The sequence below is a fragment of the Mustela nigripes genome, chromosome 7 (genome assembly GCF_022355385.1).
Source record: "Mustela nigripes isolate SB6536 chromosome 7, MUSNIG.SB6536, whole genome shotgun sequence".
Classification (NCBI taxonomy): domain Eukaryota; kingdom Metazoa; phylum Chordata; class Mammalia; order Carnivora; family Mustelidae; genus Mustela; species Mustela nigripes.
The window spans coordinates 94,907,474-94,979,562 of record NC_081563.1 but is presented as its reverse complement, the minus strand read 5'-3'; positions in this window follow the sequence as shown (position 1 = coordinate 94,979,562).

Below are 72,089 nucleotides of genomic sequence, written 5' to 3'. Positions count from 1 at the left end.
CCTTTGCCTGAAAAACAAAACTCACACTTGACCATGGCAACCAAAGCCTTTCGTGATCTGACCTCAACCATCTTCTCAGCCCTACCATCTTCAACAGATTAGACCCTCCCTGTTTTCCAAATCTGTTCTTTCCTTTCTTTTTCAATTAAGGTATAATTGACATATAACATTATATTAGTTTCAGATAAAATACATAATAATTTGTGGAGTGCCTGGGTGGCTCAGTTGCTTAAGCATCTTACTCTTGATTTCCACTCAGGTCATGATCTCAGGGTCATGGGATCGAGCTCTGCATGGGGTGCCAAGCTCAGCATAGAGTCTGCGTATCATCCTGCTCCTCCTGCTGTTCTCTCTCTCTCTCTCTCAAATAAATAAATAAAATCCTTCAAAAAACCATAATGACTCAATATTTGTATATATTCTGCAAATGATCACCACTGTAAGTCTAGCATCCATCACCACACATAATTATAAAAATTTTGTTTTCCTGTGATGAGGACTTAAAATTTACTTAAAATTTACTCTCTTAGTAACTTTTGAATATGCAGTACCAGTCACTATGTTGTACATGACATCCCCAAAACTAACTTATTTTATGACTGGAAGTCTTTACCTTTTGCTGCTTTGAGCTTTCTTTCTCTCCACCGCTTTCCCCATAACCATCTCTGATAGAATTTCATCCTTTCTCTCCCTTTATTTCTTCCATTTTGAAGCCTACTATTTCATCAAGGCATAGGCAATAAGTTCTTCCTTTCATAAACTCATGGCTCACTTTGAGGGACACCTCCACTTTGGTGGGCACCCAGAGGCAGACACACAGTAGGAGCTCAAGGGTCTTAGTTGTGTGGCCGAGCAGTTACCACTCTACTACTACCCATGCAATCCCTTTCACTCCCCAGCAATGTAATTTGTAATTTTCTGTTTACAACACAGTGTAAACAGAAATGATGGGTGACATGTTCAGGATGAGCTCAGCTTCCCCTCAGTCCCTCTCTTCACCTACCACAGCAACGTCAGAAGCCACATGATTCCAAAGAGGCAGCTAGATGACAGCGGTTTCATCAGCTTGGGTCCCTGACTGAATGAGGACAGATCCAAATGACCTGGAGGGAATGTCCAGACCTTGTGTGAACCACTGATCTGCAGTAGTTGGTTCAGGGCAGCCACTGAGCCTAATGAGGCTGCTTCCTCTGCTGTGCTCTCAGATCCATCAGAATCCATACCTTAACAGGCATTGTATTACAGTACTTGGGGATGCATGTGTGTGCACACACTAACTTTCTTCCTGGCAAGGATATAGACTCTTAGAATTCTGGGGTCAATTCAGCTTCATCTTTGATGCCCCTATGGCCCCTACCAGGTGCTGGGAAACAATAGGAGTTCAGAAATATCTCTCAATTGATTGTGCTTCCCCTTGTTTCCAAATTAAGACAAAGTCCAAATGGGTAAAAGCACAGCTTTAAGTAAGGTTATTTTTCCCTAAACATAGTGGTAAATGATTATTCTCCAGTTTGGGGAATGTCTTCCCTTTCAATAAAAATAATAATAATTCAAAAAAAAAAAAAAAAAAAAAAAAACCTAAGATGGTTCCGAACCATTAAGATGTGGATGTGAAACATTATCGCAATTCAGTGAGATGACAGGAGTCCTCATCCTGATAAAAGACTCTACCCAACGTCACTGGTTGAGCTGTAAGTCACCAAGTACCATGATTTGTTGCAAGATGTGAACTTAAGTAGGCAAATGGTAGCGTGTTTTTTTCTGAAGGCAGTCCTCCCAGGAATAGTTAATACGTGTGTGTGTGTGTGTGAGAGAGAGAGAGAGAGAGAAAGAGAGAGAGAGATTCCCTTCTTTATTGAATCAACATGTGTCATAGTTAAATGAGTACAGATGATAGATTTCTATCAGAGCCAAGCCCATAGCATCATGGCTGATGCTGGAACACATGTAATTACTACCTCTTTGTGCAGACTCCAGCACAGAGGAAGGGAAATTCTTGCATGCAGGAGACATTTGTGTACCCTCAGTTTATTTAAATATTTTCTCTATTACTTGCAACTACTGATCTCCTTATACATAAAATAATCACCTATAATGACAGCCAGCCTCTCATTTCAATTTCAAAAAAAATCCACAGAGAATGTTTCAGAGTCTTTAGACAATCCTAGCTCGGTCTGATTATTTTGTCTCGCTTGACAAGGTAAAAAAATGAAAAATGGAAAAGAAAGTCCCCCACTTTGACTAAACAGACCTATACATTTATTTATTTTGTGAACAAACTGTCTGTGAAGCCTACCAAAGTCTTGGTTTAAGAGACCGCTAAAGAAAACAAAACACCAGTTTGCTAAATGCAGAGAGATTTGGTTTGAGCAAGACACAAAGAAAAATATGTATGTCTTAGGGAATAAAAAGGTGAAACAAGTGAAAAGGATGCCCTACATGGGAACTTGTATTTCCAAATATCACTGAAATAATCAAAACAGAAGAAACAAGCATTAGGGAAAATTGAGTGCATTTGGTACTCAGTACGAAAGGTGGACAATATGATTTCAGAGAGCGGGGAGAATAGTACAGAATCAATTCTGAAGGAGGATAAAGGGGTTCCTCGATAGGTTTGTGTAAAAGGGTTCCCCAAGTAGAACTGAATAAAAGTCTATTATTTCCAGCCTTCTAAACACAGAGACCTTGGTAGAGAATAGACAGTGTGTTATTGGAAATGTCTCTTCTCCCAAGAAGAATGATGCTGGGAGGCTGCTCCTACACAGACAAGAATTCCAGGTGAATAGGTCTCATGGCTGAAAGCTATATCCAAGCTCAGGGCTTGGAAATGGATCCTAAAGGAAGTTCCAGTGAGTCTGTGGAGAAAATAACGGCTCTCAGGACAAAACACAAGTTTAAGAGATATGGTCAGTATCAAAAGGAGTTACCGCAGGAGCAGGACTGAAAGGCTTTTGCAGACTGGAAGCCACCCTTAACCAACCAGCATGGCCAAGTCAGCACGTCAGGCTGACAACCTGTGTACAAAGTGTCTGCGTGGTTTCTACTCCCTAAAAAAAGTTTGTGAATATTATAGAAACATTAAAAATGGCAGGCATCTGAAAGGGGAAGAGAGCTCATTTCCACTCCGTTCACAAGCTAATGAAGATGTCTTTTGAGCTTTACCTTTTGCCTCCGATGAGAAGTTGAAAGCATGACAGTCAACCCGTGCCAGATGATCAAGGATCCTCAGTCATCAACCAAACACATGCCTATTTTTGGAGGCAGCGATTTTGATCTCCCTGTTCATATTTCCAGAGACTTGGAAGCAGCCACGAGGGCTCCTAGAGAAAGGTTTGAAGTGAGCTTAATAGCTCCTTACTGCAGAGTAGGTTTAGCATATGCCCTTCAAAAGTTAATGACCCTACTAATGTGTCATTAGCACACGGTGTCGGGCTCTTTGACTCTCTTTAGGCTCTCAGGATCCTCAGAGCTTGAGCAGAGGAGATAGTGAGGAGTGGCTTAGGAGAAAAACAAATGCACAGCACACTTCTGTTACTTGGGAACAGTTTTCAGTATGTTATCATATGTAGATATGTCTATTTTAAACGAGTTTTGTTACTAATTTTGAAATCCTGAGGAATCTTTAAAGGAAATTCTCTCTTGTTCCTTTATAAAGGGAGTTTACACACATGCACAGTTTATAAAATGAGCCCATTGTCTACTGTAACAGCAACAGCTCTCAGGGAGGGCTCCCCTGAAGAAGATCCTGAGATGCGAATTCTTAAGCAAGTGTTTTCTTTAAGAAAGTGCTCCCAGGGAAAACTGAGAAAGAAGGGCTTGGAGAAGCTGGAGAGGGAAAGGAAGGAAGCCCAGAAAAGGCATGGTCCCAGCAAACTCATACAAAGGACAGCGGAAGCCTGGCTTCACATGGGGGTCCAGAGCACAGGTTTTGTCTCAGAATTATCTCAGCCTGGGGCAAGGGTTCAGAGCATTCCCAAACCAGGGGAAAAAAGACCCTGACGGGGTATAGGCAAAGTGCTAAGCACCATCTTTTCTGGTGTATACCCTTAAAAAGCTTGTAACATTAGGGAATGCAAACAAAGTTATCAAAAAGTGAAAGAAAGTGACTGAGTAATATTCTATTGTGTATTTATATACACCATGTGTATGTATGTATACACACACACACACACATACACTTACACAATGTCTTCCTTATCCATTCTTCTATCAGCATACACTTGAGTTACTTCCATATCTTGGCTGTTGTAAATAATGCTGCAATAAACATAGGGGTGCAGATATCTTTTTGAATTAGTGTTTTCATTTTCTTTGGGTCAATACCCAGCAGTGGAATTACTGGATCATATGGCATTTCTATTTTTTATTTTTTTAGGAATCTCCATACTGCTTTTCACAGTGACTGCACCAATTTACATTCCCACCAACAGCTCACAAGGTGGAATCTAAAAAACAAAACAAGCAAAGAAACAAAGTGGTTGCCACAGGAGACCAGGTGGGAGGATGGGCAAAAGGGGTAACGGGAAATGGGAGGTACAGGCTTCCAGTTATGGAATGGATAAGTCACAGAGATGAAAGGCATGGCATAGGGAACATAGCCAATGATACAGTGGTTGCCTTGTATCATGACAGATGGTAACTACCCTAGTCGTAAGCATTGCGTAACATATAGGCTTGTCCAATCACTGTGCCGTAAACCTAAAACTAATGTAATAATTGTGTCAACTACACTTCAATGCAATTAAATACATGAATGAATTAATTAATTACTTTAAAAATAGAAGAAAATGGAAGTGGGAGAAAAACAATTAAATGTTCTTTCCAAAATTAGAACCAAAAAAAGACACAGAGGACTGGCAGACTGTTCCTCTTTTTTTTTTCCCCTTGAGATTTTATTTATTTATTTGACAGAGACAGAGAGAAAGAGAGAGAGAACAAGCAGGGGGAGTGGCAGGCAGAGGGAGGGGGAGAAGCAGGCTCTCCGCCAAGCAGGGAGCCCAATGTGGGGCTCAATCCCAGCTCCTGGGATCATGACCTGAGCCAAAAGCAGATGCTTAACTGATAGAGCCACCCAGGCACCTATTGGCACCTATTACTCTTTTATGAAATGTAGTAGTCAGCCTCCAAAATGGCCCCTAAATATCCTCCCCTCCTGGTTTTTATACTGGTGTGTGGCCTCCCCCACATACTGGATCCTGATTGGTCTGTGTGGCCAATAGAATATGGCAGGAGTGATGGTATGTCACCTCCTCAAAGCTAGATTATAAAAGATATTGGTTTTTGCTTCTCTCTCTTGGACCACTTGCTCTGGGGGAAGCCAATTGCCACGCTGAGGAAATCCCACAACCCTGGGAAAGGTAAGGATATGAAGCCTCAAGCCTACAGCCATGTGGGTAAGCTATTGGAAGCACATCCTCCAGCTACTGTTAGGCTGCAGCCCTTATCAACATTTTTTACTACAATCTCATAAGGAGAGCCTGAGTCAGAACCACACAGATAAGCTAGGCCTTCAGAAACTAAGAAAATAAATGTTTTCTGTTTTTAAACCACTACATTTGGGAGAAATTTATTACACAGCAATAGACTATGAACACATGAAGCATGTACTCAAAGCATATTCTATGCCATTATGAGTGTTACCAAACACTGGTACCCAAACAAATCCAGATACCAGGCTGAGAAGAGTCCAGAACCAGGCCAGGGGGAAAAGGCAGAGGTTACCATGGATGTCAATGTCAACAAAACAGCTTCAGAGACACTAGGAATATTTCCCATGCTGTTGAATGAACAGCTTCTTCCAATTTAGAATCAGTATCTCAAATGAGGAAAAAGAAGATTCCAGGTGGTTAAAGAAAAAAATGTAAAACAGCAATATTTTTAAAAGATCTTCATTATGATTAAAATATTTTTTAAAATGTCTATCTGACAAGAAACAATTATCCAGAAACAAATTTCCTTCACTTTTTTTTTCTTTTCTTTTTTTTCATTCTTTTTCTTCTTCTTTTTCTTTTCTTTTTTTTTTTTAGAAAGAGAGAGAGGGCATATACAGGGATAGGGGAGTAGCAGAGGGACGGGGAGAGAGAGACTCAAACAGGCTGCACACTCAGCACAGAGCCAATGAGGGATTCAGTCTCATGACCTGATATCATGACCTGAGCCGAAATCAAGATTTTGATGCTTAACTGACTGAGCCACCCAGGAACCCCCGAAAGCTAATTTTTGGAGAGCACTTTTGATTATTTATTCAATAACCTTCCCCTGCCATTTTTTCAATGGGGGCAGAGCTCACATCCTACTTTAGAGACTAAAATTATGTGATATTCTGTTCTCCAGCCTCCTTTGTAGCTTGGTCATGGCTGATGGGACCCAAGGGCAGTCTAAAGAGGGAATTTGGGGAAAGATTTTCCATAAAAAGAAAGACACATAGGACAAAATGCCTCTTCCTGTCCACCTTCAGAACTTATATGAGAACATTCTACTTGGATTTGCAGTAATGGACTTGCTATCATGAGGAACAAGACAAAATGTTCACAGAGAAGCTGACTGTCCTCTTCCCTTCTCTCTTTCTCTCTCTCCCCTAGCTTCAGGGTAATCAGGTCAGACCTCTCACATGGTAGCCTAAGGCCCCATAGAGAATGTTCCAAGAGAATCAAAGAGAAGAAGTGAGGCCTTTGCTAACCTAGCATCAGAGATCACACAGTCTCACTTTCATCCTGTTCTATGCATCATGTAGTCACAAAGGTGGGTGCTACACTCAAGGCAACATAGACTGGATGCTAGATGGGAAGAGTTTCATGTAACTGTTGGATGTGTTTTTAAACTGCCAAAAAACTTCTAACTGGTTCCACTGAACCCAGTTTGGGTTCCACTGAAAACTCTAGAGAAACCAGGATCTCTGTTTTTCCCTCTGCAGGATGACTTTGGAGGACATCCCTCACAAGACTCACACCATCTTTATTAGGAAAGCTGGTCTTCCCTCAGAGCCTTTATTAACATTTCCATCCTTGATAAGACTATTAACCTCCTCCAGAACCCAAGTGGACTCAGACCCTGGGTAACTCAATGCAGCTCACAGAATAGGGCTTTCCAGACAGTGACCCGTAGACTTAGCCGTCCCTCTAAGGCCAAGGTGGTTAATTGAAAAGGCAGAATATTTTCAAAACTAATAGGTCATACTTGGCTCTGTTGAATAATAAGGTTTATGTTTTTTTAAGCTTTTTTGCCAAGAAGCTAAAAATAATTTGAATACCAGTTGTGCTGATTCTGTTGGACTTGGGTTCTCTCCTCCCAAAAGTAGATGCTAAAACAGAGAACTGGATACAAGTGGCTTATTTACAATCTCAGGAAGCAGGACATGTAAGAGCAGGATATGAGATAAGGAAAGGAGAAAATCTAACAGAAACTGTGGTAATAAAAAGGTTATCACTGAGGGCAACTAAGGAAGTCCAAGTGACATCCTACTAAGTGTCAAAGAACTTGGGTCTTTGTCTACCATCTCCTGTCCCTCATCCAGTATAGCTCACTTCTGGGGGCACTTCCTTCCCAACATGTCTGGGATCTCCCAGCTCAAGGGACACAAAAAGCCACAGAAGACCTCCATGGTAGACTAAGGGAACATGGGAGGACATTGGCAGCTCATGGTATAAACATCTCCTTCCATCAGACTTTCCATCACATCAAATTCTTTTTTAGAAGCAGGCAGAGTACACATTATTTTTCAAAAACAAGATTCATTCATTAGAGTTGGTCACATATTAATTTGGAGTGTATGGAAGAAGTAAGCCTTGGATGTGTATCACGGAGGAGACACAGCACATGGTAACTGATATGATCCAAGCTGATCAAAAGGCCGCAGGAGAGAAAAGTTCTCACCAACAGTAGACCCCTGGTGCTAGTTGACTCATTAACCAGAAATTGATTATCCCAATCTCTTGTTTCTCCCCCTTTCCCCCACAGCTGCTGGCCTTTTCCCCTTTCACTGCTCATTAGCACCCTTGGCAAAGGAGCAATGGGTGAGATCAGATCCACAGGAGTCCTTTTTTTAAAACTGGATTCAGGCCAGAATGAAGAATAAAGTTGAAACTAGTAACAGATGATATAATTTTTTTTCTTTTTTTATGGTGGCAAAACACACATAACATAAACTTTACCACTTCAACCATTTTTAAAAGTGTCCAGTTCAGTGGCATTAAGTACATTCACACTGTTGTGCAACCATCACCACCATCCATCTCCAGAACTTTTCCAAGAAAATGTAGAACTCAGGAGTGTCTGTGAAAGTTAATTTTTTTTCATTTATTTTATTCTTTTATTATTTATTATTCTTTTGTTATTTCTTTTATTCACACACATTTTCATTGGGTCCTTATTGTCCATTTATTCAGATATTCAAGATTTGGTTGGGTTAAGCAAAATGTCTCTTCTGGAGAGGTAAAAATAAGTCCATTATTTTTTATATTTTTATATCAAATATTATAAAGCAAGGATGTTTTATCTGATAGATATTGCTATATAATAAACCATCCCAAAATATAATGGCTTGAAACAACCATTATGTATTTAGTCTTAAGGAATAGCGGTCTGGGCTGGGCTTAGCTGGGTGATTCTGCCTATTTGGAGTAGACACAGTTGATGTTGGCTGGGCACGCTCCTGTGGCTGCTTTCAGTTGCCAGGTCTGCTAAGGTCTGGCTGGTGTAAGATGGCTCAGCTGGAATGGCTCTTCTCAGCTCCATGTGTGCTCTCAAACTCCAGCAGGCTTATTCATCACAGCAGCTCAGCAGGACCTCAAGGGCAGCAAGAGGGCCAGTGCTCAAGTGCTCTTCTTGTCTCTGCTTACATCATAATCATTCCTGTCCCTCAGCCAGAATGAGCTGCATGACCAAGCTTAGAGTCAGTATGATAAAACTACCAAAAGACAAGTAATGGGGAGGCATAAACAAATTGGGGACATTACTGTGATGAATCCACTGCAGGTGTTATCATTTCTGGGACCATAATTCCATAAGAAAATGACTTTTTGTCCGAGATCACCTTAGTTTACATTAAAGTATTCCAGCCCCATTCTGATGCCCAGACAAACATTCTCAAGAGCTGAATTTCTACAATTGATATAAATAAGCCAGAGCCATTTGACCCCTGCTGACATCATCTTTGTGATCCAAAAAAAATACTGAATCTAAACCATATTATTTCTCTGACCCAACTAGGTAGGGATCTGATTGACCATCATGGTTAGTGTTATCTCTCCTGATGGTCATCTTGCATCATATCTTCTTATGAAAAAAAGCAGGAGGTTGGAAGAGTTTTGTACCATGGACAAGAAATAACAACAGGAGAAAGAAGAATGTGTACAGAGTTGGATTCTCCTTTTTAAACATGTGCTCCCAACTCCAATCCATGCCATGTTCTCACAAAGTGGGGCCTGTTTTGGTTAAAGGATCTTCCTTGCTTAAAATGTTCTAAAAAAAAAAAAAAAAAACAGGGCACCTGGGTGGCTCAGTGGGTTAAGCCGCTGCCTTCGGCTCAGGTCATGATCTCAGAATCCTGGGATCGAGTCCCGCATCGGGCTCTCTGCTCAGCGGAGAGCCTGCTTCCCTCTCTCTCTCTCTGCCTGCCTCTCCATCTATTTGTGATTTCTCTCTGTCAAATAAATAAATAAAATCTTTAAAAAAAAATAGAGCTCTATCATGTTCTGCCTTTAAAAAAAAAATAAAAAATAAAATAAAAAATTAAAAAGTGAACTTACTCCGTTTCTCGCATCAGAATTTGATGAAATGGAAAGCCTGACCCAAGTTTTTAAATTTGGATCAAGAATCTGTCATAAATTGGGAAACCTATAACCTCAGATTAAAGGCATTAAATATATTTTTCCTTTTCCTTATTAATACTTTTAAAAAATTAAAACTTGCCTGTCCTCCTTACCCCAAACCTCTAGCCCCCAGTCACTGCCCAAGGTACATACCTTATTACTAGTTTCCTATGTGTTATATGCTTCTACTAGCAAACGTGTGTGTGTGTGTGTGTGTGTGTGTGTGTGTATTACACATACATAGTAGATTGAACCATATGAAATTGCCACTGTCGAAACATTTTTGACCTACAAAAACAGGACTGTCCTATCATACAATCTAATATATCTTTTTTAATGTAAATAAGAGCATAAAAATGTAGTGGTCTGCATCTTGGTGTTTTTACTTACCTAAATGTCTTGGAGACCTTTCTATAACCGTGCAAAAGGTTTGATGTTCTTTTCCATGACTACATAGGTATGACTGTAATTTATTTAACAATTCCCTCTCTGATGCACACTTAAGCTTGTTTCCAGTTTTTATTATTACAAATACTGGCAGAGTGTCCCACTCAGCATTTGAATCTGGGCATCTGCTGGAAGACAGATGGGGATATGCAAGGACAGTCTGATGTTTTCCTGTCTCATAGCATAGTCTTCTGGCTCCTTGCAAACTGACTCAAACTATGATGGGCTCCTTAGTCACTGGCTCCTATGTCACAAGACTGGCTGACAGATACTTATAAGGGGTGCTAGAAACACCAACCAAAATCTTTGTTCTTCCCACTCCCTAGAGCTTTTAGATTGGTTTGATTCATAAAATCAGAAGAATGTGAATGCCCAACAAGCACTTACCTCTGTGGGCAGAGCATCTTGTCTAGAAGCCCTTCAGTGTAAAGAGATACTAGTTTTCCAGACAAACCTGATTTCAGTTCTTGACTCTGCTGCTCAGTAGCTGTGTGGCCTTGGGGGACTTATTTACCCTCTCCAAACCTCAGGTTCCCTACCTGCGAAATGGTGTATCTATTCCATAGTGCTCTGACAAGAATTAAATGAAACTATTTCTACATAGTAGGTACTCAACAAATCAGTCATTTGCTCCTTAAACCAGGTTTCCACAGCCAAAACACTAGTGTTTTCCTAAAAGAGGTAGGCCAGTGGTTTAAGGAAATATGAAAAAGTCTTCTGTAAGCCCACCTTGCTGGCTGGCATGCAGTAGGCAGTATTTGTCTTCTGCAGGAATTATCGGTGGATTGTGATCCCTAATCCCTGAATTTTGACCCCATCTTGGGCACAGAGAGGTTGGTTTGAATGGTCTTATTCCTAAAAAATTAAAAGTTTAGCAAGAAAGAGAACATATTCCCAGGATCCTTTCAACTCCAGATGCTCTATCTCTTTTCCTAGTCTCTAGCTCAGTCCCAGGATCTGTAGACGCGTAAATTATCCACCATCTAGACTGAGTCATCTTGTGATCACTCCGTGAAGAGCAGAGGAGAAAAGCAGATCAGGGATGGAAAGGAGTCAAAAGGCCCTTAGACCTTTAAAGCACATGCTCATTTTTGAGTGATCCATAAAAGCACAAAGAAAAAAAGCAAAACCTTTCTGTCTAGAAATCACAGTTTTCAACATTTGATGAACATCATCCTGACATCTCTCCACACACTTACACAGCTCAAATGCTCAAAACATAGATAGGTGGCCCATTTGGGAGGAAAAGATTATACTTAATATCCTACCTGTTTACTTGTTTATTTTTTGTTTTCCAACCTTCCTACCCCAAAGCCTACACTGGAAAAGTCCATGAGGGTGGGAACGTCGATGATTTTGTTGCCTGCAGGGAATCCTCAAATTCTAGTACAGGTGTGACACATAGTAGACTATCAAACATGCGTTAAATGTTGAAATATTTCTACTCAGATGTCTTTATAGTTTATTCTTTCACCTTAGAGTTCAACAGCTTCTCCAGGATATAACTTAGGATCATTGTACATCTTTTTTTTTTTTCCTGAAACATTTGTTCATTCAATGTTTCTTTATTTTACCAAATTTTTCCTTTATTACATTCTTGAGTGTATTGCGCTCCATTTTCCTGTTTTCTTCTTTAGAAACAGTAATTTTGGTTACATGGTTCTCCTCTACCTCCCATATCTATCATCTTCTTTGTAGTCATTATTTTATAACAGACTTTTCCATTTCATTTGGTGCAATGATCTCAAGCCTACACACCATCTCTAATTTTTTTCTTTATTTTCCAGTACTTGTTTCCTGTACCTTTAATTTTTTTATCCTAAGGGTGTATCTTTCCCCAGGTCTGTGTTCCTGGACCAGTGCTGCTCACAGCAAGCTCTTTAGGGTGCATGACATCTGGGCTGTGATCAGGTTCTGACTGTCCATTCCTTACCACTTCCCTAGTCTCCTCCCTGGGATTTGCGTTGTTTTGTTTTTTGAGTGAAAACCTTGGTCACAGGCAACAGAAACAGACTACTGGCATACAAATTCCTTTCTTATCTTACTTCCATTCCTGACCTCACTAAAAGCAATGGGTATCTCTTCAGAGAGATAAGAGCATTCCCTACCACTCCCCCATTCCCCATGAAACTGGATCTCAAATCTCTAAGAATCCTTGGATGTGTTCTTCCTGATGTTGACAAATACTTTTGAAGAAATACACATCTTGATCAGAGTCTGAGACAGCGTGTGTCAGCTGTTGGCTTACTCCCTCATCTTAGCCTAGATTTGGCATTTGCCAGCGATGATTCATACTCTTTGGTGTGATACTCTTACAGATTCGTACTTCATTGATGATGGATCATATTCCCTCTAATTTAGATGGAGTTCAGACTCAGGTTAGAACGAAGATGCCACCATTTTTACACCACTACTAGCTTGATCAGAGGGGTCACACTTGGACCAGGTGAAAGAGCAGCAACTGGGAATTATGGGTTTGATGCCAGCTGAATACCTGTGATGCTCTCACTTCTCAAGTTCACCCTCCCCAGCCATCCATCTCTGTGGTGAAGACGCGGCTTAATGCATACACCACGTGCCTCACTAATGATCCTTTCCACAGGCATGCTGCATTCTCCTCTCTGTTATGATAAGTGCTGTGTGGCTCTCAACGCCTGGACCACACATTCGTTAATATTTATGTTTCCTGAGAGTGATGGGGTGTCCCAGTGATTTGTAGACATGAGCAGGTACCCCTAATGGAAGAATAAGTAGGAGCCCTCTCTCGGGGAATAACAGCTTTCAGTCTTCCTGTCATAGAACAGAAGAATTTGTGTTGGTAATGGAAATATCCGCCTTCATGGAGTAATTTCCAAATATCCAACTGGCTGACTTGGACTATAATTGTGAGAAAAGTTGGAAAAAGGTGGAGAGGTAGCTGATATCCCCAGGTAGGGAGAAGAGAGCTTCTATTTCCTTCATTAACCAGAAGGTTCCTTATTACTGTGAAGTCAGAGACAGCAATTATTCCAGTGGCAAGTTGCACATACCCCAACTCGTCTCCTTGCACACCCAGATTCTGATTCTCTGCCCCTGACACGTTGTTTCTTACTCAAACTTTTCTTCAATGCATAAAACCTTAGTGAAATATTATTAGTCCTTCTCCATATTGGTTATAAAATGCCCTATCTACTTCAATCTTTGATTTAGTTATCAAGTTATGACAACAGAAATAAACAACCAATCCCATGGGGTTGGGTCAGGGTACTGCCAATTTCTGACTGGTGAAATTTCCTGTGATTCAAAAAGATCAGCTTAGGGCACCTTCTATTCAATAAATAGACAGTATTAAAATTTTCATATTTTATTTTGTATTAGTTTTAAATATCTGGCAATGTCCAGTTCACTAAACTCTGCTGACCACATACAATGATTCTTCTATGCACACATTTAGAGTGTATCACTTCTACAAACTGAACTCAAGTGAATAAAGTAGAAAAAATTATCAGAGGGGTCCAAGTTGGTATGACTTACGGTTTCCCAAGGCCTTTGTTCAAACAAGGGTGTTGATTGGTTTGCCTGATGTGGCTATTTGAAAATATGTTTGCAAATTTTTTGACTCTCATCCCATCAAAAAGATAGGGCTTTTAATTCCCCTCCTATAAAATATGAACTGGCCTTTATGACTGACTTGTAATGGATAAAATGCAGCAGAAGTGTTTCTGAGTGACCTCTGAGCAAGGTCTTTAAAGGAACAACTTCCACTTGGCTGATTCCACCCTCAAAATTCAGACACTTTGTTGTGAGAAAGCCCTGGCATGCAGACAGGCCAAATGGAGGTGTTCTAGCTGAGAGCCCTAGCTGAGGTCCAGCCAACAACCAGCATCAACCATCAGACAGATAAGTAAGGAGACTTTGGTGAATCCAGCCCCCACCCTGCCCAATTAACACCACGAACAGCATGGATAAGCAACCCCTGTTATATTAGTATGTTAGAGTAGTCATAACAAAGTGTCACAGACTGGGTTTAAACAACAGAGTTTTGTTTTCTCACGGTTCTGGAGGCTGGAACTCAGAGATCAAGGTGTTGGCAGGGTTGGTTCTTTCTGAGGCCTGGAAGGAAGGATTTGTACCAGGCCTCTCTCCTTGACTGGAGTTCACATTGTCTCTCCTCCTATACCTGCATCAAAATTTCCTCTTCTTATAAGGACACCTGTCACACTGGATAAGGGCCCTTTGTAATGACCTTGTTTTAACTTAATCACCTCTTAACGACCCTATCTCCAAATAGAGTCATATTCTGAGGTATTGGGGTAAGGACGGCAATATGAATTTATTTAGGGAAATACTATTCTGCCTCTTACACCTGCCAGGCCTGTTCAAACTACAGACTCATGAGCAAAACGAGTGCTGTCATTGGTTTTGAGCCACTAAGACTTGGAGTGGTTTATTATGCAGCAGAAGATAACAAGCATACCTAAGATTGATGAATGACTTGGTTCCTGGTGACTAGAAGAATTTGTTCTGCAAATGTCCGTTGGCAGCAGGACCACACCATTGGCAATGGTGCTCACAGAGCCAAGACCATACCATAGGCAAACACCTGGAAGACAGTTTCAGGGACCACATATTCAGTACCATTCAATTCCATTCTAACTTTGCTCTTTGATTGCAAAGTCAGTGAGGCTACTTCCACTCAAAAAGATGAAGAGGGCGAATGTTTGTAAGCAACAGCATGGAGTAGCAGAGGGATGCTGTCAAATAAAAATCTAAGGCCAGACATGGAAATAGTGTTGGGCCTCGTGGAAGTTGACTTTGAAACCCGTTCTAGATGCAAGGAGGCATGGGGTTTTTAGCAGAGGTGAAACAAATTTTCCTGAGCACTCAATCTGGTTCAAACCCTGGTTCTACCTGGCACAAGCCTTAACATCCAGGATCTCTCCCTGTTAATCTCTCCCTGTTTCTGCTTCCTAGTCTGTTAGAAAGGATAATCTAAGGTCCTTCATACAATAGGCTAACCATTTTTATCTTCATTATAGAGCTTGCCATGAATGAGTTCCACTTCTGACTGTTCTGTCTCCAACAGATTTCCTTTGGAGACTCGTCATTGCTACTTCTTATTACCTCAGGCTGCACAATTAATTTATTTGTTTATTCAACAAATGTTTATTGAGCACCTACTGCATGCTAGGTACTGAGGGTACAGCACTGGGTCAATAGAACAAATATCCCTGATCTCATTGACCTTGATTCTACCTTGTTCTTTACATCTCAAGTTCTACTTCATGATCTTCCAGGTCTTTCATGGGCACATTTCCCCTGTTTCTTAGCTCAGATCCTTGAAAGAGGCACTCAGATTGGCCCAGCATGTCTTTTGAATTCAAGCCACAAACTGCTCCTAGCCAGCATTCTGATTGGTTGCCTCAGATCAGGTGGCCACCCTGATCCAACCAACTGTATTATACAGCAGCAGATGGGCATGAGGTCCAGATCACTGCCTCACAGTGATGTTGGGGCAAAGCTATGATGGGCAACTCTGGAAGAACTCCTTAGAGCAGTACGTTAGTTTGGGAAAGACCACCTTGGACCCCAGTTGGAGCTTTCAGCACCTCTGTGAGATCTTGGTCCATTTCAAACAACACAGGAGGAGGTGCATGACCTGTAAATGTCATGCAGAGCCTACTAGCTCCAGAATCAGGCTTGAAGCCAGGCCTTTGGAGGAGTGTCTTGGCACTGAGTGATTTCAGTCTACCTTGAGTAGCAGAAACAGTGCTCCTTCCATTTCTTCTGAGCACTCACCATTCCCATGCAAATTAGCCACCTCAGAGGGGGTTTGCCCTAGCTAAAGCAGTGTACTTGGCCCCTCAACCAAAGACAAACAAGAGTTGGTGCATACATACTCTGGCTCCCCTGCCCCATAGGTAAGACAACTCTGAGACATGGTCCACATCACCTCCCAGAGGTTTAGCAGGATTGAGCCACAGTTGCCCACACCTGCAACCTGCTTATTAATGCAAACATGTTAGTCTCACTGCTGTTCTCTGCCTGCACTTTCTGGAGTCACCCTTCAAATAAACTACTTGCACTCAAAGCCTCCAGTCTATTTCTGCAGAACGGAAAATGAAGACACCTTGCAAGAAAAACAAGTGGTGAGGCCATGTGAGTAAAAGAGAAGCAAGAAATCAAGGCATAAGCAGAGGCCTGGATAGACAGATGCAGCGTTAAACTATCAGCGGCAAGGGCAGTTCACCTGGTCTGGAGCTGCACAGAAAAGCAGGCTGCAGATGAAGAGGTGTAACTGTCGCAAGAGGGGCTACTCGTAAACTGGGTGTCCTGGTTCCATTCTCAAAATGTTCCATTCTTCCATTCGTAATCTCATTCATTCCTGAATCATTAATCATGATTTATATGACATGGGCTTTTTTTTTTTTTTTTTTTTTCAGAAATCTTGACTATCTCTTTTATAAGAGATTAATAAAGAGTGGGACTTCAGGTGTCAAGTTTTTATGAGCAAAAGTGTCCAAGGCCATCTCCAGATGGGTATTCCTGGCTGTGTTCACCATGCTCTCCAGAGACTGAAAAGCAATTGTTTAGCTGGGCAGAGAGAGCCAAACTGAATTAAATTGACCTGCATGATACAGAAAGTAGCACTGAGCACATTTAAGTAAGGGGCTTTGAAAGAAATCTGTTTTATTGTAGCTGAGTGCTGAAATTATTTTAAGGAAGCGATTATCCATCTAATAATTTAAAATGCACAAATGATGTCAGCGGTTAAAATTAAGACAGACTGGAAGAACAGCATACTTGGTCCCTCCTTATTTCTTTCTGTGTTTTTTTTTTCTTTTCACAAACATGAATTTGACTGCTTTCAAAAGCCATCCTGAAAAGAAAGAAGACATTTCCATTTGCAGTAGAATACCAGCAGCCTCACTTAATCCAGATATATATACATCTAAAGGTAACTTTGTTCCAAATATAATTATTACTCTGCAGGAAAATCTGATGTGATACTCCTGATTTGGAGTTTTAAGCCTGTCTTTAATTTCACATAACTTTATTAGAACCCCTAGAGATGAGAGAGGACACAGTAGGGGAAGGTAGTTTTCAAGATAAGCAAAACCAGGGCATGTGGAAATTCTTTCAACGAAGGCTTCTGGCTAGAGTTATTAACTCCAATATAGAATTTGAGTCCTTCTACCACTCAGGCAGTAGATAAACAAACGTGTATTTTAAAACTCTCTGCAGCCTGCACATACTGCCCTCAATGCAGATGTGTGACTCTTAGAGCACCATGGTCATGGTCAGAGCAGAGCAAAGCCAAACCCTCCCGTGGAAAGGGTTTCTCTCATCAGCTTCTCTCAAAGTCAATGTTTGCTGGAAAGGCAGCAATTTCTTTCCTCTTCAAAAGGACCTTCATGTACTAACTCACTCCCACCCACTGTGCATGTAAATTATTCATCAGTGATACGGCCTCTATTTCTGACTTTGATCTCTTTCTTCCCCGGAATGCCACAAGGAGCATGATAAGGCCAGTGAGTTATCAGAAGACCTTTGATCTCCTACTCACAAATGACATTTTGTGGGGGAACACCTGGGCCCTCCCCCGCAGCTACAGAGTGGCTCAAAAGGAAGCAGAGTTTGGGGGTTCTGAGGTGTCTACTTCCTAACATCCAACACAAAATGGGATGGGGAGAGAAATGGGCATACTTTTCCCCGAACCAGCAGCTGCTCACACAGTAATTAACAGGTGCCAGCAACTACTCTCCTAGCAGGCAGGGCAGTGTGATGACGGTTCACAGGTATGACTGCCCAGAATTCGTTTCAGAGGAATTACACAATCGAAGTCACGTGCTATGAAACTTTAGTTTAAATAAAAGTCAGTGGGGGAGAAAACCATGATGAATGGGCAGATACCCCCAAAATATTTTCTACAATATTTCCCTTGTAAAATGGAGTAAAAATATCAGGCACAGAGAAAGCTGGAAGGAAAAAACAGGGTAAGATCTATGTTTCTCACCCCTCGGAAATGATCTCTCCCTGCAGTTAGTCATCAAACTATTAGTAACTGGCCATTGTGGCTGGCATAGAATCTTCAGAGTGCTCACAGTTTAGAGACCAAGGACAGCAGACTCCCTTTCATAATGGCAGTGTAAACCGTTTTGCATTAAGTAGGAATAATAACCTTTTTAAAAAGAATGTGTCAAAATAATTACATTTCTTGTTGCTTTCCTTTCTTCCACATCACATGAGCAAGCACATCAGCAGCACTTGAATGGATAAAAAGAGGACCTTTTTTGTGGGGGGGCTGCTCTCAAGGGAAATGAGCCCACCAGTAAGGAACTCTTCATTCTGTCATGGCTGACTGGAATTCTAGACTCATCCTGATGATTCCCCCCAGCGTTTGGGATTTGCTTGTGCCTCTTCTTTCTGGTTGACTGGGGAGCCATACTGGCAGGAATATTTACCCTAGAAATGTCCTCTTTGATGTCTGAGTCCTGGTGCATTCCTTCGAATTTCCTCTACTCATTTCTTTTTCTTTTTATTTAACTGAAGGTGGTATCCTCTGAAATGTTAATTCTTTAACTGGGAAGCTTCCTTTAAAAAGGGATTTGGCAGTAGCTCTGATGTAAGTTTCATCATTATATGAAGAAGTGCTTTCAAATGCATTTGAAATCCATTTTTAGAATTTCAAAATAAAGCCTGTTAATGTTTTTCAATGGTACATTAAAAATTCAACAGCATTGTCCTCAGTATGGTCTGTTTTGATGCAGGTTACCTGGTTGGCTTAGTTTAAAATTGATATCATAAGTGGCTAGATGTGCATTTCATCAAATGTTGATATCTAATGAGATATTTAGGGGACAGATCCTTTTTTATATCTTGAATGGCCTGATGTACAAATCACCTCATCTCTATAAAGCAGAGGGAACCATTTTAATTTGGTAAAGTGGGAACAGATTATTGGAATCTTTTCACGTTTCCTGATAATATGTCAAAAATAAATAGCCTTGATGTTCCAGAAAGCAAAAGTCGCTGAGCTGAGAACAACTCACACACGTGCACTTCTCTCACTCTCTCTCTCTCTCTCTCTCTCTCTCTGTCACACACACACACACACACACATGCACACACACACGTGCTCTCAGAGACACCTTCAGCTTCTCCCTTGCAGCTTCCAGTTGTGGGAGGAGAGAAGTCTCCAGAATGTGAGCAAACTAAACGTGGTGAGTTTGACATGCACTAGTGACTGTTGTGCTTCCTTTCTCCTGGCCACTGCAGTCCCTGAGTATGAGAAGGTTCCTAGTCATGGGTAGAGATGTCTTCCAGATGTGTGCTGCGCGCCCACGGCTCCAGCCAGGCCCTCAGCCGTCTCACCCACCCCAACCTAATTATACATAGTCAGGGCCAGTGTTTCTAAGTTTGCTTGAAAGCTCTGACTGATGGGATCAGGCAATTAACATAGGTTCCTAAATAGCTAAGTGCTTGCTTAGGTCCTTGAATTATGTGCAGATGTTGGTCCCCCAAATCAGAGAAATACCATGGTCCTCAATCCCCCACCCCCTCTCAGTCTCAAAAACTGTCTCTAAGAGCCACCTTCCATAATGGGACCACATCTGAGTTTTCCTCCTGTCTGCCCTCTATGGGGCCGGGGTAGGGAGTAAGGGAGGGGAAGGGAGAGCAGCCAAATGAGCACGACTGCTGCCATTTTGGCAAGGCTGCCACAGAGGGACAGACCTCTGGGTCCCCCAACACAGCCGCCCCAGCATGGGCAGAGCTTTGTGCTCGGACCTCCCGGGAGGAGGCTGCAAACCTTCAGATCCCAGCGTGACCCGCCAGCTTCCCTCTGCCCGAAAACTTCTAATTAAGCCAGTCCATCTAATTACGGGGCGTTCCATCAAATATTTCTCCAGATGCTTCCGATGCAGCCTGTGGGCGCTGGTCAAAGCTGGCGAGGCTTGTGATCAGGGATGCTGGCCCTGCGGTGCGGGCGCACGGTCCCCTCTCGCCTGGACGCACCGGGCTCCAAGTGCCGCGCAATCCGCCCTCGCTCATTTGCTCTGTCGCCTGGCGAAAGCACAGAGCGTAATTGCTAAAGTTAAGAAAACATCCCTGTAATTAGCCAGGCAACTCTAAGCACAAGAAATGGAAATTAGTCACAGTAACATAAATGAGTTTGTGCATACATTACATTCCAGCATGGCCCTGGGGGCCCGATGTTTGCAGCATTTGGCCAACAACCCCTGTATCGCAATAAAGCATTCCTCCCTAGTGGGTGTGTGGAGCAGGAAAGGGAGTTTTGCTTGAATTACAGATTTTTAAATTCTTTTGTAGAGGGCAACCAGAATAAAGTCAGTATTCCAGCTGGTGAAAGCGAGACAAGTAAACAGTGATTTTCCCATTGATTTTATTTTTCTTTGCTGGTATCTGTTAACCTAGGGCTATCAAGGTGCCTCCAGCCGGGTGGGCTTATCAACTGCATTGTTTCACTCGTTAGGAGCAGTAGTTATAAACTCTTTAAATAACCCCGATTCTGAACTATTTTCGAAGTCACTCCTCTTTCCTAGCAAAGGCCAGGAAATTGGACTCAGGCACACACAACACAGCATTTGCATCAAAATAACACGGCGGGCAGCAGCAAGCCACAATCACATCACTCAGAAGGAAGGAATAGAATACAAATTAAAGGAAGAATGTAAATTTTTTGCCATTAAGCTTCAATGACCATTTGAAATGGTGCAAGGCACAAAGGTTCTTGATGAGCGTCATCTAGTTTGATTATTCATACTTGTGTTTCTGCTTGAATTAAAGCAGGAGTGCGAGAGACTGTTATGGGAAAATATTTGAATTGATAGTGAACTCTCACCTTGCCGTGCATCCATTTACTTTTCAAATGAATACCAGATAAGTTAGTGCATTTTCTAATCGGCCTGTTTGCCAGTGAGTGCTGTCATTACATACCAATTTCTTTCAGAAGTGCTTGCTAAGAAACATTAACTACTTACAAATAAGGAGCTGTCTGTCACGGGCTGCAGTCTTAGCTTGCGGGCATTTCTGCTAGGACAGTGGAGGGAGTTCCCCAGGGCTGTCATGGCTTCCTCCCCTTTCCTGTTTCCCTAGTGAGTCCTTAAGTGTTGGCAGGGCTCTTGCCACGTGCTGTCCTTATAGAACCAGGTGGCGTCCTGCCTGAGGCAGAGCCAAACTGACTGACAGTGGAGTAGTTATGTCCACGTATGCAGGTGGTCAGGGTCTACCCCAACCTGGGGATCCTAACTGCTGAGGCTGGGCAGCCAGAATAGATTCTGACCCAGACTTCACAAGTCAAAGCTGGCTGAGGACACCATCAGAGTATCACCCCTTTCTGGTCACAGGCTCCTTCGCTGGTATGTGACTCAATTCATCAAAGAAACGAAATGAAAAAGGTAGATTCGGAGGGTTGTGTGTGGGAGGAAAGGGGGGTGGCATCTCATTTAAAAACCATATGCTCCAGTTTTGGACAAGGGCAAATGAGCAGAAATGGTTCTTCCCACGGTGAGGATGGTGTTGAAATACTGCTCTGCTTCAAGGAGACTTAAAAATATTTTTTTAATTAATGAAAATTAATCAAGGTCGAGGGGAAAAGATCATTATTACTCAGTCTGCCTTTGGCATCATAAAGAGCTTGTTTAGGTTACTTTCCTGTTGAATATTGCTGGCCACACATTTGTTGAAATTTGTCAATTATTTTTTGACAAAACTTTTAAGGCATGCCTGAGTGGCTCAGTCGGTTAAGCGTCCAGCTCTTGATTTAGGCCCAGGTCATGACCTCAGGGTCATGAGATGGAGCCCCATGTCAGGCTCCACACTGGGCCTGGAACATACTTAAGATTCTCTCTCTCCCTCTGTCCCTACCCCACCTCCTGGACATACTCTCTCTTTCTCTGTCTCTCTCTAAAAACAATAACAACAGCAACAACAACAACGTAATCACAGGGCAAATATAGGTGTACTCAAGTGAGCAAAGCAATATGCACAAGTGCCAAGTGACCTTGCCTTCAGATGACTTTGTTGTGCAGACTCTGGTTCGTTCATTGACAGAACAAGATGCACACTGATTTGCCCCAGCGATGAGCAAAGCACAGAAATGTGAACACTTCACATGTCCCCACGGTAAAGAGAAAAAGGATATGATTTGCAAACTACCCTCTTCAAAGGAAAACAAGGGGACCTAATTCCAGGTGAGAAAAGGGTTGTTATCAGACTGGCATCAAACTGTTAACCCATGTTTTATTTTTTTAAGATTTTTTTAAAAATTATTTATTTGAGAGAGAGAACCAGAGAGCATGAGCAGGAGGAGGGGCAGAGGGAAATGCAGGTTTGCCACTGAGCAGGGAGTCCCAACATAGACCTCAATCTCAGGACCCTGGGATCATGACGTAAGCAGAAGGCAGATGTTTAACCGACTGAACCACCCAGGTGTCCCTGTTACCCTTATTTCTAAAAGAAAAAATAAATACTGTAATCTTCAAATTAGTTAATCCCATAACTTATTTAAAAATCCAATGAAAATGTGGGGAAAGGGGCTATTGAATATGGCATGATCACCTATGTTAAGGAAGGTTATAAAGCCCTTATGAAGATAGGGATTTATTCTGACCAGATGTGCCCACGCACACACACGGTGCTCACAGAAGAGTACTGAGAAACATACTCCAAGGTCTGAGCTAATTATTACTCTTTTTAGAAATGTATAAACACTCATGTATCTAGAGAGGCCATAAAGTCCAAAGCCATTTTTAACATTTATTTCACCTGCACTTAGGTCTCAAAATCCTGACAACCTATTTATGGATTTACAATTTTTAAATAGCACTTATATTTCAAGGCTTCAAATAAATAATTTTTTACAAAGGGATGTAGCCATTTCCCTTTTTTCTACTTCTTTGAAAAGCTGTTAAGTCTTCTGAGACATTGAGTATAAACACAAAATATGTTTTGTAATAATAAATAATAAATAAACATAAAATATGACTGAGCAAATACAATAGTAAATGGCCACAGATTCTTCTTCTCTCTAGGACCCATACCCTCCTTTTGGTAGTGCCCTCTGGACATGAGGTAGTCTATTGCTTTAATTCATTTGTTTTGGCCAGTGAACACAAATCAATGCAACAAAAACAAATTTTAAAAGCATTAAACACATACATTCTAGGTGTACGTGGAAGTCACTATGTGAACAAGCCTGAGCTATGCTGGTAGAAGATAAAACACACAGGAGAAAAGACCCAACAACCTGCCAACTTCTACCATCCCTCTATAGGACAGTCCACAGACATATGCAAAAGCCCAACAGTTATCAGCCAAGCCAGCCCAGCCCAGAAAAGCCACCCATCAATCAAGAGCTAAACTTGTACTCAAAGTGCTTTATGTGCAGAGTATGTGACCGAGGCCGAGTCTCATTTAAACTCTCTTTTGTGGGGTGCCTGGGTAGCTCAGTGGGATAAAGCCTTTGTCTTTGGCTCAGGTCATGATCCCAGGGTCCTGGGATAGAGCCCTACGTCGGGCTCCCTGCTCAGTGGGGAGCCTGCTTCCTCCTCTCTCTGCCTGCTTCTCTGCCTACTTGTGATCTCTGTCTGTCAAATAAATAAATAAAATTTTTTAAAAAATAAACTCTCTTTTGTTGTTGAGCCATCAAAATATTGTTTTTGTTCGTGAACCATCAAAGTTGTCGTAAAACTGTACACTGAGTACAGTTGTAGGTTCCACTGAGTCCTGATGGCACATTTATAACTCTCTAGGTGTTTCTAATTTTTACTAACTATACCAAATCACCTGTCAACGCTGGTCCTTCACCATACAGGCACTGCATCAGAAATCATACTTTTCAATATTTTGAAGACTGAATGAGAGTATGTGGGTGTAGCAGCTGCTATCAGTGCTCTGCCCAAGTCCCCTACAAGTCTTTGTCATTTTCATGCAAACCTTCCCCATGTGCATTCATTCCCCAACAGCTGATACTTGCATCTCTTTGTTGGAGGACAGCCTTGAACTGCTAGAGCCCACTTTGCTTGAAAGCATAGAGAACTGGAAGTCTGGCAGGTTACATGCCATCGCATCCCATTTCTGTCACTTCCAACCAACATATCTCTGGCTGACTGACACCTCTGGATTCCAGGCTTCTTATCACCCATGGTCCTGTGTTAAATCCAGTGGCTGAAACTACCTCTGAGAGCCATACTCTGGCTGATTCTTCTTGGTCATATTTGGGGTATAAATGCAGTATTTCCTCTCTAGGGATCTTAAAGTCTGTCCTTTGTTTCTTCATGGAGTGTGATTGTGAGAAGAACAAAAACAGGTATTTCACTGTTTTGCTATGGCAAATAGCTTCAGCCTCCTTCCTAACCAAAATTCTAATTTTATTAAACCTTTGTTTCCTCTTCTTATTCTGCTTAGTCCCTGTGACCAGCATTAACTTCCTTGCAGTTATCTGAAGGGAATGAAGGAAGGGAGCTAGGTGATCCATGAACCAACATGAAATCACAGTGACTCTATTTGATATAGAGAGAAATTGGACAACATGAGGGAGTTCTAACTTTTGCTTGACTCATTCATATGAACATGTACATGTTTAATTAAGTTGTCAGAGATGAAGCTCTTGCCACTTAACACAGGGCTCTCAAACCTGACTTGCTTCAGAAACATCTGTGATGCTTCTATAACCTACAGATACCTGGGTTCCTTTCCAGACCTCTCCAATCACTGTCTTTAAAGAGGGATATGAACTAGAACTCTCCAGGGAACCCAATCAAAATTGGGCCAAGGTCTTAAATAAACACTTCTCCAAAGAAGATATACAAATGACCAATGAGTACATGAAAGAATACTTAACATCACGAATTATTAGAGAAATGCAAATCAAAATCACAGTGAGGTACTGCTTCATATCCATTAGGATGGCCCCCATCCAAAAAAAAAAAAAAGAAGAAGAAGAAGAAGAGAAGAAAGACAGGAAGACAGGAAGGAAAAAAGAAAAAAGAAAGAAAAAAAGTACAAGCATTGGCAAGGATGTGGAGAAATTGAAACCCTTGTGCACTATTGGGAACAGAAAATGGTACCACCACTATGGAAATTGGTACAGCAGTTCCTTAAAAATAAAACTACCATATGATGCAGGAATTCCACTTCTGGGTATATACCCGAAGGAATTGAAATCATGGCCTTGAAGAGATATTGGCACACTCATGTTCATAATACATTTACTCACAATAGCCAAAATGTGGAAATAACACAAGAATCTACTGGCAGATGGATGGATAAACAAATGTGGTATACACATACAATGAAACAGTATTCAGCCTTGAAAGGAAAGGAAATTCTGACACGTGCCACAATATGGATGAATCATGAGACTATACACTAAGTGAAATAAGCTAGTCACAAGAAGACATATACTGCCTGATTCTTCTTATCTGAGGTACCTGGAATAGTCAAATTCATAGGTACAGAAAACAGAATGGTGGCTGCCAGGGGCTGTGGGAAAAGGAGAATGCCATAGGAATACAAATTGTTTAGAGATTATATATCTACCCTTAATTTGCACCCACGACTCCACTCCTAGCCTCTCAAATCTCATTCACCAATATGGTCTATTACAGAATCATTCAAACATGAAAGGGCATTAAAATCCCCTGAGGATCTTGTTAATATAGAGATTTCTGGGCCCCTCCACCAAAATTTCTGATTTAGTAGATAGATTTGTATTTCTAGAACCTTCCACAGAGATGCTAATACTGCTGGCCTGAAAACAGTTTGAGAACCACTGACCTATTAATTTAACTCAACAGTGTATGTAGAATTGAGCCTCTTTTTTTTCTACTGTCATCACCAGTTCAGACTCCCATTTCCAAATGTTCTACTTAAAAATGGTAGCTGCCTGGCATTCAAGATCCTGCATGAGTGCCTTTAGCCTCCTAAATGTAGTGGGAAGAGTTCAGGATTGGACTCAAAGTGCCCCCAGGGACTGAACTGAAATAGCCATGTGGTCCTGATTCAGTTACGTCATCTTTCAGCACTTAAAGTGCTCATCGATAAAATGGTGATGACAATATCTATTTTGTAGGGTTGTTTGAGGAAAGAATGAGACAAGGTATGTAAAGATGCTTGGCACACAGTAGGGCTGCCCCACAGACGCTCTATAGCTATTCCTCTTCCATCTTTAATGCCAACTGTTCACCCACAGGGAAGCTTCTGCTCCTCTTTCCCCAAACATATCTCTAATACTGCCAACTCTGGAACCTCCTGCTCACCTTTTCTTCCATGTGGACATTGTCTTGACTTTTTAATAGAAACCCACTTTAGTGGATCAGGAGATCACTGTTTGGATCTATAAGGCCCTACAGTACAATAAGCTTCAATCCTGAGCACTGGAACATAGTCCTCTGTGATAGGAGGACCCTCTGAAAGTCCACCCATGTACTTGTCTTCCATCCTTCTACTAGGCTCTGGTCTCCACCTGAGGAGATCCCTCTTACCTTTCCAAGTCCACTGAACTGCCGCTTCCTCTTGAAGTCTGCCCTTCTCCTTAACCATATATGGCTTCTCCCTTCCCAATTACCTTTGCATTCAATTGATGCCTCTCTGAGAGCCATGCCATTTGGTGCCTAGTGATCTGTGTGCATGGATCTACATGTCTAAGTTCTGCCGCTTGGTCCCTTTATAGTCTTGGGCAAGTTACCTCTCTGGACCTCATTTTCCCCATCTTAGAAATGGAAACAGTGAAAGTGCCTACCTCAGAGGCTTGCTGTGAGAATCAAGGAACTGAAATATATAAAGTGCTTCAAACCACACCCCACAAATGGACGCTCACTGTTATACATGATGATGGTGATTAATTTTTCTAACCTTACTTATGAGCCCCAGTGATCAGGGGTTGTGTTTTTAATCTTAGCATCTCCCAATACCTTATGCCAAATGGTAAGGCAAACGAATAAATAATGCAATAAATTGTATTTATTGCCATGGTCTTTCCAGTTATGGTTACCTCTCAGGACGGGGGTGGGGTGGTTATCCTTCAGAAAGAGGCAGAACCCCACCTGTACCCCAGTCTAGTTCAGTGGGCAGCTGAGTTGTTCTTGCAATAAAATGATCTTCCCAAGTTACCTTATTCTGTTTCATGAACAGTTTGGCACCTGAGCTTAGCTCTGAGGATGCTCCATTAACATTCTTTAGTATATTATCTTTTCAGAGCCTTTTTGTGGCTCAGAATTTTTTTCTTGAAGATCCCAAGCTACCAATCTGACATTTCAGAAAGAGAAGTACCATTCAGACATGCACTCAAAGATGGTGTTTTAAAATACCACCCCTATCCCTTTGCCCCTTTTAACTGGGCAAATTTTAGTATGGGCAAGAATGTCTCTTCTCACTGTTCACCCGCTTCTCTAGAATTCAGTGCTGTGGTGTCTCCATCCACCTTTGAATACTTTTCCTTTTTATCATTTAAACACACGCCCCCCACCCCCATAATCTGCACAAACTCTCGCCCAGATGAGGAGCACAAAGGGAGAAGGTCGTGCGCATTTCTACAGTGTATTGTTTTTCCAGGATCATTCTACCTGACAGGCCCAAGGGAAAAAAGTGTTGGCATAGAAACTATTTTGTAATTGTTGGGAACTTTATAACAATATCATATCTGCTGTGCAATTTATTCTAATGTGTTCAGTGGACAATTGTTAATCACCAAAGTAGAAAAGGGAGCTTGCCTTTTTAAAAGTGGTGAGTCTCCCAGCTCCAGAGCCCTGTGGGATTACAGGCACAGCCTTGGGTGGCCCAGCCCTAGCCCTCACTGACAGCTGGCTGCTCTGCAAAGTCTCTGATCTGATGAAGGGGAAGCTCTCTTCTCAGGACGGAAGTGTGTTTGTTACAATTAAGTAGAAATCCTGGGTTGTAAATAGAGATACACTCCCCACAAGTAACTCAAAGCTTGTTTTCTTTAGTGACTTCAGGGAAGACACAGAAAGTAATATGTGTTTACACTGAGATGTTTTATGTCCATGATTTGGAACATTCTCAAAAAGCCAGTGTTTGGGAAAAACAAAAACAGAACAGAGGGGGGAAAAAAAAAAGGACAAATCACCAACTATTTTTTGGCCAGTTCACCCGTATCTGTTCTATCAAGGAGGGAGAAAAGTGCTTTGTCTGCAATGTAGAACTTCCACCCAGTGGAAAATGAAATTGAAAATGTATCATGGACATCAGCAGAGGGATTACATAATTAAAATTACGAGATATGAAAACCCTCAGTCAATTACTTGTCCTCTTCAAATCCTAATTATGTTTAATTTGCAAAGACGGATTTTTTAGGTTGGTTTTTTGGGGAGTGGGTTTTTCTTTTTTGTTTGGTTTGGTTTGGTTTGGTTTGGGTTTGGGGGTTTTTTGCCCGTTAAATGTGTCAGCTTCCCAGGGCTATTTTGTGAACATTGAGTAGGGTGTTTAATGATGTTAAGTTAGAGTTAGATTTCACAAATTTGAACTGGGAGTTGGGTGTGCACATCACTTAGGCTCAAGAAGGGTTAATGAGAAAGCTGTAACACCCCACATCATGCCCAAAGTTCCATAAAGAGCCCACCTTCACTATTTCCAGTTTAATCTTTGGATGCGGGGAGAGAGTGGGATGATGTTAACATTAACTCAATATGCTCTTAAGAACTCTATGAACAAATTAAATGCGTTCATTTTTCCAAAATATGCTTTGCTCTCTGTTAGCCCCACTGCTGGCTCTCAATAACTAAATTTCCTCTGCCATCAAGTCTCAGAATTATAATTCAGGAGGGGAGTTAAGCCATGGCATTAACCAGGCTCTATATGCTTCTCCCCCTTGTGACCCAAATGTTGGATTAATGAGGACATATGGCCTGATCCTGCTGATAAAGCCTCTGGGGTCAGCCCTGGAGGCCAAACTGGCACCTCTTCCTGGTGGTCCCCATTGTTTCTCCTCAGGACCCAGGGAGATTACCAAATCTTGACTCTCGGGCAATTGTAAAGCTGACCTTGTGCGACAGCCTGTGGGGCACAGTGGACTGATGGGAGAGAAGTCAGAACCCTCACAGGGAGAAAGGCTTGGGACCCCAAAACCAACCAGCCTAAGTTCTGGGTGACTGGCCACCCTGTAGGCATAGAGGGCCAGGCAGGCTGGGGAAGCCTCTCCAGGGTAACTGCAGGCCTCAGGTTTGCCTGTTTATTTTTTGGACCCAAAATGCCCCGCACGCACACACCCAAGAGGACAGACTTGATTTCACTACTGCCCAAGAGACAGATGGACCAATTAAGCCCGGAGGAGGATGGTGGAAGAAGGAGTCTCTCCCTGTTCTTTCTTAGTTGCTTCTTTCAGCAATCTGGGATTTCTCCTAAGAGATGCCAATGCCGTGGGCAAATCCAGCTCTATACCTCACCTCACTTCCTTGACAGGAAAAACCCTTCCTATCTGTAAGAGTCTTCATGGCTTATAAGATACATTCACATTCATGAACACACTGGTGCTATATAATAATGGGACCATTTCTCCTATTTTACAGATGAGAAAATGGAATTTGGAATCCAAATTTTTTGTCCAACAGTGCCTGACTTCTAAGCGATAGAAATGGGTCTAGTCCCCAGATTTTCTAGTCCAGACCTCCTCCTATTCTTTATAGCTCTGTCCTACTCCCTACTGAAAACAAACAAACAGAACCCTCACCCTGCCAAGTAGAAGGACTTGGGAAGCCAACCCCACCAATGCTGGCCCCACCAATGGAAAGGCACAAACTCTTGTTGCGCACTCATTGCCCCTCTGAGGTCTTGACCCCATCCACAGTACAGGATGTGTTCTCCCCTGCAAAAGAGCCATCCAGCCTGATTGCAACAATAAACATTGAGTGGCTGTGAAGGGGTGAAAGAGGCAGGTGGAAGAGGCAGCTCTCCAAATCCAAGAGCATCAGAATAACAGGAGAATAACTTCTGCTTCCCATCATGACAGAGTACCAAGTTCCAGACCAGCCCTCCCCCTATAAACTACTATGAAATTGGAAAAAAAGCTGTTTTTAGACATTGGAATGCAGCACAAGACTGGCCCAAGAAAAACATAGAAGGTGAAACTCTTGTTGCCTTGGCTGTCTACTCAGAGGCACTTTCCAGAACACACTATAGAGAGCTGGAGACTAAATAGACCATGGTGGTCTCACTGAGGTAAGAAGTCAAAGATCAGAGTTTGGGTCTGCTACAATGCCTGGAGTTCAAGGGACAGGATACAAAGAGGGTTGGAGAAAAAGCTCCATAAATCTGGATGAAGTTCCCCTTGAAATTTTGGCCAAATACTAAGCTGCATGTATCCAGAGTGAGAATTCATGAGTCCTGGGAAAGAGCAATCAATGGAGGGGAGTAGTGTACTGTTAGCCAAATATGGATTCTTGAGCTTGAATAGGACAGGGAGACATTGAAGCTATAATGACCAGGGAAAGATGTCACTCCATGTTCCAGGCAATGAGTTAAGAGCCCCAAAATATCACACCTTGGGAACAGAGATAAAGTAAAGACTAAAGTAAAGTCTTTTAGTCTCTAGACTAAAGTCAAAAGTAAAGACTACTCTAGACCCAACCTAACAAAGCTTAAAAACAAGATTCCAAGGGGACAAACTGATCTGCAAGTAACTGCAAGTTAAATGCCTGCCAAAACAGTCACTCAGCAATCCATAGAACACAGAACAAAATATCATAGGATCCAAAAAAAAAAAAAATCTAGCTATGTAAATAAAGTTGGAAAATGGGACTCATAATCAGAAGAAAAGTCAATCAATAGAAAAGACCCAGAGATGACACCACCAGTGGAATCAGCAAGCAAAGACTTTAAAGCAGCTTTTACAAATTATTCAAAGGTTTAAAGAAAAATACATCTTAATTGGAAGCAAATGAGGTATCATTATAAAGAAATGGAAACTATGAAACAGTAACAACAACAAAAAAACCACCAAGGGTATTAAGGGGTGGGGCATGTATTGCATGGACCACTGGGTGTGGTACATAAACAATGAATCTTGGAGCACTGAAAAAATAAAATTAAGTTTAAAGAAAAAAAAAAAAAAAAAGAGTCATCCTAACCCCATGACACACCAGGTATCCATCTGAGCTACAAATTTTAACTTTCCTGACCAGAAGATTCAACTCAGTGCCCTTTCTGCACTCTACACTGCTCAGATTTCCTGTGCCCACCCCATTCCTATATCTGTTCATATCCACCACTGTCCATTCTTTCAAAGGCCAAAATAAAGGGATAAGTAGGTCTCTTAAGAGCTCTAGGACTGGGAGCAAGAAGATTGAAGAAAGGCATTGTCACTTTCTCCTTCATATTTTCACTGTTTATGAACAGCATGTCAATGCAGCCAGCTCACAGACTCTACCTGGGTGGATCCCGTCTCCACGACATAAAGTCTGTGTGAATGAGGTAGGGTGCATGACACTAGCAGCTATCACAAAGTCCCACATCTCAGCATCTTGGAACAGTAAGAGTTGACTTCTTGCTCACACAAAATCCATAGTGGATATTTCTGGTCAGGAGGTATTTTCCACATGATCATTCAGGAATTCTGTTCCCTTCCACCTTGTGGTTTTATCATCACCCAGGGCCTCGGAGTCCTCTGTTGGGTCCTCAAAACTCTGCTGCCAGATAGGGGAAGAGAGTACAGAGGTTCAGGTAAGAAGTTTGTGTGGCCATTTTCACACACAATCAATTGGTCAAAGCTCATTCACATGATCACACCTAACTGCACAGGCAACTGAGATATAGAATTTAATCAGATGCTTAGGAGGATTAAAAAATGGGTTTTGTTGACCACATAGCAGTCTCTGCCTTACTGCAATGCCTTGGAGACATTCCTTTTCTCTGAGCCTCAGTTTCTTTGTCTGTAAACAGACGAGGAATAATACCTTCTTCATGGGACTATTTGAGGATTGAAATGAGATAGTCCTTGTAAAGCAATTAGCAGCATACCTAGAACACAGTGTCTGAGAAGTGTTGCCTGTTACAATTATTACAACATCCACATTTAATTAATCTTCGTATGCTCCACTGGGTAGTTCTAACCTTGTGAGCCAGGGCCAAGGGTGCCTTAACTTTTTCTCATTATGTTGTTTTGCAGTCAAGAGATAGTCAAAAAACATAATTACTAAGAAGTGGATGGTCCAAAACAAAAAGAGATGGTTTTATTTATAAAAAGTTTGAGAACCAAAATATTCTTTTGTACATAGTAGATGGTTAATATGTCAAATAAATAGGCTTCCTTCACATTTCTCTCTTTTTTCCCCTTTATTTCTACTTCCTGGTCTTCTTATTTTGCTTACTGCCTCCATGCCATATACTCAATACTTCTACCACCATCAGACCCCCTTACACACATGTGTAAGCACATACACATCTACCATACACACATATATGCTGCCAGTAATGCAACAACCTTATCTTGAGATGATAAGGCTTGAGATGCAGCCATACATGGTATCCACCAAGCCAGTCTTGTCCTGACATGCCCTGCAGCACCCCAAAGTTAGTCTCCTGATCCTGCTTCCATTGCTGACCCTAAAAAAATGCCTATTCCCTTACTGTGTTTCTGTAAGTCTCTGGGAAAACAAGCTGATTAAACTAATTCATACTAAGTAGAGAATGACTTGCTATTAATCTTCTTACAGAAAGATATTTTGCTAAAATTCATTTTTAATTAGTAGTATTTTAAGCCATGTAAATAAGGAATTTGTGTACACTGGTGCAAACCTCTCCATAATTCAAGACACTCAGCTAATTTTGTTATTTCAAATTGGTCTGAATGGGAAGTGTTCACCACCACACATAGTCTTATTTCCCTGACAAACTCTTTACCCAACCAAATGGATAAGCTGGCCACTCATTAGCTTTTAGTCCTAACTGCCCTGTCTGATTCTCTGTCTTCTATGAGCAGAGACATCTTCCAGAACAAACGGTTGTCCCCCAACTACATAGTAGGAAACTCAATACCTACCCTTGACCTTGTTCTTCATACCTGGAGGTGGGTGAAACACCTGGTTGTAGGTGCTCCTGAAAGAAAGGGAAGAAGCCTGGGTTCCTGACAGTTATGATCCAGATGACATTACCCTTTTCTTCACTCCCATACCTCCACTGCTAGAGTCACTCAGGAAGAACGAAAGTCATTCTCATGACTTATCCTGGGCCTAATTTACACCTATCCAGAGACGATGATGCATTTCATTAAATGTGTCAGATCAGCTCTGATGTTAAGTTTTATTTGATCACAACAATATGATTCCAGTCCTTATGTTGTTCCTCATTTTTCAAGGTCAAGGTCAACGGCCATTGACGCCACCAAAACCTGACGTTGATACAGGTAATACCTGACATCCTGGCTCTGTGGGGTTGGTTGAGGGTAAAATGACACTGTATATATAAAAAAATTTAAAAGTCCATGGTATGATTAGAGATAAGACTTTGTACTCCCGTCTTCTATACACAGAGCTTACACTAGCTTCCAGAATCAATAGACAATCCCCACGCCTCATGTTGGCTCTTAAGTTCCATCTTCCTCAGTCACTTCTCCAGGAGAAAATGATATGATGAGTGTTTCCCTCTCCTTTTCATCTCTAGTCCCACTCGGTAATGGAGTGATACTGGCTACTATCTAGTGCTGTGTCACACCCTATGCCATGATCCTTCCTCACTCAGTTGTGCTGCATAAGGCTCTCTGTGTCCAAGCTGCAGCAGAGATTGGAGGGGCTGGAGGTTCAAATGTACATGGCCATATGATGTTTGCCAGGACTGAAATCAACATTTGTCTCTCCAAGGATCTTGTGCTGAAACACTATGTAATGCTTTCAGGTAGCAAAAGGCGGAAGGATGGTGACTAAGACAGGAAACGTAGAGTTGGGGCTTTCCAGGTAAGCCCCAATCCCTACCCCACAATCTCACTGAGACAACCTGGCAAAAAGAGTACACAGAATGTCAACTTGCTAAGGTTGAAATCTCTCAGCATTATTTTCTCCTGTGAAATTTGAACTACTCTTGTCAACTTATCACCAAGGAGCAACAGCTAAGTCTTCATGAAATATGAATGTCAGTTGGAAATACCCTTAAGAGGTATTTGGAAGGCTTAGTCAGTTAGGCAGCTGCCTTCTGCTCAGGTCATGATCCCAGGGTACTGAGATCAAGCCCTGAATGGGATTCCCTGCTCAGCGGAAAGTCTGCTTCTTCCTCTCCCTCTGCTCCTCCCTGTGCTTGTGCTCTCTCACTCTCTCTCTCAAGTAAATAAATAAAATCTTTAAAAAAAAATACCCTTAATTTACTTTGGGCCTTTTCTTTATAATGGTGTGGGATAGGGGAGAGAATGTTTTAGAATAGCTAGGAAACCAAATAATAGAAGGAGCAACATATGCCAGAGAAAACCAAGGTAAAAATACCTGCTCACGTTTGCCTATGAAGAAAAGAAATTGCATTGCTGAAAAATTAGTGCATGGCCAAGCATACCTTAAAACAGAAGAGGGATGTTGAGATGCTGCTCAAAAAGAAATAATAATTTCTTCTTACATTTGCATTTGTCTGTTGAATTCCTTTGAAAAATGCAAACAGTTTCCTGTGTTGGTATACCTGCATTATCACAGAACAAAATAGGGAGACATCTGATCTGGGCAGAAGGTCCAGGTCCACTTGCAAAAATCTCAGGGGCAGTTTTGAAGTAGGAAGGAAAATAACTTGTGTCAGGCACTGTACCAAAAGCTTCCATACAGGAGATATAATTAAATTCTCACAGCAACCCTGCAAAGCAAAGTGTAATTATCCCCATTTTATAGATAATGAAACTAGGCCTTGAAAATTTTAGATAATTTTCCTGGAACTGGAATTAGAATCCACATCCATGTGATTCCAAGACCATACTCCTCCTACTGTATAGCACCTGGTGGTTAAATAACCACATTATCCATCTGACAGATATTATCAGGTACTATGAACGAATCTCTTAAGAAATCCATTGTAAGTCTGGTGGTTGCCCAAGGTGGGGCTGGGGGTGGAGGAAGTGGGTGAAGGTAATCTAAAGTTACAAACCTCCAGCTATAAACTAAGAAAGTCCTGGGGATGTAATGTGCAACATGGGAGCTATAGTTAATAATACTGTATTGTATATTTGAAAGGCAGTAAAAGAGTAGATCTTAAAAGTTCTCATCACAAGAAAAAAAAACTGTAATGATGTGATGTAATCCAAGTTAAATTTTCGTGATCATTTCACAAGCTATACATATATCAAATCATTGTTTACACCTTAAACTTAAACAATGTTATAAGTCAACTATATCTCAATAAAACTGTGTGATGGGAAAGAAATCCATTGTCTCCACCGTTCCCAAGTGGATATGGCATGCTCATGGCTATGAGTCACTATCAAGCAGAAAACTTAAAAAAAAAAAAAAAAACCTACCAAAAATATGTTTAAACACCCTGGGCTTTTGCAGCTCAAAATAGTGAATTAAGCACATACATTTTATCTCCACACCCTTCTGAGATTAAAATTATAATATGGGATTTAAAAAGATAAAATGCAATAACAGCAAAGCAAATGGGATAAAGGATATAGGCAGCTAGTGAAGTTTCAGCACATTTCTCGAAGACAGGGAAAAGTGAGAGAAGATTCGTGAAAGACATGAAGGTTGCCACAGGCAAAAACATTGCAGGTAAGGCTGAGATGGAGGGGCACACACCAGCCCGGCAGAACCCTGCCAAGGCTGTGATGGGAGGGGGAAGGCACAGCGGAGCAAGAATGTGAAGTGAGCTGGACCCTGAAGGGGTGAAGAGTGGGTCTCAAGCGGGACAACGCAATGGGATGTAGAGAGATTTAAAAAGCAACAGTAACTGGATTCCACACTGAAGTTTCTGATTTCACTGGTCTCTGGTGCAGTTCAGATTTTAAGAGGGTTTAAAAGCTCCTCCAGCTGATTCTAATGGACTGTCCTGGCTGAGGTCCTGGGGACCAGTAGGCCTGACCACCCCAAACAGCTCATTCTTCACCTTGAAGCAAAGAAGAATCTAGCCGGAGTAGTCTCAGAAATGTAGAGAAGGACATATTCTATCTTTATATGTAACATTTTGGTCACACAATGCCTATAATGTAAGTATGAGCTATTGGTTTTCAACTTTTAGCCTTACCACATAAGCACATAAAGAATGGTTTTCAAACAGAATATAAATGTTTTTTTTAATTTTATTTATTTATTTGACATTGACAGAGAAAGAGATCACAATCAGAGAGAGAGGGAAAACAGGCTCCCTACTGAGCAGAGAGCCTGATGTGGGGCTCAATCCCAGGACCCTGAGATCATGACCTGAGCCAAAGGCAGAGGCTTAACCCACTGAGCCACCCAGGTGCCCCAGAATATAAATATTTTTAACTAGAATGTTATGAAACTGCAGAATCAGAAATCCATACGTAAGATCCAACCAGGCACATTTTTTAAAACATCCTGATGCATAGCCAAGATGGAAAGAAGCTGACTCATCCTTTATCATTTTTCTTCTTCATAAATTATTTTCCAAAATAAGTCTCATAGGCAGTCCCTCTCAATCTGCCCCTCACTCAGACACAGCCACACATACACATGCATACACAATGACATCCAGATATCCCATGTAATTAGGTGAGTTCAGCATTTATTTTGAGGCTCACTCATTCTTTGGACCACCACCACCTTTGTCTTGCAGGCTTCTACCCTGGCTCCCCTAGAGCTGTTCTCACCAAGAGTCCTATGGTCTGAAACAGCTCTTACACCCCCACATGTCCTGGCACACCAAGATAGCTACTTGCTAATGCTCAGACCCTTCTGGTAGAAATTTTTCCTGGATCTTGGAGTCCTTTCTGAGAGACACAACTAATGGCATGGGTGGAGTAGGTTCTATCGGTGGCCCTGAATCTTCATCCTCCTCTTTACCATGAGACTGAGCAGCTCCTCCCACTAGAGAAGCAAAGTATATTTCCCATCTTCAAGACAACAGGATTAACCACATGACTTGCTTTGCTGAATGGAATGTAAGCAGAGGTGACATGACCGTAGGCTTGCAAAGTCTTGTGTATTTGGGCATGCATCTCATCCATGATGAGAAGCCCTCTCCAGGGTAGCTGTATCCCCCGCAGTCTACACTCCAGATGGACACATGCAGGGCAGACCTGAGATCAGGCCTCTGGAAGGAGATAAACCAGAGCAGATCCACATCTTGAAGGAGAACTGCCTGATCACACCATTCTAACTCAACCAATCCTCCAATCAGTGACCCAGCCCAGCCAAGACCCTCAAGTTCAGCCCATCCTGTGGCCAAGCCAGAAATGGAAGAGTCAACTGAATGATTGTTGTTGTATGCCCTTCAAGTGTCCTAGTTGTGAATGATGCAGTCCATGTGGCAATTGCTATTTAATACAGATAAACTCTAAGAAAGTTTAATACAGATAAATCCTAAGAAAGCAGAGACTGTTTTGTTAACTGTTGTACATCCAGCCCCTAGTATAGTGTCTGACGAATAATAACACCTAATGAATCATTGCTGAGTGCGTAAAAAGATGAATCAATGAATAAATGCATAACAACCAAAGGAAAACACTGAAAGAGCTAGTAAGTAATGCCTATTAGTTGTATTAGTCAGAATTGTATAGAGAAACAGACCCAATAGGATGTGTGTGTGTGTAAAGATTTGTTATAAAGATTTATTTATATTTATTATAAATAAATATTTTAAATATTATTCACTAATAAATTAAAATAAATAATTATAAATGAATATTATTTATATTTATTACAAAGATTTATTATTATTATTTATTGTAAAAAATATTATAAAGAATTGGCTCTGTATTAGTCAGAATTGTATAGAGAAACAGATCCAATAGGCTGTGTGTGTGTGTGTGTGTGTGTAAAGACTTAATATAAAGAATTGGCTTACACAATTATAAATGTTGGCAAGTCCCAGATTCTATAGGGTATCAGCAAACTAGGGACCCAGGAGAGTCAATGATTTAGTTCTAGTCTGAGTCCAAAGGCCTGGGAACCAGGAGAAGGAATCATGTAGTTCTAGTCAAAGGGCTACCATCTCTAGTCCCAGAAGAACTGACATTTTCAGTTCTAATTGAAAGGTGGGAAAAGCTAATGTCCCAGTTCAAAGTCCATTGGGCAGAAAGAATTCCCTCTTACTCAGGGGAGGACAGCCTTTTTGTTCTATTCAAGCCTTCAACAGACTGAAATGAGGCCCACCCACCTTGGGGAGGTCAATCTGCTTTACTCAATCTACCAAATTATGTGTTAAGCTCATCAAAAAACACCCTCAAAGAAACACGCAGAATAATTTTTTTACCAAATATTTGGGAAGTTTGTGGGCCCGGTCAAGTTGATATGTAAAATTAACCATCACACTGGTTTTATGCTTATCAATAGGCTTTCAAGATACTCTCTCCATGTGGCAAGACCCTGGGCAGAGGTGGCTCACCTGCCATCCATCATTTTCCAGAACAGTTATAGCAACGGATGGATATAAAACCATAAGTGTGAATTGTTTTGGAGTGTGGTATCTCTGCTATTCTACCACTCAGGGTCTGCTGTCATTCAAATATAAAAGGGAAGGGGATGAGAAGTTGGGGTGAGAGAAGTTCCTGCCCAACATCAGCCCTAAGTTCCAGAAACACCATGTGCGGGTTTGTTAAAGGCTGGCTTACCCATAATATGTTCTGATGGGTTTGAAATTGGCCTGATATGGACCAACAATAAGCGAGAGTCAAGCTTATAGAGCAGAAAATCTATACTCTCTAGACACCTGCTTACTGCAGGAGAATTCAAGGTATTGACCTTCAATTCAATGCTGAGATAAGAGGTGTTAATCTGTCCAACCTTTCAGGCACTTCCAGGCTGACTCGGATCTCTTCAGCCACAGCTTTGTAAGTTTCTAAATGGGCCTTTATTGACTCAGGCTGGAGTGACACTACCAAGATAGTGGGAGGCTCTATCAGTAAGCCCCAAATCCTCTTCCCACCTATTCAATGGTGCCTGAAATTTCTTTAATAGAAACTTAAAAATGCAAATGACCTTGGCATACGGAAAAAATGAATTTATATTCATTAAGATCTCTAGAGATGGGAGTTTCTCACCTTAATTCCTCCTGTCTCTATACCTCTTCTTCCCCCAAAGGAGAGACCCCCATTAAACTTGGTCAGTTTCTAAGACATCAATCGGGGCATGTTTATTTGTGCTAGAAGGTCAATGGCAGTAACTGGCCCAAGGCCTTGCCCAGAAAGGAGGACTGATCCTCTTGCTTTATCTTGCTGGTGCCTCCCCCAATCTGCCTCTACTGCCCATCTCTCTCTCTCTCTTTCTCTCTCTCCCTGCTTCCTCCTTCCACAAAGCCATTCTGCTCTCCCTGATGCATTTTGGTCTTCTCCTTCTATGGGTCCTCTGACCTTCTGGATGGCTAGCCAGTGCATGGAGCGTTTCGAGGTCATGGGTTTGATATGGGGGAGCAGTGCTGGGCTGGGTCATCTTCTCAGGTTCAGCATCCCAGAGCTCTGTGCTCTACACACTGGCTGCCCAACCATGACTGACAGCAGTAAGGGACTCACTTTCCTTCACTGCTGTCCCTGTCTCTATCTGTAATGGCATCCTTGAGGGAAAACAACTGCAGTCCAGGGTCAGCCTCAGGAGTGCCTGCTCTCTTGGCCCCTATGCCATCCTAATAATGTTCAAACCCCTTAATTCTGCTTGACGGCATTAAGGCGTAAAGGACTTAACCACAGATTCTTCCTGAATGTTGGTGGCAGAGAGGGGGCCAAAAGGAGCAAATAATAAGAAAAAGATTAAGTACTGGAAAGGGTGACATGGCTATGAAGGACGCATCCTTGCCAGATAGACTGCAGGCAGACTTAGCCCACTGTGCAATTCAGAACCACCCACTTTGTGCGAGCACACAGGGGACAGAAACACCCCATCCACCCTTGCATGCTCAATCATGCAATGTGATCACCAGAGCAGCCTCTTTCTTGCGGGAAACTAGAAATCACTTGTTAAAGAATTCTCACTGATTGAAGTTTATGAATTGAAACCTATGTCAAGGCACTAGGCTATTTGGTGGAGCAGGAAAACAGGAGAGGACTGAGAAAAAAGTCTCCAAGGAAGAAACATGGAGGAGGATAAGACTGTAAGTTTAGGGGGAGATACAAGAGGGACTCTGCGAATGATTCTGTTTTTCTTTTTATACAGTTGCTTGTCTGGACCACCACAAAATTAAAGCAGTAAATTCTCCACCCCAAGACAGCAGCTCCTTGTCACTCACTTTCTGGCACACTTGCCCTTGAGAACCAGTGTTAGATGTGAACATAATTTGGAGATAAGAGAGAGAAAATTTGTAGTTTAAAAGTTATTTTTTTAGGGGCACCTGGGTGGCTCAGTCATTAAGCATCTGCCTTTGGCTCAGGTTATGATCCCAGAGTCCTGGAATCGAACCCCACATCAGGATCCCTGCTCAGTGGGGAGCCTGCATCTCCCTCTGCTGCAGCTCTTCTGCTTGTGCTCTCTCTCTCTCTCTTTCTCTGTCAAATAAATAAATTAAGTATTTAAAAAATAAAGAGGATTTTTTAACTTAAAATACTTTTTAAATGGGTATGTTTTCTGAATAATGCTTCCACAAAATTATAAACACAATTAGAAACACATTCCATAAGTTGCAATTAAGGAGAGAAAATCGGATAAAACTTTATCCTTTTAAAGCACACTAAAGGGCTTATCACTATACAACTTAGGATCTCTAAATGCCAGGCTCCAGAATTCAGATATTTTATACCATAGAAATATTCTGAACCAAAATTTCATCACCCGTTTTGGTTTCCTTGCAGCATATCTACCTTAGGACTCAGCCAAAGAAATAGATGGCAAACTCTTAAATTATGTACATATATGCATTCTAGGGAGTTAGGCAGAATAGGAGTAGTAGTAGTAATAGTAGTAATAATAATAATAATAGTGATGATAGCTAACATTTTTAAAGCATCTTCTGTGTGCTGGGCAGTATACTACGCCCTTTACAAATATTTTATTCATTCATCTCCAGCAACCCCCATAATGAAAGAACTATTTTGGTCTCCAGTCCTGGCTAGAGAGGATGAGTAACTTGTCCAGGACTACCCAGCTCCAGATGGCTGAACCTGAAAATAAGCACAGGTGGTCTAACTTCAGAGAGTGGCTTCTTAGCATGCAAGAGAACAAGACAGGACCCGCACACAGGAGGAGGGACCATAGCCAACCTTAATCTGTTCGATGTGGACTGGCCTCATTTTTGTCGAATGAGATCATCTATTATTAAACTCTATTGCCCTCACAAGTAGAATTAGGCTAGATCCCCCCAAAACAGACCCTGACACTAGAATTTGGGTGCAAGTTGATTTATTTGAGAGGTGATTCCAGGAAAAATGCTGGTGGGGGGCAGGGAAGTAAGACAGGGTAGGGAGGGAAGCCAATCTATGGTGTTCTCGGGAGCTGGCTACTACTGTGGGCAGCTGGGACACAATCCCCTGGGGACATCTGGGTAATTATGTCAAATGTGCCTCAGAGTTGTCCCACCAGGGCTAAGGAAGCTGAGCTCTGTATCCACCAACCTCCGCCCATCAGTGGTTGAGGGCATTAATTTCTAGGCACTTTTGTTCCTGTTCTGTACCCAAGCTGTACAGGTTCTCTGCCTGACATGGGTCTTAGACATATAAACATAGTGAGGGTCAGGGGACAGGGATGTGGATGGCTGCAGACAGTGTTGGCCCCACTGTGTACAGCTCCTATAGCCTATATATTATATGTTGTCCTATATATTATACATTGTATACACTATATGCAAGGGTATTCTTGGCTTCAAATTTTGACAATCACCTCTCCTTCTAAAATTGTTGCGGCCAAGGGCTTGGAATTATGACCACTGAAGATAGAATATCCTTTTCTTAGACTCTTTCAGGTTTTTACCATGAGAGGGGGAAGCTTTCAGACCTTCCCCCCACTTCTGCATGAGACATTATTTGTCACCAAGGAATCAAAGTGTGCTGCAGAATTCCCAGAGTTGGCTTCTGCCTGCTTCTCTTATCTGTGGTTCAAATCTTCTGAGGGCCTGGGGCAAAGAGTCTCTGAGTAAAACAAACTAAAGCATACTCAAGTCAGGGAGAGAGATTGTCAAATGCCCATATATTCCTTTTGCCTAAGAGTATATGAATTTAAAAGTTAGCAGTGTAAGACGGAAAATGGTATACATTATGGTCAAGGACATAAGCCTTGGAAATCAGATGTGAGACATTGTAAGTATTTTTGCTACATTGATTTGGTTTACCTTTTAGCATTTAACAGAAAAAGATTAGTATATTTCTATACCACATTATATCTAACCATGTAGCATGAAAGGGTGGGGGGGTAGGTGGCGTGTATAATCTGGAAGACTGGAGGGTATACAAAGAACAAGAGAGCAGGTTTGAAATATGTCATAGATTGAAAGCATGATACTATCAAATATATTATAAGCCAAGTTTATATTGGAATTAGACCTGAGTTCTGACTTTTGTCTTTTTTAACTAAAATAAAAACTTTCCAACAATGACAGTTTTGATGGCATTCTCACAGAAAGAATAACAATGGAACCACAAATAATTTTTAGTTTTCTTTTAAAATCTAAATTGAATGCTATAGTGCAAAGATGTATTCTACAAAATATTATTTGAATGCCAATTCCCCCAAGTATATAAAGGGAAAGGTGAGCTTTTAAAGGTTTAGGCTTTCTTATTTCCTCCTGGAGCACTTGGTCCTGATAAGGTTGATTTCTGCTTTCAACATCTATGATTTCAAATATGACTTTTCTGAACTTTGGAACCTTGTTTTGAAGGAAACCATTTTAAGAGCAAGGGATAAAATTCAATTAACTGAGATGACAGAAAATAATCTCCTAAGCGAATATATCAAGCAATTGGAAGCTTTCATACCTTTCAAAAAGGAAATAACTTATTTCTTGCCTTGTTATCTAATGACACAGGAGTTTATTTCTCTTGAAGCTGTTATAAATTTACCTAATGAGGCCTAAACACTGTTGCCAAGCAATTAGAGTTTTTATTGTGCCACTGATTCCCTTCATTTCCGTAGTTGCTGATAATCATTAGCCAATCCTGTCTCATCTAAGAATGTGTACATACAGGCACACACATGCATGTGCACACACATACATGCACACGCCAGCTGCTTGAGAATTATAACAGATCCCCTGACAGCGGCTGGGGTGGGCTTCCTCAGACAGTTACCAAACTTAGACATCTCTGCATATCTTCCTAGTTAAGGCATTTGTGCTGACCCAGGTTCATTTGCTATTCTGTGGTATTATTTGTTTCACAGGTATTGAAAGATGGCAGAACCTACTAATATGAATACACACACACACACACACACACACACACACAGAGTAAGTCATTTTTTTTTTTTCAAAGAGCCACTTCACTCTTAACTTGCCCCACACACTCTTCTAAAACCTTGTCATCTCCCCTTCAAGAAGCAGAGTCTAATTCACTTCCTTTGAATATAGCCTGGCTCGCAATGAGTCTGAAGTCAACAGAATCCAGCAGAAGTGACTTCTAAGGGAAGACCATACAAACAAATGCACTTTCTGCCTTAGGCGTGGGAACACTTTCTCTTACAGACTTTAGCTGCTGAGCCCAGTGGCCAGAAGGCCACCGTGCAAGTGAGGAAACCCAAACAAGCCTATACAGACAGACCACATGGAAAGAGAGAGAGAGAGAGATTCTCAGCCATCTCTAGCTGCTCTAGAAATCCATCAGGTCCAGCCACCAACTGTCAGCTCCAGCTGCCAACTGACAGTAACTGCATATAAAATGTGTCCAATGAAGCCTTCCTGAATTCTTGACCATAGAAACCAGAAGTAAAAAAAAAAAAAAAAAAAAAAAAAAATGGTGGTTGGAGATTAAGCCAGTACGGTTTGGCATGATATTTTATAGTAATACATAACCAGAGCACTGAATACTTATAATAACATGAGTAGGGTTAGAATATTTCTATATATGTACTCTTTTCCTTAATAGAGAAGATGCTTTTGGTGCTATGTCTGCACCTCATTGGTATTCTTTGTTCCCATACAAGCCTTTGACTTCTTCCTGAAAGCCACCATCGCTCTCTGCTTGGGGGCTCACCTGGCTGCGGCCTGCACGGCCAGAGAAGGGCAGGCCAGAAGTACTAGGAACTTGTTGCCTCCAGAGAAGCCCTTAATTAATGAAAAATGGAAGTCTCTGGATAAATAGCCCAACTCTTCATCACCCAGATGGGAAAAGTCTGATGGACACTCTACTCCACCCTCAGAGAGGTAGCATTGTAACATTGTTATACTGTAACAATGTTACAACAGAACATTGTAACATTGTTCTGGTTGCCTTCCCTACCTGCCTAATTCCCCAATGGTATTTCACGGCATAGCACCCAAGCACCTGTCTACAAATCGTCATCTCAGAGTCTGAGGGAACCCAAATGAAGATAATGAGGAACCAGGCTGAAGAGCAGTAGGAGAGTGGGTGTCAACCCAGACCCCCAGTTCCTCCACTGTTGCTTCAGATCACAGAAAATATCTGAGGAGCTGCTAATGGTTGAGCCTGTGAGACTAGACCAGGAAGGGACAGAAGTCATCCTCATTCACGCCTCTTATTAGGTACACATGAACATCCACAGAAATATATTAAAAATGCATGTGTCCTGAATGGAGAATTTTGCCAAATACAGCCTTTCCCCTGTCTTGCTCCAAATTTTGAAAAATATTTAAGTCAAAAAAATGTATTGCTAATTAACCATGGGCCCAGCACTCTGTTAGACAATGCAACAAGTGCAAGAGAAAAGGCACTCCCCAAAGACAGGGGAGATGGCCACTTGAAATGTGGCCAGAGGCCTTACTCACAGCAAAGATTCAGAAATGGTATACAGAGACTCGGGCAGCTGAGAGGCTTACAGAGAAGGGAACCTCTGTCCTGGGCAGTGAAATCAGGGTAAGTATGGCACCTGCCTTTCTGTTCCCAAGGAGTGCCTATGGGTTGGGGACTCAGGTGAAAAAGGACTTGGGCACAGCCAGGCTTGCGGGAGCGCAAGTGATTTGCTTGGTACCTAACCAAGGACTACACCTTCAGAGTAATTGCCATTCACAGAGTGCCTCTTTAGGGTAGCAAGCCTTCAAGGGCTTTTTATATGCAAGGTGGTGGCACTTTATGCAAAGGGTATTGTTCTGAAGAAACTGCATAATGCAAAGCCTGCATTATTCAACATTAATCCGAAGAAAGAAGTGAGTATTTCTTATTACCAGCCATGTAGCAAGAGCATAAAACCAGTATACCATCCCTCCACCCCCATCCCCCCATCCCAGCCGGCCTGTCAGCTTTGAAATTATACAATCCTGGGCTAATTTTTACTTCATGGAGACTTACATTGTTTCAAAGTGGGAGCAAATACATAAAACAACTAATATTTTATATTATCTTAAATTAAACTCATACAAATGTGTCCTTATTCCATAATTCTCATCATCTTCATCTGTATGCTAACAACTACTGACATTGATAGTAAAATAATAATTTAATATTTATAAAGAGCCTCATGTTCATTAAGTGCTTACCATCGGTAAGTGCTTAACACAGATGTTAATTCACTTAATGCACTACAAAGTAGCTATTACTATTATCCCAGTTTATAGATAGGAAAAACTGAGGCTCAGAGGTTAAATAAATAGTGTGCCCCAGTTACACAACTGATGGATGGCAGTCGTAGAACTGGGTAAGTCGTATAACTGGATATAGCCAGACAGTCTGACCCTAGTACCTGCTACACTCTCAATCACCGGACTCAGTGTCCTCATTTAACTCTCATAATGACCCCGCTACGGGGGTATTGCTTCCTCACTTTACAGATGAGAAAACTAAGGCCCAGGTGAGTTAATCAGAACAACCCATTTCTCTCCAGCTCTAACACCCACACTACCTGCATCAAACTCAGCAGGATCCTACCTGCCCTCTGTTTCCCAGCTGTACTGACACCAGAATAAACTAAGTCCCTCACTCACCAAGACTGCTTTTGTCAAGACTAACTCTTAATTTGATATAGAGATAGACAAACAGGAAAGAGCCATTTTTACCATGAGACTTGATGAAAGGCAGGAAACCCTAGTGGTTGGGCAACTTTATGCCAATATTAACAAATATTTATTAAGTCCCTACAGAAACCTGACACTGTTCTGGACATCTTCCACATATCAGTTTTTTCAAGCTTTTTAAAAACTCAGTGAGGTCTCTACTACTCTTCCTCCCATTGTACAGATATGTCAGAGGTAAAAAGGGGGAATAGAGGTCCCAGTGTTTCCCTAAGTAGCTGCTGTTTTTCAGTGAAACTGAGAACAAATTGGATGGCAACATCCTCTTCTAGCTCACCTACAAACTATAGATGGGCTCAGATGCTTGGTGTGGGAGAGAAACTGAAGCACAGGAGGTCAGTTGCTCAGAGGAGAGCAGCAGTAACCCAGCAATGCCCGGAGGAGAACATACAGAGTCAAGGCTTTCTTCACTCTTCTCCACAAGAGCTGGAGTGCCAGGCTGTACACACATTGTGGTCTTCCTGGGGGATCAGTGGGGCAACTGCAGTGATGGCCAGCAGAACGCCCTCTAGGAGGCAACAGTGAGCAGAGCCAAGGGGCAAGAAGAAAGCATAAAGCTTCACTTGCAGAGAAGAATGGATGCTGGCATGGAAAACTGCTAAGACATGAGACAAATTGCACATTGCTGGTGAAGTGAGAGAGTCCCCAGAGACCTTGTATGAGTCTGGGAACTGTTTTTTACAAAGCTTTGAAACACTGCAGCTCATTGAGTTCTGTTAGTTACTGTAAGCCTAATGGTACATTAGGTACCATTAGGTACCGTTACTCAGTACTCGTAAGTACTGAGTTTGCTATTGTTTAATTGAAATTTATTCTAATACATCTTCATCAAGGTATTTGGAAATGGAAAGGGCAGGGCAGCCTCAAGGGAAGCTACCTGGTCCATGGGGTAATGAGCCCAACCCACGGGCAGCCAGTGCCCAGAGGCTGTTTCATAAGGGCTCATATGTGCCTAAAGACACATGAACTCCATGGTGTAGTTCACACTCCAGAGCACCCCATGGCATCAGGCTGAGACTAGACCCCAGGCAAGGATCATAGCTTTGCACAGCACTAACTGGCAAAATAGAAATGGCATTTCCAGCTACCAATCAGAGCGGAATTTTCAAGACTGCTTAGTTCTTACTAGTTAATACTTTGGGAAATAACCCAGCTTATTTTCATTTAAGGCTGGGGTCCTATGTGAAACAGCAAAACCCTAGAAAGCATCTAACGAGTTAGGGAAAGTATGGTATATATACAATGGAAAATACTACACCACTGTAGAAATCAAGATATAGATCTGTATCTACTGACATGGAAAGTACAAATCCATGTTATAGAAGCGTGTATATTGCATATGCCTTTATTTGACACTGTACATTCATTCATTCATTCATTACAACACACACAGACAGTATCTCACTATATGTGCCCCGCCCCCCCATCCCTCACGAACACCCCAGATCAACCTGAGACAAGGGCTTGTGTGTGGACAGCTTATTTTGGGAAGTGCTCACAAAAATAGCAAGAGAGGCCTGGAGAACTGTGAAACAGGGAAGGAGGGAAAACCAACCCAGGGACAACTGTCAAGCCAATCACTCTGTGCTCAGTCCTATTTGAGACCCTCTCAGGAGCTGTGTAGACAGCCTTGGAACTGTCCATTTGCAGAACAGGAGAGGAGTGTTTTTATCCCCTAGATCCAGGCCCCACAGATCCAGGGTTGCCCTGTAGGGTAGTCTCTCCTTTCTGCTTCCTGGGAGCACCTACCCCCAGGTGGGCACAGGTGCTCCACCTGCAGTGGTTGAGGAGCTCTGGGGCAAAGGTAGGCAGGGAACCTGGGATTACACCTGCACGGTTGGTGGCCCTGGCTGGAGTTAAAAGGTGGGCCCTGGGGCTTTAGGAAGGTATAGGGGTTGTACAATCTACACAGGAAAGTGTCAGAAGGGTACTTACCAAACTGTTGAAGGTAGCCATCCCTGGCAGGCAAGATTCTTTTTTCTCTTCTTTGGTTTCCTGTACTTCAATCATTTTTGTAGCAAGCAAAAAAAGACAATAAACCTATAGCCAAAGAAGAAATCACTTCATTTGACTCTCTCCTTTCACAGAGGAGCACCCATGGACTGGTAGCTCAGAGGACTGTCTGCAGTGTGAGAGCAGTATTATGGCCCACCCAGCCCTGGGAATGTCTGAGATGTCACTTACACACTGTAGCTCAGAGCAGACAAGGGTAATAGAGCCCCTGTGAGGGACAAAGAAAAAAGGACATGGTACCTGTGTCCGTTGGCTTATCTCTATGTGAAAGGACAAGAGTGGAACCATTCCCATGGATCTCAAACACTAAAGAGAAGGGTGGATGCTCCAGACAAGACTGCCTTTCTTGCCCACTGCTTCTTGGACCCGTACTTGGCAGCTTCAGACACTGGAACAGGGTGCCTGACTAAGATTTTGTTCCCCACAGAGCAGAGCCTGAGGCAAGGATTTGAGTTCAGATGGTTTGTTTGGGAGTTCGTCTCAGGACCCCTTGTGAGGAAGGGATAGAAGTCAGGCAGGAAGAACCTGGATGCACAGCAGGGAGGGTGTTACCACAGTGGGCACCCAGGGCACAACCCCCCAGGATCCTTTAAGACGCTGTGGAGAATTGTCCCTCTGAGAAGCCGGAACATTAGAACAATTTTCTGCTAATTCCCACCCCTCGATGACTGAGGGTCACTCCTGGGGTGTTAACTCTGTGGCCCTCATGGTCTACCCCATGCTTGATGAAGGAAACTTAGTGAGGGAGGGAACGATCTTCAGGCCACCTCCAAAGTAGACTTAGGGAGGTGGACAGAATCCTAACACTTGAAAACTCAGAACTGAGACTTTCTCCTGCTCACCATGGGCGTACTGGCTGAACCATTCATTCAGATGATAGCGGGGCAGGGAATGGGGCCCTAACTATAGTTAATGTTTCCTCCTCCATCATTCAGGGGTTGAGGGAAGGAAGGGCCTAGGGAGAAAAGGTGGTACAAAAACGTGCAAGGCCAAAGCTAGGAGCAGATAAACTGCTTGAATGAATTGCTTGTTCTCAAATAGAGAAGGAACTTTATCTGAATGGTTAATTGTTGTGTGCTACAACAGCCGAAGATTGCCCCACAAAGACTATTAATGGCCCAGAGTGTTGCAGACTGGGGAAACCATCATGCACTGCTTTTCCTTTTAAACATCAGATCCTAGGGCTAGGCCAAGGTATTTGAAAGCAAATTGTAAGCCCCATCTGCCAGCTGGGGGCATGCTGAGACAAAGGGAAAGATTCTAGCTGGCAGAGCTCCCTGGAGACCCTTAATCCAGGCAGGCTGATTTTAACACATTTGTTCCCATGTTGCACAAACATTCCTCCATCCTCAGAGAACCTTCTTCAAAAAGATCGCTTCTGCTTGTTATCAGCTTCTTCACTGTTTTAGATTTAACTATAGATTGTTTAGCTTCTAAATCTCAGCCAGCTGAGGGGAAATCTCCCCAGGGTTTCATCTGAATTGTAAATAAATAGGTGCTCCCGCGCGCGTTGTGAAACAGAGCCCTCTCTGAGTCTGTGGAACGGCTTCATGCAGGATCATTCCCTATACCAGAGAGAACTGAGGAAACAAGACGATCCATATGCCACAAAGTAATCCTCAAAGTCACACTGAAAGGGACCCTTTAAACACTTTTGCTATCCACAGAACTTCCTAAAAGTGTCAATCAGGTGAGCCAACTCAGTTTGGCAAAAAAATCATGCAACGTTGCTGAAATTAACAGTCTCTCAGGCTGACATGAAGACAAATGCCAGGAAGGAGCCATGATGCTGAGCTTCAGGGTAAGGAAAAAAATATTAACTGAGCCCCAGTTTAGAAATGGGGGGAATATTTTTTGCAAATGCTCTCAGAAACACACTCAAAAGTCCATTTTCAATCTTAAGTGAATACCCTTAAAAAATACTCAGGATGCTCAACAGTTAATCGAGTGTTTGTGCATGTCTATAGAATTAATATATATCCCAAAGCTGAGATTTAATTTATCTAGGATGCAAAGCCTGGTGATGTGATCACCTATTTGGAAATTGCTAAAGAAAGACTTCCTCAAGACAACATTAATAAAATTAGTCAAATAGAAAGAAGAATATTTTCATTTTCAGGGTCATATAAAGTTTTTTTCCATTGAGAAAAAATATTAAAGGATGCTTATAAAAGAGACACAGTAAAAACCAAAGTTATCAGATATTCTAGACAGTCTTTTACGTTACTGTCCTTTTAATTCACTCATTCAACAAAGTGAAATTTGCAATTCTTTCATTCATCCATTTATCAACAAAGATATGTGTGACTTCTCTGCCAAATACTCTGCTGGACATTAACCATATACCAGTGCTGAAGATTGCTGGATTCCTGCCCCCTTGAGCTTACCATCTTGCACACGGGAAAAGTGAGGTATTTTATATTGTGCAAAGATGTCCATTAAAAAAAACATATTAAAGATCAAAGAACTTTAATAGTTAACAATCAGAAGGAGCAAAAGCAAAGATGTTGGAACTGGGTTCTGAAGGAGGAATGAGCAAGTTCATGAGTTCCCAGGTACCAAAAGCCATGCCTTTCCCTACAGCAGGTCTCCAGATGAACCAAGGAAATACCCAGCATCTCTCACCTATACAACAGCTAAGAAATGATACCTAAATCATAGGATTGCTTCAGTGTATATGCGCAGTCTGATGGCACCCATGATAAATGCTCAAGCAATGTGACCTGCTTTGATATTAGTAAGAAACTCATATAGTACAGTGTTTAGTAGTAGAAAATGGTCTACTAAATAATGACTAATTTCTCTTGCTACACAGACACAGACATGCACATACATACACATACTTTAAGCCAGAGTCTCCAGAGTGGGGCATACATGATAATCCATTGGGTGAAGAAAAAAAATTAGGACTTGTGGGCGCCTAGGTGATTGAGTCAGTTACACATATGCCTGTGGCTTGGGTCCTGATCCTGGAGTCCCAGAATGGAGACCCGACTCTGGGCTGCTCAGCAGGGAGTCTGTTTCTCCCTCTCCCTCTCTCTCTCACTCTTTTCCAAATAAATAAATAAATAAAATCTTTAAAAAATATTAGGGCTCATATTTGTAAGTTTTTATGTAAAAATGGTAAAATGATTAAACTTTATTGAAATATATGATATGAATTGTTGCTAGTGCCCTTCCTTGGTCTGTGTGTAGGTCTTGCACTATTGGTACCTGAGGAACAATGCCATTGTTCCAAAGAGCAGAGAGTGGCACTGATGGCCTTCCAGCAACTGTAATAAAGGGCACCTTTGTGAGCTCTGTTGAATGAATGTACAGATTACATAAATCTAGCTTTAACCAAATTAACTCTCCCATTTGGGGAAAGTGGCTTTAAAATATTCTAAACAAGAAGTCACCAACTGAAGATCATCCTCATACCACAAGCACAGAGGAATTTAAAAAACGGCAGAGAGGACTCGTCCATTCCCGTTATCCCCCATTGGCCTCATTATAAAAATTATAATGATTCAATTAGTGTGACAAGAATTCAGCCAAAAAACATTGAAATTATAAAGAAGACTACTGGAAATAAATATGTACAATCATTATCATTGACAATGAACCTAACTCTAGGTGCATGTTGTTGCTCTGCTGTCGTAACTATTAACAGGTTTTCAAAGTGGCTGTACCAATTTACGCTCCCACCATCTGCAGGTGACGATTTCAATTGCCTCACATCCTCATCAAACTTTTGTATTCTTTTTTTTTTTTAACTTGTAGACATTCTGATAGGTATGTAGTGGTAATTGATTGAGGTTTTAATTTGTATTTCCTTACTGCCTGATAAACAGCTTTTCATGTCTTTAAAAGACTTTTACCCATTTTTCAGATTGTGGGATCTTTTTCTAACCAATTTTTAGGAATATTCTATATATTTGAGGTCTGATATAGACAGATATACAGACAGATATTACAAATATATTTTCCTACTCTATGGCTTGATTTTTAATTCTTTTATGGTTAGTGATTATCAAATCCATTTAAAAAATGTTAGCCTTCAGGGTCATGAAGGTATGTGCCCATGCTACCTTTCATATTTAAAGGTACATTGCACTTGAAATTGGTTTTGTCTATGATATAAGGAAAAGTCAAAGATTCTCTTTCCCTTGTGAGTAGTCAATTAATCCCGAATCATTTATTGGAAAGACCATCATTTCCCTACTGCACACCTGTGGCATTTTTGCAATAAAATCACAAGACTAAATGTGTCAGTCTGCTTCTGGACTATTGGTTCCATTAGTCTATTTGTCTATCTTGTATCTGTTCCATGCCATTATATAACAAAGCAATTAATTAAATCTATCAACTTTGTTGTTCTTCAACATTGCCTTGGCTATTCTTGGCCCTTTTCATTTCCACATGAATTTTAGAATCAACTAATAAATCTCCACCACACACTGACTTTTGCTGGGATTGCATTGAATCTATAAATAGAGCTAGCATTTATATAATATTATCTTCCAAACCATTAATATTGCTCATTAATTTTGTGTACACCTCTGTGTAGATCTCTTATACATTAATATTTATCCCTAAATACTTCATTTTTAATGTTATTGGAAAAAATTATTTTTTTCAGAGTTTCCTGTTCTCATTGTTGCTAATATAATTTTAAAAATCTGATTCTGGCATATTTTCATTGTATTCAGCAGCCTTGCTAACCCCATGTATTAATCCTAATTATTCATCTGTGGATTGCTCTTTTTTTTCCCCAAAGATTCATTTATCTATTTTAGAGAAAGAGAGATGAGCAGAGGGAGACAGACAAGCAGACTCTGTACTGAGTAAAGAGCCAAGATGGGGCTCAATCCCAGAACCCTGAGATCATGACCTGAGCTGAAACCAAGAGTCAGATGCTTGACAGACTGAGCCACCCAGGCATCCCAAGAGGGCTAAGAGCATTTTAAGCTAAGACCATACATTCTTTGAAACTCATTCCAACTAGAAATGTAGATCATGTTTCCTCCCCTGTGTCTGAGCCAGTTTGTGACTGCAACATTAAACTTATGGTTAATTTCTTAACAGGAACTGTGGATTGATAACGTGTCTTCTAGCACCACCATGATCTTACTCCCCACCTACCTTTAAGATTTCCTCTTGGTCTTTAGTTCATCAGTTTTAGCATGACATCTGTAGGTATGGTTTCTTTGTATTCATCCTGTCTGAGGTTCACGGTACTTCTTAAATCAATGGCTTGATATCATTTATCAGCTTTGAAATAGTCACAGCTGCAATCTCTTCGAATATTGTCTCTGCCCGTTCTCCCCCATCCCATTCTCCTTGGACACCAAATTCACATGTTTAGCCCTTCTCACTGTGTCCTATGCTTGGTGCTTTTATATGGGGGCTTATCAACTTTCAGCCTCACTTCTGGGCAACCTGAGCGGGCTCTTTGTGGACAAGCCTTCCATAATCACATTTTTGAATATTTCCTTTTGGGCTGTTCAAATTTCCAGGAGTGAAGTCTTCCAGTCTTTTCTCTGTATGGAGAACATTTGACTTCTAGCTTTCTGGGAAGTTCTAAAAGAGGAGTGATCAACTTTTGGTATAAATCTTTCATCAGCTAAAAAGTTCACTTTTGGTTTTGATTTGTTAAATTTGTCCTAAATAGGTGTTGAATCTTATCAAAAATTTTTAAAAGATTTTATTTATTTATTTGAGAGAGAGAGAGAGAGAAGGAGAACACAAGCAAGAGGAGCAGCAGGCAGAGGGAGAGGGAGAAGCAGGCTCCCTCGTAGACAGAGAGCCCAATGCAGGGCTTGATCCCTGGACCCAGGATCATGACCTGAGCAGAAGGCAGATACTTAACCAGATGCCCCTTATCAAATTATTTTCTGCATTCATTAAGAAAAATCACATGCTTTTCTCCTTTATTTTATTTTTATGACGAATGTACCATCTTTACTTTCCTGGAATGAATCTTACTTGATACTGAAATGTTTTTATATACTATTGGATGCAGTTCACATCCAATAGTGGTTCATGTTCTGGGTTCATGTTCACAATGAAGAGGACCCATGATCTTCTTTTTCCTCTTGTTCTCATCAAGTCTTAGAATCAAAATGATGCCATACAAGAGATTAGGCAACATATTCTTTCTAATATTTTCTTTCTATATTTTCTTATATTCTTTCTAATCTTTTCTAATATTGTTTAAGAAAGAACCAGCTACCCTTTGCAATTTTTTTTTAAAGAACCTTCATTAACTATCTAGGCTTGTGAGTTTGGGGAAAAAACAAATCTTTGACCATTATTTCAATTTATTTAATATTTATTAGTTTTTCAGGTTACCAATTTCTTTTTATAGTAATTTTGAGATTTTTTTAGGAATTGGACAATTTCATATAGGATTTTTATTCACATATATACATAATAATATCCTTTTATTTTATTTAAAATTCTGGTGTATGGTTGCTTCCCTTTGTTACTCTTTTTTTTTTTTTTTAATTCCAGTATAGTTAACATACAGTGTTGTATTAGTCTCAGTATCCTTTGATTCTTTATTTGCAGAGGTCAGAGGTCAGCCTATCTTCTCCATCTTTTTAAAGAATCCATTTTTGGTTTCAGAACCCTTACTTATTTTTTATCTATTTCATGAATGTTTGCTCTATTCCTTTCTTCTTACAACTTGCCCTGTTACGCTTTTTCAAAAAAAAAAAAAAAAAAATTAACACAGGGCTTGAACTCATGACCCTGAGATGATCAAGACTTGAGCCAAGATCAAGAATTGGATGCTTGCGATGCCTGGGTGGCTCAGTGGGTTGAGCCTCTGCCTTTGGCTCAGGTCATCTCAGGTCATCTCAGAGTCCTGGGATAGAGCCCCACATTGGGTTCTCTGCTCAGTGGGAAGAATGCTTCCCCCCGCTCTCTGCCTGCCTCTCTGCCTACTTGTGATCTCTGTCAAATAAATAAATAAAATCTTCCAAAAAAAAAAAAAAAAAAGAGTTGGTTGCTTAACTGACTGAACAACACAGGAACCCCCCAAATCTTTGAGTTGAATATTTATTTATTACTAACAATTCTGACTTTCTAATTAGTATATTTAGAAACTTTAAAAATTCCTTGTAAGTTCTATGTCTACAGATGCATGGGTGGCTCAGCTGGTTAGGCATCTGCCTTCAGATCAGGTCATGATCCCAGGGTCCTGGAATCAAGCCCCTCATCAGTCTCTCTCTGCTCCTCGGTGAGTCTGCTTCTCCCTCTCCCTCTGTAATCTCACTTGCTTTTGCTCTTTCTCAAATAAATAAATAAAATCTTTTTTTAAAAAGTTCTGTGTCTAGCTATGAACCACAAATTTTGAAAAGTAGGGTTTAATTAGTGTTCAGTTCTAAATATTCCTTCACTTCTTTATTGATTTCTTTTTTAACTTAGGGATTAATCATAATACATTTTTAATTTATAAATATATCCAATTTTTAGCTATCATTAGTATCAATTCCTAACTGATTTCATTAAGGCAGAGTAAATAGTCATACTGAGGAAATACAGATATTGGTTATTTAGAATGTATTGAGTTTCCTTTGTGACCTCATAAATGTTTTCTTTTCTTTTTTTTTTTTTAACAGCTTAATTTTATTTTAGTTTTTTCAGTATTCCAAGATTCATTGTTTATGCACCACACCCAGTACTCCATGCAATACGTGCATGTTCCAGGGGTGATCAAGAAAAATCAACCTCTCTCTCTCTCAGTATAGAGCCCTATATATGTCTATTAATTCAAGCTATACTATGCTGTTCTAATTTTTGTATGTCTGCTTATTTTTAATCTTTTTGTTCTAATATTTTCTGAATGGACTGTATTAAATCCTCAAAGACATGTTTTTTCTATTGGTTCTGTTTCTTTGAAGAAACTTGACTAATACAACTTCCAAATAAACTATCTGTACCCAGGCCCTTGCCCAAGGTTGGCTTTTGGAGGAACCCAACTAAAAAAATCCATCCCTTCTTCTCCTTCATCCAATCCCATTACCCCATCATCCAAAGAGAATGTACCCAACTGTGATAAGTTCCAGCAGCCCCTTCTGTTCTCAGTTTTTGCTTGATATACAAAGACCATATGTAGTCTGGATGGATATATTTTTTTTCATATCCAAAAATTGCTCTCTTGCTTGCTTGATTGATTGATTTAAGGGAAAGAGAGCATGAGGACGGGATGGGGCAGAGGGAGAGAATCCTCAAGCAGAGTCCCCATTGATCACAGAGCCCAACACAGGGCTTAATCCCAGGACCCTGAAATCATGACCCAAGCCAAAACCCAGAGTTGGATGCTTAACCAACTGCACCATGCAGGTGCCCTTGTCACTTAACCTTTTTAAGACACATTTTTTCTCACCTGTAACTGGGAATGATTATAGTTCTTACAGCAGAAACCTTAGCACAGTGTCTGGCACAGAGTAAGAGATGACACAAGTTCTTGTCACTACCTCAGCAGAACTTTATTCAAACAATCCGTGAAGGACTTTAAGCTGATTAAACAACCACTAGAAAGGGCTTTACAAAGCAAAAAGGCCAGTGTATTTATTATTTATGTAAAATGCCTAAATAGAAGGAAATCACATAAATCATAAGTTGCTATTTTTCTTGGGGTCTACAACATATAATTTCATAAGGAACTAAACCATGTTAAATTACTCAGGCCTTGGAAATTTGTAAACCTGTACAAATCCCACACTGGAAATAGTCATTCATATATACTGTCACCTTAAAACACAAATTATAGTTGGTATAAAAGATTTTAATCCACATAAATTTACAGGTAAAAAGTACATACCAGGACAGAACTACTCAGGGCTTGCTACACATATAAAGGGGCTGCTGGAAGTTACCACAGTTGGGTATATTCTCTTTGGGTGATGGGGTAGTGGGATTAGATGAAGGAGAAGTAGGGAAGGATTTTTAGATTCCTCCAAAAGCCAACCTTGGGCAAGAGTTTGGGAGCAGATAGTTTATTTGGGAGGTATATTAGTCAAGTTTCTTCAGAAAAGCAGAACCAATAGAATATATAGGTAGGTAGGTAGGTAGGTAGACAGATAGACAGATAGATAGATATGGAAGTGTCTCACATGATTATGGAAGCTGAAAAATCCCATGATTAGCTGCTACAAGCTGGAGCAGGAAGACTGGTGGTGCAATTCAGTCTGAGTCCAAATGCAGGAGAAAACGAGATGAGATGTCTGTCTCAACTCAACAGTGAGGCAGGAAGAAAAGGGGAAAATTCCTTCTTGTTCTGCTTTTTTGTTCTGTTGGGGCCCTCACTGGATTGGATGATACCCCCCCACACACACTGGTAAAAACAATCTACTTTGCTGAGCATCAATTCCAATGCTAATCTCATCCAGATATACCCTCATAGACACACCCAGAAACAATGTTTAACCTAGGTATACCATGGCCAGTTAAACTGATACATAAAAGTAAGCATTACAGAAGATGACACCAGGAAACCCAAGTGAGGGAGTCAGGAAATGAGGGAAGGGAGAAAAGCAGATAAAGACAGCATTCATGAGTGAGTCAGCAAATGGTGCTGAGAGGTGTCGGGGACCTTCAGAAAAACCATGTGGAACACATCCTCAGAACTGTCCAAAGGGGGGAGGAAGCTGGGAAATTTATCCACCAACACTCAGCCTTGAGCATTGAGACTTATCCCAAGTTGTTGAAGCTGTGACACTTACAGGTTGCCCTACAAGTGGGTTGACCAAGCTCGTGGAGTGATGAAGAACGCCTTTAGGTAGAAAAACAGAAAAACAAAAATGTTTGGGGTGGGAAGTTTACAGTATATATGGGAACTGTCCACCATCATTGCAGATGAATGCAACCACCAAGGGACCACCGGTTGGGGCATCTACAGTATCTGCTATGAATAAATGTCTTGAAAACCTGTCATGACTCAAGACATGGAGTAGGAATGCATTTTAGAACCTAACTTTTATTTATTACAGGGAGCAAAATATCACTCTAATGTTTTTGCTTCTGAAACTGTGTTTCATAAAATGAACCTCTAAAATTGAGCTCTAGGGGCGCCTTGGTGGTTCAGTGGGTTAAAGCCTCTGCCTTTGGCTCAGGGCATGATCCCAGAGTTCTGGGGTTGAGCCCCGCGTCAGGCTCTCTGCTCAGCAGGGAGCCTGCTTCCCCCTCTCTCTCTGCCTGCCTCTCTGCCTACTTGTGATCTCTGTCAAATAAATAAAATCTTCCAAAAAAAAAAAAAAAGAATAATGTCTTAATCCAGTTTTCCTTAGCCACATGACTAGCCACCATGATAACTTTAGCATACAATATACCATGAGTCAATAGTCAAATATATCATAAAGTAATGCCAGCTTTAATACAACATTTTGGTCACCATATCTGTTACAGAAGAATCTAAATGTGTTAATACCATCCAATAACTCTGCCCTCAAGTTTTCCAGGCCATTTAATTATTAAATTTCTCTTCTAAAAAGGATCCCTATTGTAAGCAATTCAGACTTTGGTGGGTGTCAGGGTGCTTTTGTGAGGTCACCAGAGCTTTTAACCACTGCCTAAAGTGCATCCTGTGCTGATTAACATACCCCGGATTAACTAGATTTAGCATGCGGCAATCATACTCCATTCAGTAGGGCCCATCTCTGGTGAATCATGGGCATTAATGACAGTTGCAAGAGCTCAAATATTATATAATCACTAATTACATTCTGCGCAATTAGTGGAGGCTCATCAGTGTGAATCACTAATGGCCGATCACCCTGTTCTCTCTGGAAAGAAATAGACGGTCTGCATAATTTTCTGATTGTATTAGCATAGACACAAATACGATTAACGAACTTTGGCTATCCTGAAGAGGCGCCACGTCTGTGATGGACAAAGGCAAGAGGCTCGGTTTTATGGGCACAGACACTTCATTTCGAACCTCAAAGCCATGTGTTTGTGGTTTGTTGATGTGACTCATTCACTCCCCACCTTCCAAAAAGGAAAACACACACAGCATCCTGTCCAGCCAACCACTAAAGAAGATGCAAACGAGGCCAGTTTAAAAAAAAAAAAATACACCCTATGGACATTTATTGTCTTTAGCTGGTTTTCAGAGGGACAAGATCCAAGGATTTGTGGGATATTCAAATATGAAGCTGGTGAGAAAATAGGAGGAATATACCTGAAATAGTAAAGACCCTATCTCTTAAGCCTCTGTGAGCTGGGCAGTGAATCAGTCTGCCCAGGCTGCCATAACAAAGTGCCGGAGACTGGGGGACTTCAGGGGCAGAAATTTATTTTCTTACACTCTGGAGTGAATTCCAAGATCAAGGCGGCAGAGGTTTGATTTCTTCTGAGGCTTCTCTCTTTGGCTTTCAGATGGTTACCTTCTCAGCATGTCCTTAACAGGGCCATTCCTCCAGGCACATACCTGTCTCATGTCTCTCCCTGTGTCCAAATTCCCTCCTCTTCTAAGGACACCAGCCATATTAGCATTAAGGCAAACCGCATATGACCTCCTTTCACCTTAATTACCTCTTTGAAGACCCTATCTCCAAGATCATTCACTTTCTGAGGCACTGGGGGTTAGGGCTTCAACCTACAAATGGAGTGAGGGGACACAGTTCAGCCCATAATGGTGCGCAAACTATGACTATTCTAACCCAAGAAGTTCTGGCTGGAATATTGGCAGCAGAATTGGACCATGTGAAAGTCTTAAAGGCATGCTTTGGTGAGAATTATGCAGTTCAAAACAGCAGTCCACAGCCTCACGTGTCTATTGAGCACTTGAATTGTGGCTAATGAGGCTGAGGGACTGAATTTTTAATTTTATGTCATTTTAGACATAAATTTTATGTCAATTTTAGAACCAAGTTTCTAACTTCATTTCAGCTCTTAAAAATTGAGTGTCCCAATTGAGATGAGCTATGTGAAATACTGAAATTTAAAACTTAGGGGAAAAAATGTAAAGTATTTCATTAGTAATTTTTGGTGATTAGTGTTGACATGAAAATATTTTAATATATTGACTAAAAATAAAAATTAATTTCTTTTTTACTTTTTATAATATGTCTACAAGAAAATTTAAAGTTACAATGTCTGCTTTGCATTGTATTTCTATGGGATAGCATTGGGTTAGGCTTCAGTCCTCTGACACCCCATCACTCACCAAAGTTGAATCAGTGGATAAACTAAAGGATAAATTCTTTTAGCCAAAATGATTCAAGTTCCATGTCTTTTTGTATCCTTTGTACTAACATTAAGAGAACTAAAACCAACCATTTCTTCTTGGATACTAAAACGGCTGACCCTTGAATAATGTGAGGACTAAGGGTATGGACCCTGCACAGTTGCAAATCTATTTTTCATTCCCTAAAAACTTAACTACTACTAGCCTTCTGTTGACTGGAAGCCTTACCGATAATATGAATAGTCAATTAAAATGAATCTTGCATATTTTATATATTATACTGTTAGATATACACATACATATATATAGTATTCTTACAGTAAAGTAAGCTAGAGAAAAGAAAATGTTGTTATGAAATCATAGAGAAGATACATTTACAGAGCTGTACTGAATTTATTGAAAAAAATCTGTGTATAAGTGAACCCTTGTAGTTCACATTCATGTTGTTCAAGTGTCAGCTGTATATGATGAAAGCTCCTATTTCTTGCCATATTTGTAAGTTTTTTTCAATAATACCTTCAACATTAAAAACTTGTTATCACATACTATATTTGGGAATCATGAATAATTTTCTTCATAATGAAAAAATTCGTCCTCATAAATGAACCCAGCTACCCTAGTTGCCCTGGCTTTTTCTCTACCGTACCCCTTCATTTGTCTGCCCAACCCTCTCATCTTTTTCTGTTTTTCTGTCCTCCTGCCTTAGGTTCTAGGAAATTCTCAGAGAAGGCATTTGATACCCTTTCCTTATTTTTATTTAACACAAGGTGAAAGCCCGCTCTCATTTCTCCATTTGCAATATGAAAAAGTCAGGCTGCATTTTACATCTTAAAAATTAAAGAATTAAAATTTAAAAATTCAAACAAAATACTTGTTTGATATTAGGTCAGAATAACAGGTTAGTTGTCTTTTACCCTTTCTTAAGCAGCTTAATCTGAAAACGGCATAAAGAACAACTAATAAGCAACAGAGCAGATAGAACTTGTGGACACTTGACCCCATGGTGCAGCTTGTCCTTATCCTACCCGCCAACCTGCCTTAGCCCTGAGTAGGGAATGTCTGAATCTGCCCAATATCACATGCGCATTCTAAAATACAGGACATGAGGGCAATAAAAGAGATGGTTTTTTACCTTATCTCTTTGTTCTTTCTGGCATCAATCAACCTTTAGAAATAATGAAATCAACGCAAACATTTGTTGGAAGGATGCCCACTTTGAATATCATTTGCTACCTAACTATCTTGGTCATTTACATGGATCCCAGGGAGGATTTCAAAGAGTCTCTCACCCCTGTTGCTCAGATAAAAAGAAGAATCAGGTGTTAAGTTTTGTTGTGTGTTTGTGTGGTTTAACATTTGATGAGGCTTCCTTTCACATACACATGATTCCCATGTGAGTCTTGTTTTTCTGTCCTTTAATTGAAGAGATGCCAATTGAATCAAAAGTGGAAAATGCATTAATATCCAAAAGGAAAAAATATTTACAGCCAGAAAAGTGACCTATATACATATGTTTATCTCATATGCATAAAGCAAATGTTTTACTGTGTATGTGTTAACAATACGTGACAAAGTTGTTTCAGTTAGAAAATAACAAGGGGTGGGTGTCTGGGTGGCTCAGTTGGTTAAAGCCTCTGCCTTTGGCTCAGGACATGATCTCAGGGTCCTAGGATCAAGCCCCCCATCAGGCTCTCTGCTTAGTGGGGAGCCTGCTTCCTCCTCTCTCTCTGCCTGCCTCTCTGCCCACTTGTGATCTCTGTCAAATAAATAAAAACAATCTTTAAAAAAAAAGAAAAGAAAATACAATGGGGAAAAAAGCTGGTTAAAAAAAGGTTTACCTACCAGAACTTAGGAAGAAAAGATAAGGAAAGGATATACATGATCCAAATTCTCATGTAATATAACAGAAGTAGTTCAGTAGAACACATGAAAAGATTTTTAAAAATCAAGAATTGATGGGAGGCCATGTTAATTGAGTTTTGGAGGCAACCACTGGCAGAAAACTAAAAATATAAATAAATAAATAAACTTTTGACCTACTGGTTGCTCAGTAGTAGTGTTATTTAATTTCCAAATATTTGTGAATTTCCCATACTCCTCCTATTACTGATTTCTAGTTTTATGCCACTGTAGTGAGAAAAGATATTTGGTATAATTTCGGTGTTTTTAAATTTGTTGAGTCTTGTCTTGTGAACTAGCATATGATCTTTCCTGGCAAATGTTCTGTGTCCTTGAGAAAAATGTATAGTCTACTTCTATTGAATGGCATGTTCTCTGCAGGTCTGTCAGTTCCATTTGGTCCAAAGTTTAGTTCAGGTTCAATGTTTCCTTTTCGGTTTTCTGTTGGATCATCTATCCATCATTGATAGTGGGGATACTGAAGCTCCTGCTATTATATTGTTCTCTATTTCTCCTTTCAGATCTGTTAGTATTTAATGCTTAATATATTTAAGTGGTCTAGTCTTGGATGCATGTATATTTATAATTATTATATCTTCTTGATGAATTGATCCCTGTCCCATTATATAATGACATTTGTCTCTTTTTACACTTTTTGTTTTAAAGTCTATTTTGTCTGATATAAGTATAGCTACTTCTGCTCTCTTTTGGTTTCTATGTGCTTGGAATATCTTTTTCCATCTCTTCACTTTAAGCCTATGTGTGTCCTTGAAACTGAAGTGAGTCTCTTGTAGGCAGCATATAGTTAGGTCTTTTATTTTTTAAACTCATTCAACCACTGTATGTCTTTTAATTGGAGCACTTATCCATTTATACTTAAAGTAATTGGTAGGTAAGGACTCACTATTGACATCTTGTTAATTGTTTTTTGGCACTTTTATAGTTTTCCTTTCTTTCTCTTTTGACACCTTCTTTAGTGAACTGGTGATTTTCCATAGTGGTATACTTTCCCAATCTTGTGTGGGTCTATTATATGTTTGGGTTTTTATAGGTGGTTATCCTGAGGCTTACTTAAAATCTTATGGATATACCAATATATTTTAATTTGATAGCAATTTAACTTGATCACACATAACTCTAACCTTTCATTCCTACACACACACACATTTTGTTTTTATGTCACACTTTACATATTTTTATATTTATATTTGTATTCATTAACAAATTATTGTAACTACAGTTATTTTTAATATTTTTGTCCTTCAACCTTTATATTAGAGTTAAGTGGTTAACATACTACCACATTACAGTCTTCTGAAGATGACTATATACTTGCTTTTCAAGTGTGTTGTTTATTTTTTTAAGTTTTCATGTTACTAGTTAATACCCTTTCATTTCAGCTTGAAGAACTCCTTTCAGAATTTCTTGTAAAGCAAGTCCAGTGGTGATAAACTCCCTCAGCCTTTGTTTGGCAATACCTTTATCTAGCTTTCATTTCTGAAGGACAGCTTTACCAAGTACAACATTCTTGGTTACCAGTTTCTTTCTTTCAGCATTTTGAATATATCATCCCATGAAACTGATATTGAAAAAATGATTTTGACACCCTACCTCACACCACCCACAAAATTAACTCAAGATGAGCTGTAAACGTGAAATCTAAAATTATAAAGGTCCTGAAAGAAAATGTAGAAGACTATTATCATGAACTTAGGGTAGGCAAAGATTTCTTAGACACAATACAAAAATTAAGGACAATAAAAAAAAAAAAAGAACCTGGCAAATTGAACCTCATCAAAATGTAAACTTATACTCATCAAAAGGCACCATTAAGAAAGTGAAATGGCAAGCCACACACTGGGAGAAAATATTCTCAAGGTGTACTTAGATTTGAACTGCTATCACAAAATATCACAGACTGGATAGCTTATTTTTTAATATTTTATGTATTTATTCATGAGAGAGAGAGAGAGAGGCAGGCACAGAGAGAGAAACAGACACCCTGCAGAGCAGGAAGACCAATGTGGGGAACTCAGTCCCAGGACCCTGGGATCACAGTCTGAGTGAAGGCAGATATTTAACCAACTGAGCTACCCAGATGCCCCAGACTAGATAGCTTATCAACAATAGAAATGTATTACTCATGGTACGAGAGGCTAGGAAGTCCAAGATCAAGGTTCTCATAAATTCATTATCAAGTGATAACCCATTTTCTGATGCCTTCTCACTATGCTCTTCTGTGATAGAAGGAACTAAGGACTTCTGTGGGGTCTCTTTCATAAGGGTACTAATCCCAATCATGAAGGTCCCACCCACATGACTTAATCACCGCCAAAGGCCCCATCTTCTAATACTATCACCTTGAGTTTAGGATTTCAACATATGAATTGGGGAGGGCAGGAGGACACAAACATTCAGACCATAGAAATATCTGACAAAGGACTCATATACAGTTTATAAATAACTCCTGTAAGTCAAGAAAATAAAGTCAAATAGACCAATTTTTTAAATGGACAAAATGACAAGAGACTTGGAAAAGCACTTTCAAAAGAATATATCCAAGTGAATAACAAGCACATAATGGGATATTATTTTTCGTGAGGAAATCACATGACAGTCCTTCAGCCAGACTGCTCTTTTCAACTAAGGATGAGTCCTAGAGAAGAATTCAGCTGAGAACTCCCAGCAACTAAGAAATAGTGCTTCCATCTTGAAAAGGGGATTTGGGCAGCACACACAACATCTGTACTTACTCTCAAAATTTCAAAAACATTATATTGAGTGAAAAAAATAAATTAAAACAAAAAACAGGCTACTATATGATTATATGTAGATGAAGCTCAAAAGTAGGCAAAAATAACCCATGTTAAAAGAAGTTTGTAGTGGTTACCTCAGAGAAGGAGTATTGACTGGAAAGAGGATACTTTCTAGGATGGTGAAATGTTCCATTATTAATTGGCAGTTACATGTACACAGATATAAAATTCCACGAGGTGCATACTTACGAGTTGTGCATTTTGAACTAGGTAAGTGATTTCTTCATTGAATCAAAAGGCAAAGCTTCTGAGATTGGGTTATAAAATTCAGCTAGGACAATTAGGCAAGGGAAAAAACCAACACTTCAACAAAAATAAAACATTTAGTTATAAACTTAACAAAGAAGTATAAGACTTGGAATGCCTGGGTGGCTAAGTTAGTCAAGCAGCTGCCTTTGGCTCAAGTCATGATCCCAGGGTCCTGGCTTCAAGCTTCGCATAGGCTTCCCTGCTCACCAGAAAGTCTGCTTCTCCCTCTCCTTCTGCCTATTACTCTGCCTACTTGTGCTCTCTCTCTGTCTCTCTGTCAAATAAATAAATAAAAGTGTTTTAAAAAATGTTTTTAAAAAAAGACATGTGATACTTATATGCTGAAAACTGTAGGACAGTGTTGAAAAAAGTTAGGGGATATCTAAATAAATAAAAAGACCTCTTATGTTTGAGAATTGGAAACCTTAATATTTTTAAGGTGGTAACACATTTTTAAATTAATTTTTTAATTTTTTTATAAACATATAATGTATTTTTATCCCCAGGGGTACAGGTCTGTGAATCGCCAGGTTTACACATTTCACAGCAGTCACCATAGCACATACCCTCCCCAGTGTCCATATACCCAACATCCTCTGCCGACCCCCCTCCCTCCAGTAACCCTTAGTCTGTTTTTTGAGATTGAGTCTTTTATGGTTTGTAAGGTGGTAACCCTTTTTAAACCGATTTACAGATTTGATGTTTTCCCTATCAAAATCCCAGCTAGCTGGTTTTTTGTAGAAATTGACAGGTTCTGGGGCACCTGGGTGGCTCAGTGGGTTAAAGCCTCTGCCTTCAGCTCAGGTCATGATCTCAGGGTTCTGGGATCGAGCCCCACATCAGGCTCTCTGCTCAGCAGGGAGTCTGCTTCCCTCACTCTCTCTCTCTCTCCCTGCCTCTCTGCCTACTTGTGATCTCTGTCAAATAAATAAATAAAATCTTTTTTTAAAAATGAGACAATAAACCACAGAATGGAAGAAAATATTTTCAAGTAATGTAACAGCTAAGAATCTAGTATACAGAATATATAAAGACCTCTTATAACTCAATAATAAAAAGTAATCCATGTTTAATAATCCAGATATATATATCATTAAATATATATATATATGTTTTAACTGAATTCATAACTTGAATTAAATTTAAAAATTATATACACACAATCTAATAAGAAGAAGCAATCCAAAGCAAACAACACAGGAAGTTTGCAAATAATGGAAATGAAAATATACATTATTCAAATGTAGGAACAAAGTGATTAGAATTAGGTGGAAGGGAAGAAAGAAAGAATAGCAATGTATTAGACCAAATATGATTACAAAACTATATAAATAAGTAAAAGCAATGTGTATAGTATACTCAAAAGAGAAAAAAATCTGTTCAGAAGACAATAGTCATAAACTTGTATACAACTCATAACAAATTCACAGGAAAAACTCATAAAAATAAAAGAGATGGACCTAGGAGTTATTTTGACTACTTATGTTACTGAGTAACATCCTACTACAAAACCATTAACAACTCACATGAATTTTTTAAAAATCTTTTTTAAACATAGTATATTAGTTTGCTAGGGCTGCCATTACACACACACACACACACACACACACACACACACACACTGAGTGGCTTAAACAGAAATTTATTTTCTCACACTTTTAGAGACTGGAAATCCAAGATCAAGATATCAGTAGATTTGGATTCTCCTGAGACCTTTCTACTTGGCTTGTGGATGGTCACCTGCTCCCCATGTCCTAACATGCACTTTCTTCTGTGTATGTGCATTCCTGGTGTTTCTCTGTGTGCCAAATTTCCTCTTCTTATAAGGGCACCACTGAGATTGGATTAGGGTCCACTCTAATGACTTCATTTTACCTTAAATCACCCCTCTAAAGGCCCTGTCCCTAATATAGTCACATTCTGAGGTAGTTGGGGTTAGGGGTTCAACACACTGAATTTGGAAGGACACAATTCACCTCATATGATAAGAAAGCAACCGAGGGACCTGTTTAGAAGATGGCAAAGAAGTAGCAGGCTGAGACTACATCAGGTAGCAAAAGATCAGCTAAATATCTAAACATTGCAAACACCTACAAATCCAACGGGAGATCGAAAAGAAGAACAGTAATTCTAGAAACAAAAAATCAGCCACTTTCTGAAAGGTAGGACTGGCAGAGAAGTGAATCCAAAGCCACAGGAAGATAGACCGGCAGGGGGAGGGGCCAGATCCCGGCAAGCAGCAGAGCAACAGAGCACAAAATCAGGACTTTTAAAAGTCTGTTCTGCTGAGGGACATCACTCCAGAGGCTAAACCAGGGTGAAGCCCATGCCGGGTCAGCGTGGCCCCAGGCCCTGCAGGGTCACAGAAGGATCAGGGGTGTCTGAGTGTCACAGAGCTTGCAGGTATTAGAACACGGAAGCCAGCTACAGAGACAGAACTGAGGAGTGAGCTCCCATCTCGGGGTTACATTCAACCAGTCGCAGGCTCAGTGAGCTCAGAGCGCGGCCAGAGGCCAGGGAGATGGGAGTGGTTGGGCGCTATTCTCTGAGGGCGCAATGAAGAGTGGGGCCCCGAGCCCTCCACTCCTCCAGGTCGGAGACTGGGAGGGCGCCATTTTCATTCCCGTCTTCTGGAACTCTATGGAAAGCATTCAGGGAACAAAAGCTCTGGAAAGCAAACCCAAGCGAATACTCAGCCCAGCCCCTGGTATGGGCAGTGCAATTCCGCCTGGGGCAAAGACACTTGAGAATCACTACAACAGATTTCCCCAGAAGATCAACAAGAAATCCAGCCAGAACCAAGTTCACCTATGAAGGAGTTCAGGTTCAATACCAAGGAGAGCAGCAGAATTCCAGAAGAGGAGAAAGCAAAACACAAACTCATGGCTTTCTTCCCATGATTCTTTAGTCTTGCAGTTAATTTAATTTTTTTTCAATTTTTTTCTTCTTCTGCTAAATTTCTTTTTAACTCTTACCCTTTCCTTTTTTAACTTTTTTAACTAGTTTATCTAATATATATTTTTTTCTTTTTAATATTTATTTTTTTATTTGTTTTCTTTTTTTTAATTGTTTCTTTATTTTTTTTTCTGAACCGCTTTTTATCCCCTTTCTCCCCGCCACGATTTGGGGTCACTTCTGATTTGGTTAAAGGGTATGTTCCTGGGGAACTTGCCACTCTTTTAGTATTTTACTTGCTCCTTCATATACTCTTATCTGGACAAAATGACAAAGTGGAAAAATTCACCATAAAAAAAAGAACAAGAGGCAGTACCAAAGGTGAGGTGCCTAATCAATACAGATATTGGTAATATGTCAGATCTAGAGTTCAGAATGACGATTCTCAAGGTTCTAGCCGGGCTCAGAAAAGGCATGGAAGATATTAGAGGAACACTCTCAGGAGATATAAAAGCCCTTTCTGGAGAAATAAAAGAACTAAAATCTAGCCAAGTTGAAATAAAAAAAAGCTATTAATGAGGTGCAATAAAAAACGGAGGTTCTCACTGCTAGGATATATGAGGCAGAAGAAAGAATTAGTGATATAGAAGACCAAATGACAGAGAATAAAGAGGCTGAGCAAAAGAGGGACAAACAGCTACTGGACCACGAGGGGAGAATTCAAGAGATAAGTGTACCATAAGACGAAACAACATTAGAATAATTGGGATTCCAGAAGAAGAAGAAATAGAGAGGGGAGCAGAAGGTATATTGGAGAGAATTATTGTAGAGAATTTCCCTAATATGGCAAAGGGAACAAGCATCAAAATCCAGGAGGTGCAGAGAACCCCCCTCAAAATCAACAAGAATAGGTCCACACCCTGTCACCTAATAGTAAAATTTACAAGTCTTCATGACAAAGAGAAAATCCTGAAGGCAGCCCGGGAAAAGAAGTCTGTAATATACAATGATAAAAATATTAGATTGGCAGCAGACTTATCCACAGAGACCTAACAGGCCAGAAAGAGCTGGCATGATATATTCAGAGCACTAAACAAGAAAAACATGCAACCAAGAATACTATATCCAGCTAAGCTATCATTGAAAATAGAAGATTAAAACTTCCAGGACAAACAAAAACTGAAAGAATTTGCAAACACCAAACCAGCTCTACAGGAAATATTGAAAGGGGTCCTCTAAGCAAAGAGAGAGCCTAAAGATAGTAGATCGAAAGGAATAGAGACAATATACAGTAACAGTCACCTCAGGCAATACAATGGCACTAAATTCATATTTCTCTATAGTTACCCTGAATGTTAATGGGCTAAATACCCCAATCAAAAGACACAGGGTATCAGAATGGATAAAAAAACAAAACCCATCTATATGTTGCCTACAAGAAACTCATTTTAGACCTGAAGACACCTCCAGATTTAAAGTGAGGGGGTGGAAAACAATTTACCATGCTAATGGACATCAGAAGAAAGCAGGGGTGGCAATCCTTATATCAGATCAAATGGATTTTAAGCCAAAGACTATAATAAGAGAAGAGGAAGGACACTGTATCATGCTCAAAGGGTCTGTCCAACAAGATCTAACAATTTTAAATATCTATGCCCTTAACGTAGGAGCAGCCAACTATATAAAGCAATTAATAACGAAATCAAAGAAACACATCAACAATAATACAATAATAGTAGGGGACTTTAACACTCCCCTCACTTAAATGGACAGATCATCCAAGCAAAAGATCAACAAGGAAATAAAGGCCTTTAATGACACACTGGACCAGGTGGACATCACAGATATATTCAGAACATTTCATCCCAAAGCAACAGAATACACATTCTTCTCTAGTGCACTGGGACATTCTCCAGAATAGATCACATCCAGGGTCCTAAATCAGGTCTCAACTGGTATCAAAAGATTGAGATCATTCCCTGCCTATTTTTGGACCACAATGCTCTGAAGCTAGAACTCAACCACAAGAGGAAATTTGGGAAAGAACCCAAATACACGGAGACTAAACAGCATCCTCTAAAGAATGAATGGGTCAACAAGGAAATTAAAGAAGAATTGAAGAAATTCATGGAAAGAAATGATAATGAAAACACAATGGTTCAAAATCTGTGGGACACATTAAAGACAGTCCTGAGAGGAAAATATATAGCAGTACAAGCCTTTCTCAAGAAACAAGAAAGGTCTCAAGTACACAACCTAACCCTACACCTAAAGGAGCTAGAAAAAGAACAAGAAAGAAAGCCTAAACCCAGCAGGAGAAGAGAAATCATAAAGATCAGAGCAGAAATCAATGAAATAGAAACAAACAAACAAACAAAAAACAGAACAAATCAACAAAGCGAGGTGCTGGTTCTTTGAAAGAATTAACAGGATTGACAAACCCCTGGCCAAACTTATGAAAAATAAAAGAGAAAGGACCCAAATAAATAAAATCATGAATGAAAGAGGAGAGATCACAACTAACACCAAAGAAATACAAACTATTATAAGAACATACTATGAGCAACTCTACGCCAACAAATTTGACAATCTGGAAGAAATGGATGCTTTCCTGGAGACCTATAAACCACCAAAACTGAACCAGAAAGAAATAGAAAACCTGAACAGACCCATAACCAGTAAGGAGATTGAAACAGTCATGAAAAATCTCCTAACAAACAAAAGCCCAGGGCCAGACGGCTTCCCGGGGGAATTCTACCAAACATTTAAAGAAGAACTAATTCCTATTCTCCTGAAACTGTTCCAAAAAATAGAAATGGAAGGAATACTTCCAAAGTCATTTTATGAGGCCAGCATCACTTTAATCCCAAAAGCAGACAAGGATCCCATCTAAAAAGAGAATTACAGACCAATATCTGTGATGAACACAGATGCGAAAATTCTCACCAAAATACTAGCCAATAGGATTCAACAGTACGTTAAAAGGAATATTCACCATGACCAAGTGGGATTTATTCCAGGGCTGCAAGGTTGGTTCAACATCCACAAATCAATCAATGTGATACAAAACATTAAGAAAAGAAAGAACAAGAACCATATGATACTCTCAATAGATGCTGAAAAAGCATTTGACAAAGTACAGCATCCCTTCCTGATCAAAACTCTTCAAAGTGTAGGCATAGAGGACACATACCTCAATATTATCAAAGCCATCTATGAAAAACCCACCACAAATATCATTCTCAATGGAGAAAAACTGACAGCTTTTCCACTAAGGTCAGGAACACGGCAGGGATGTCCATTATCACCACTGTTATTCAACATAGTACTAGAAGTCCTAGCCTCAGTAATCAGACAACAAAAGGAAATTAAAGGCATCCTAATCAGCAAAGAAGAAGTCAAACTATCACTCTTTACAGATGATATGATACTATATGTGGAAAACCCAAAAGACTACACTCCAAAACTGTTAGAATTTGTACAGGAATTCAGTCAAGTGTCAGGATGTAAAATCAATGCACAGAAATCAGGTGCATTTCTCTACACCAACAACAAGACAGAAGAAAGAGAAATTAAGGAGTCAATCCCATT